This window comes from Ambystoma mexicanum, chromosome 1p (assembly GCF_040938575.1).
Source record: "Ambystoma mexicanum isolate Mex_15411 chromosome 1p, UKY_AmexF1_1, whole genome shotgun sequence".
In the NCBI taxonomy this organism is placed as follows: Eukaryota; Metazoa; Chordata; class Amphibia; order Caudata; family Ambystomatidae; genus Ambystoma; species Ambystoma mexicanum.
In genome coordinates, this window is record NC_090921.1 from 1,303,365,212 (window position 1) to 1,303,437,300 (window position 72,089).

Below are 72,089 nucleotides of genomic sequence, written 5' to 3' on the forward strand. Positions count from 1 at the left end.
TCAGATGGGGTATTTTAAAACCTAGGCAGCCACCCTAATGATGAGCATACATTATTAGTCTGGAGAGGTGATAAGGTACTATAATTCAAGTCTGTGAAACCAAAGCGCAAAACCTTCCTGCTCGTATCCTCGCGTTACCAGCAGATGATACAGTGATATTGGACAAATCATATCACTTACGTTACTGTGCTGTCTTCTGTGAAAAGGTGTGCCTTCTCACAAGCTGGTGGCATTGTTTAGCCCATTACCTGAACTTCCTTTCATGTTGGCCATTTGAGTGGAAGGGGTTCTAGACAGACGAATGCAGGACCAGATATCGCAGGCCCTGGCAAGTGTGTTTTAAGGTCTGCTCATTTGACTAAAAAAACAGTTTGCTTTTTGTACAATTCAGATTTTATTTCCCGCACATTTACAAATAATTTCACAAGCCTGTGTTTTGGACGTATTTAAAGCTTTAAGATATAAAAGAGAAACCCAGATCTAATCTCTTAAATTACTTCAATTAGTATGCTGTTACTTATATACTTCCCTTCAGGACGGAGCCAATGAAGCTCGAATAATTCCCATGTTGCAGAACACACTTATGTAACATTTTGTTTTGAAAAATAATCCTGTTTGGTTATGCTATTTTTGTATTTTTCAAATCAGTTCTATAAAATGGTTTTATTAGTTCATGGTAATAACTGGAAAAGAAAAGTGCAGAGATGGCAGAGTGGGAAAATCCCAGTTTCACCGCTTAGCAAACATATGATCCTTGGCATCTCATTTAGTGTTGTACTGCCTAACCTGTCAAAATTGCCACCCCTAACCCTTTCAAAATTGTGGTTCTCAGGGTATGATCTACAAAAAAACCCTCACTCATGGTTTCACTTGGTTGTTGCTTTTTATATTGCCAGGTCGCCCTGACTCAGAGCAATGCTGCCCTGTTTGCACTTCCATTTTCCCTCTCCCTGGCACTTCCCCCCCCTCTCGCTTCACCCTGTACGTTACACTGCCACACTTGCATGATCTGAACAACACAAGGCCCAGTAAGATCGTTTGCTTGTTCTCCCTCTGCCGTCCCCCTTTTCGTGCCTAGAAACACTTGGCCCTGCTTTGCACAGAGTCCTGGTCAGCGCCCTTCTCCACGTTGGGCTCGATTCGGCCCTCGCAGTTCCTCCTGGGAGGGCATGACACACTGTCAAGTCCTTCCTTGGTATTTATTTTCATTCGGCCAATCATGGAGGCTGTACCACTAGACTGTTGAAAGTGGTTCCAACACAGAGTTGGTGTTGCTCTGCATTCCCCGCTCGTCTCAGTCCTAGGTGAATATTGAGATAACTCACTAGTCCTCTTCGTCTCAGTACTGAGTATTGAGATGGTAACTGACTGTTTCTCCTTGTCCCAATATCCTCTATTGGAAATAGATTGGATGTGACTGTAAGTGTGAAGGCGTGTGAGGGGAGGAAGGAAAGATGGGATAACATTGGAAAGGGCACCAGAGTCATGTGTTGGGTGGGAATACCACGTTCTTCCTAGATGGTCGTCACTGGACCCAAAAGGGGTCTCCCCTCCATGAGATCCACCTGCTGAGTACCACCCCGAGGGGCACTATCGGGTAGTGGCCTCACCACCCTGGCCTCATGGGAAGGGGCTCCCCCTTCGGAAGCAGTGACATCAACATGGGATTCGTCACAGCCCTTAAAAGACATCTTTGCAGCTAGCATTGTATGCTATTCTAAAACGGAACACTTTTCTGCTAGGTGATACATTGGGGAAGCAGGAAAACGGGGCTAAACTCCTGGCTTCCCAATTGACACATAAAGTGATCCTGAGTAAAAACCACTTTACCTCATAGTGCCTTATTTTGCTTAGCTGCCAATATTGGAATCACCAAACAATGATTTAGTTAAGCGTGTGCTAGACAGAATGTATCATTCAGGTGGTTTAATAATCTACAGTGCTGCTCCTTAAATAGTTATGTTATCCATTTATATAGAGTGCACAGGTAGGAAGGGAGTACGCCTGTTGTGGGCCGTGGGTAGGTAAGACTCCATGCTGCAGGTCTTGTGTAGTTTGTGTGGCGGCAGGGTGTACAGGTTTTGTGTTGTTGGGTGGTGAATCCAGAGATTGTCTGTGGGACTAATGCTGAGCTCATGATTGCCTCTTAAAGTAAAGGTCGAGCACCTGGTCCGCTCTAACAATGGAATCTCTTGGTTTACAGTTAAAGATTGAATGCAAGGAGAAGTTGCTTGCTGCCAAATTGCAAACCGTCGAACCTGGAAACTGGGCTCAAATCCCAGCTTCTCCATTACACTAGATGATGTTATCCTGGACAAAGCACTTTACTACAGCATGCCATTCCGTATTTAAAAATGTGTGTCCATACACACTGAAAAAAAATCCTAGCATGGAGGCTGAACCACTACACTGTTGAAAGTGGTTAGAGATAGAATGGTTAGCGATTGGAAGTGGTTAGAGTTAGAAATGTCTATTATAAGAGTTGGATGCAATGGGTTCTCATCTTGGTCCAATAATTCACATGGAATCACGTGAAGGAGCTCATGAAATTAAATGTATTTTCAGTAGGACATAGCTGGCACGTGTTTTGCACTTCCTTCATTTTCTGAAGGCGTGGAAGCTACTTGGAGACTATCTGCGTTAATGTATAAGGCTAGCAACCTGTTAGCAATCTTTTGATTGTGGATACCGGGATGCACTATTGTATAAGACTGGATGCAGCTGGTGTGTAGGGAACACCTGCTTCTCATGGTGCCATACTAGTCTTGGTATTGTTTGGCGGTGGTCCACCTAGCAGTGGTTATGAGGGCAAACACACAGCCTATCATCATCACATGCATTCTTGGGAATTATGTACCATGGTGGGAGCCTATTGCAACCAAGAGAACTCTCTTCTAATTGATATCCTTTAAAAAAATCTTTATTATTTTCAACATCACATACATCGCAGTGACCAACGCATGACCATTACATTAATTATTTCAAAAAAGGTAGCTGGCACTCCTCTCCAGAAGGAACATGGCATGATAACCTGTTCTGAGATGAGAGTTTCCAACACACGCTTTTTGCTCACTGTACCTTTCATAGATGGAAAATATCGATTTGCATATCAGTCTTTGTCCCGCCCACATGGGCAGTCCAGCACCGAAATGCTATGGCAATTCCTCTCTGAACAAGAGTACCAACAGCAACCCCATGCACGTGTTTCAGCCTTGTTGGGCCTCATCAGTGAGGTGAAGCTGTGCCTCTCTGGGCACAGTGAGCATGGAGTCCACGTCTGGTTGCCCCCAGGTAACTCATGGTGACCACCCCCAAGTTCCTTTCAAATATTTCTAAAAAGGTAGCTGGCGCTCCTCTCCAGAAAGAACAAGGCATGATAACCTGTTCTGAGATGAGAGTTTGCAGCACACGCTTTTTGCTCACTGTAACTTTCACAGATGGCAAATAGCCATTTGCATATCAGTCTTCGTCCCGCCCACATGGGTAGTCCAGCACCGAAATGCACCGAAATGCTGTGGCAATTCCTCTCTGAACAATCTGTCAAAGGTACAGTGAGAAAAAAGTGTGTGCTGCAAACTCTCATCTCAGAACAGGATATCATGCCATGTTCTTTCTGGAGAGGAGCGCCTGCTGCCTTTTTTGAAACATTAAATTAATTATACCAACATACCCAACAACCCGCTTAACCCACTTCCAACCCCCAAAGCATAAACCACCTAGCAGCTGCAGGCTGCTTCATGTAAAAATAAATCTCTTACTGTGTGTATTCCTACTCCTCCCTCCCTATGCCATAGCCAGATGCCTGTATCAGGCACAACAGATGTTAGTTCTTTAAGGCGGCCTCTCTCCTGATGGGGAAAGCAAGCCATCCAACAAAAATGCCCATTCCATCCTGTTTGTTGTTGTGACCTCCACATACATAGCCTCAGTCCTAATTACTGTTGCCAGTTCTGTAGTCTCCCATTTAATCACATCTTTCGACCAGTCCAGTATTGTAGCGCCCTTTGGGTTATACCGTGCCCTAGCGTTATGTTATTTTGCCAACCCCAGAGCCAAATAAACCATTTTATAAAGTTGTTTCATCGATTTTCGCCTGTGAATTGCCCCAACAAGCTGATCAGTGGAGAGTCTTAAGGAAGGCCCCACCTCCCGGATTCCATCCAACACCCCCTTCTGAAATTCACCTAGCCCCAGGTATTGCCAAATCATACGCAGGTACTGTGCCTTCTCCACCCCACATCAAGGGCATCTGGTGGCTCGCATTGGATTCATTCTGTGTACACGTTTATATTGTAGAAGCCATAAGCGTGCATTCCCGGGACACCAACTTTGTGTATTCACAAACCCTTTGCCATTGTTCCCCCTCAAATGTGACGCCCAAGTCCCTCTCCCATTCCTCCTTAACCTCTTATCCCCGTCTCTATTCCCCAACAATAGCTGGTAAGCTGTAGAAATCGGCGACCCCCGTCTCCGAGTGCTTACATACCTCCCAACAGGGGACTATGTCGAGGTTCCTCTGGTAGTACTTCCCATAATTTACATGACCTGCTTGTTATGATGGCATAGATCCGAATGTGTCCTCTATCCAGTCCCATGGTTGCACATAAATCAGGGAAGGGCCTCAATCGCCCTTCCTCAAACATATCACCCCCAACAGCCAAACCTAATGTAGCCACCTTTCCCAACTGATGACACCATTGAGGCCAAAACGTGTCTGGGGAGCTTGTGGTCTTGTGCAGAAGGGATGTGACTTAGCAATTCGGGCTGGACCGCCCCTTTTGGGGTGGGATCAAGCCTGATTTGCATATGCGCTTTGCCCTTCTGTAATGGCTTGGCAGCTAAAGAAAGATGGTCTGGAGGATTGCGCAGAGCAATGCCAGAGGTTAAGATGAATTCCAAACCTTCCAGCCATCACCTCTTTTGATTTCCAACTGTTCGATGTCCATACACAATCGAATATGTGGTGAGCACGGGTTCATGCAACATACCTATTGTGGCGCCCCCCACCATGTAACTCTTCCCATCGTATCAAGTAGACCCCGTTATCTTTCCCCTTGGTCAGCCATAACACTTACTTGGCGTTGTACGGTCTCCTTGATCCCACCAGTAATCTCCACTCATGGGTCTCTTCATCAGCTAGCCATTGGATCACAAACTAAAGTTGAGCTGCTAAACAGTATGCCTCAAAATGTAGTACCTTCTGCCTCTCACCCATAGAATTTCGCTAATTATAGTATCTCATTTTCTAAACATACTTTGGGGTATGAAGTATGGCACGTTGACAAAGTAATAAAGAAGCTTGAGGAGCACCGCCATCTTAAACAATGGCACTCTTCCCATTAGGGACAAAGGTAGCTGATTCCAGAACTCTGCATGCTTCTCTATATCCTCCAAGGCCCTCAAGGTGTTTTCACAGTGCACAGCCTGAAAGTCCCTATGCATTCTGATACCTCGGTACGTGGATGTATCCCGTTCCCATGCAAGCGGTAGCACAGGCAGCTCTGAGGCAGGGGGGAACACTGGGCATCCCAGCCGGAAGATGCAAGACCTGATACATTTATCCTAATCCCTGATGGGACACTAAAATTATCAAACACCTCCAATTACAAAGGAATATTCACACCTGGGTTTTGCACATATAGGAAGGAGCATATTGCCGGTGTACAAAACACCACATGTTTCACCATCTATCTTTATCCTTGCTTCTACCATATACTGTCTAAGTACACAAGCTTGTGGTTCCAAGGCCAGTGCAAATAGAATCAGGGAGAGGGGACGTCCCTGTCTCACCCCTTCCCCATTTATCAGCTTTTCACCATTTTCTCGGTCCGCACCCTGGCCATGACTGTGGCGTAAATCAGTCTGATCCACCAGACAACAGCTGGGCCCAGTTGAAATCTTCTCAGGACAGCCCAAATTCAATGCCTCTAAGAGGGCAGCCCACTTGCCTCTTCCTGACACAATACCACTGCATTTCAGTGCAAACAAGTTGTGTTTTTTAAATTAAATGCCAAATGGGAGATTGTAAAATTGAATTGCTCTGCAGACGCTCTCTAACACCTGAAAGAATACAACCTAGTCCCCAAACGTATCCAATGTTGCATTTGACCTCTTTGTCCGTGTAATCACCGGATTGACACACTCAGCCCTGCGCTGTACTACCTATTTGTGCCTGCCTATTTGAATGTAGCCCCCATAACCGTGAGGTGATATTTGATGTAGTCCCCTGCACCAATATGGCGGGGGCATTCCAATATTGCACGTTACCTACTTGTACCTGCATACTTGATATAGCCTCCTGCACCATGAGGTGAGGCATCCAATATTTATTTTATCTACTTGTACCTGCTTACTTGATATAGCCCCCATCACAAGGTGAGGCTTTCCCAAATTGGACACCCACTCCAATTGCTTCTTCATTTCCAGCCTTGTGCTGTGTCTGAACCGGTTCACTTGCACTTAATGTACCATTCTCCTCTCTCCCTCCTTAGCATTGCTTCTTCCTCCCCAACCTGCACTTCCTCTGCTCCCCTCTCCCCTGCTTTTCATGTATAGCACATGTCTCAAGGCCTAGTAGGAACGTTTTGTTTTTCTTCATCCCTGTTCCTCCCCACTTTGTCTTGATGCGCCTTGAAACACCTTTTTCTGTATAGGTGCTTTATAAATATTCAATAAATAAATACAAATCCCATCTCCCTGAATAGAACACTTTTTCATAGCCCCAGGACACGACTGCACACAGGAGACTCCGGCCCTGTGTGTGTGCAATAACATGATGTAACTGCCTCAAAGTATGACATGTGCTCTGTGAGGAGTCAGTCATGGCAGATGGACACACGGATGGAAATTCATCACAATTCGTCATTTATTGAAATAATAAAGGGTGAGATAAACGCTTATCTTTCCGTAACCTAACAAAACCAAGACTAAAGGAAAATGACCTAGTGTCCACAAAATGTCTGTCCCTCACACTATTAGATACAAAAAAATCATGCAGGAACCATTTGACAGTTTCAACTTTGTAACTCAACATATATTCAAATATCAGGAAAACAGAATCCCTTATGATCTGGGTTGGTTCCCCTTCCCCTGGTTCAATTCAGAATAATTTAAGCCAAAGTTAAATTCAGGAAACTTCTTTTCTTTTGACTAGTTCCACTCTGGGTGGAATACACAGTTCTTGATCTCCAGTATATCCTTCACTTCGCAAAGTGACTTTTCAGTTCAAAAAGATTTCTCTTTCTTAGAACAATTGTTAAAGCTTCCACTTGGCAATTCAAAAAGTCTTTCTCTTCATACATCCATTTGAAAAGTTAATAACAAAGACATACTTTTCTTGAGAGATTGTTCACTCACAGCACATTATGTTTCTTCACAAATAACCTTGATCAGAAAAAATCATCCAAATATTCTACTCCCATCAGGATGGTTACACAACAGTTCATCAAACACAGCAGTGAGATTGCCAATTCCCTTGCACCACAATTAGTTACAACCTTCTACCGCATTTAAAGTACTTCCCTTTCTCTTCTTCCTGGTCCACTTGCCTGCCAGGACTAACCGCCATTTGTCCCCTTCCTGGTATACTACCCTGCCAGGATAAAACTCATACTACTACTTTGTAGTAGATTTGTTTACATCTTTTCACACTTGACTCACGGCCTCTGGGATATGTATTTAGATTTGTAATATCATTGGCTTATAACTTCTTTCATATGTATGCTGCACAGAAGGACAATGATTCTTACATTCATTCAATTGCCATTGGCAATGCAAGTTACAATTCTGTCCCCCTTGAACCTTTCCACTACTGCCTCTTATCTCTTTCCATATAACATATTGGCTGTTGGCAATTTGATTCACAACTCCTGTGACTGCGACATTCAATCTGCCTTGATATTTCTTGGCTTTGACAATGCGGTTTGAGAGTATCATGAAGCAAGACACAGACAACAGGTTCAGGGTTCAAACAAGACACCTTTATTTACTTAAATGTCAGGATGGTGTAAGTCCCTGTGCTAAGATGGGATTTCCCTACATAAAGAAACTAAGGATAGTCTGAGTCAGAATGCTCAACTTAAGTCTGTCTGTGCCAAAACATATACTTGCCCTCAAAACTAAATCTAAACAATATGTAGGGATGCCAGCAACAAAAGAAATAGTGTTCCAAATAAGATAAAGTTTTGAGCTTCTTTCAGCTCTTGGCTTACTTTACAACTCCCCTTTCCCAAGTTCAAAGCAGCTCCAAATAACCTCGGGTTTCACTTTGCCAAGAAAACAACACAGTTCCGAAAAGGCCTAAGGGTTTTCTTCCCTAAGGCAACAACACAGCTCACAAAGTCTTGGGGTTCTCTTCCCCAAGTTCAAAGTAGTTTCCAAAAGGATCTTGGGGTTCCCTTCCCAAAGAAGACAACACAATTCCAAAAAGGCCTCAGGGTTTCCTTTCCCAAGGGAACAACACAATTCATAACGTCTCAGGGCTTTCCCTTCACCAAGACATCAGCTCTCCCAGCTTGAAAATTTACAATCAGTTCAAGTCTCTTGATTCTCAACAGCAGTTCCAAATTGACTTTTAAAATCCTTCAGGCTCTTCAATAGTTTATACAGATTGCTATCTTCCACATTCACTTCTGCAATCTAATTCACAAGTGGAGATTCTTTATCTTTTCTTTCCTTGGCTTTTCCAAGCAGGGTATCCTCGGTCTTGGCACAGTTGTCGGAACCACATGGTCCGCCAATTACAGGTCACGCAACTGATAACTCTAGGTTTTATCGCCCACACTGGTTTCTTTCTCACTGCACCTGTGCTTTGGTTCACATTAACTTTGGATTCTTCTTGGCAGTCTCGTGGCTTTGCCACAGTGTGTTCGTCCACACAACTAACTCCATGGTGCTCACTCTCTTCCACCACCTTGCTTTCATAATCTTCATTAGGGCTCATCACTTGCTTTTCACTATATTCATAAAGCTTCACTCTTTGGCCCTCATTAGGACCCTGGCGCTAAGTGTTTAACGGCGCCGTAAAAGGCTGCAGTGCCGTTAAACACTTAGCGCCTAATTACGAGGTCCCTTTGCGGGACCCGACCTTAACGGCTGGTCTACACCAGCCGTTAAAGTACGGACCCGCAAAGGGACCTTGATGGCAAGTACGGTACCGCAATTTGCGGTACCGTAATTGCCGCCTTCCCCATTCCCATTGAGCCCTATGGGGCAAAAATAGGAATGGGGAAGGGCCATGGCGACATGGGGAATTACCGCCCCGCCAACCTCGGAATGGGGTGGTAATTCCTCATTCCGCCATGGCGGACTCCGGCATCGACCATGGTGCTAATAGCACCATGGTTTAGCGCCGGAGTCCTAATGAGGGCCTTTGTCTTTAAGTGCTCATTACATATGTTTCACACATGCTTTCATGTCACTCGTAGGCTAATCAAAGCTTTCCTTTAATTGGTATTCAATAATGCTTGCAAAGCTTTACTTTAGTCCGGTATTCAATAATGCTTGGTTTATACCCATGTTCCTTCACTTATAATTCAATTTTTGCTCAGTGTTAAAAGAAAAACTCATCGGCCACCAGGGGGCGCACGGATGGGATTACTTTCTGTGTAGGCTCCGCACAAGGGTCCCGAAAAAAGTGGATTTGAGCCCCCACCACGAGACCCCCCCAGCTACAATTTCGACAGAAATTAGCGTCGGAAGTGTTCAGAACATACTGGGAAAAAACCCGGACTGAAACTGAGCTTTTTTCGTAGAGAAACCCCCTCTGCAAGATTGGGCGCGCAAAGGCAGAGCAGGCCTGCGAGATCCTGCTGCGCCCTCCAGCGATCGCAGAGCCGTGATACGCGGGGAACCAGGGGGAATTCAGCGACGCACACCGCTGCCAGGGCCCACCGACAAGTACAAGCACACAGGTACGCACTCCCCCACCTGCGTGAGCTGGGGACCCGGAGGGGGCCCGATCGGGCACTGGGTGCGCCTGTGGGAGGACTGCTGTGGAGCAGGCCCAGTTTACGCGGTCTCCGCTGTCGCTTCATACGCGAGCGCGCCCCTGTCACTTTAGAAGGAGACGACCGGCTCCATCCGCTCGAGTTGTCCCGGCGGCTCATCGCGTGTGGACTCTCCACCTGCATCACGAACAGGGAAGGCAGCGGGCCCTCTCCCGAGTCGCAACTTGGCTGGGGGGCTGCACGGAGCACCTGGACCCCGGAGAGAATGAGCAAGTCAATGCGCCTCGGATCCTTTTAAGGGCGCTAGAAGATCTTAACCAGGCCACAAAAGTTTGAGGGTTGTACCCCTGTCTGTCAGGGCGTGTGCCCTCCTCGGAACCCACGCATACCCCTGAACTTACCAGACCCAGGAACAGTACCCCGGCACCCTGCCTGGGGTGGGCTGCGCAGGCCTCAAACTGATATCTCTCTTCCTTGGGAACTGTTCCGGAGCCTCGTGATGTCCCACACCACAGGAAGCTCCCCAGTTGGATAAAGCAGGAACAGGAAGAACCGAAGGGCAATTAATCACATAAGAGAGGCTATCTGTTATCAGAGCTTTTAATAACATCCCCCGTCACGCTTCGCCACCGGAGGACAAAGCCCGTATACACAGACGTATACTTCTCAATAGACCATTCTGGCGGGGCTATCTGTGTATAGCTGAGACCCACACACCTCACCACTGAGGTCCCGCCACCCATGGACCTTAAGGGCAAATCGGCGAAATATAGGTTTACACCAACCCACGAATCCCTGAGGCCACCCGCCAAGTCCAAGATGTCGACTGCAGGATCTTACGCCGTTGCCACCAAGGCGGATGTTGCTGACCTGCTTACCGAGATGAGAAGCATGAGAGCAGATAAAGGCAGCAAAATTGATAAAATCACACAAAGAATTGACAAAATGGACGACAGGCTGGAACAAGTCGAGCACAACCAAACCTCTCTGAACACGTTGGAGGCACAAATGGACCACCGCATTGCAGAAATAGAACACAGGCAAGAGGAAATATGCCTAAAGGTTGATGATCTCGAAAACAGGGAGCGCCGTAACAACATTCGTGTGTTAGGCCTGCCCGAAAAGGAAGGCGAAACCAACCTTGACCTAAAACGGACCCTACACACCATTCTGAAGCTCCTATTTAGGGATGAATTAGTGGATGAACCCAAAATTGACCGCATCCGTAGGGCTGGAGGCAGACCAGGAGGCCCGAGATTAGTACTGGCTCGTTTTCACAATTATGCGGATAGAGCTAAGATCCTAGAAAAGGCCAGACATGCACCACAACTTTCACTGGGCGAAGCGAACATTTCAATCTACCAAGACTTATCATCGCTCACGTTGGCAATGAGAAAGAAATGCTCCCCAATTACAAGGATGCTGAAGGACAAAGGTATCAGGTACCGGTGGGGTTATCCGTTCTCACTCACCTTTGAGTGGGAGGCCTCGACAATGAAACTTGTTTCGGAAAAGGACATTGCGGACTGTATAGCGGACCTGTTGGGTCACCAGGGAGAAGGATCCTCCCTTGCTGAATCAAAAGGAGGGGAGGGTGAGTGGCGCACTAAAGGCCCGCAGCGCAGGAGGATTCAGGGATCCAGAAAATTCCAGAGAATGAACAATTCACAAGACATGGAACATTAACCCGGATTTAAGGCTGTCACGTTAAACCGCACGTGGCAAGGGAACAATGGGGTGAGTGGTATGGATGAGGCTGAGCGCTCGGGCGCCGCCCGCAAGAAAGTGGAGGGTTTTCGGTATGACGGATGGGGGAGCTCACACTCAGCATGCGTCAACGGTGCACTCGACCCCAGGGTCAGACTTTAAACCTAATTGTTTAATTTCTGTTACACAATCGACAATCTGGGGCCTGTATGTTTAGGGTGCCTTGGTGGAAATGTGCGGTAAAAGGGACACTGGAACGATGCCTAAGAAGGGGGTCAGAATTAATACTTGTAAGTTGCTTTTGCGGGGTTAACAATACACGGTTGGGGGCTCACTGTAAAATATGTTTACATTAGGATAGGATCGCTTTTTTCACGGTTTCCATTGGTGGTCCGAGACTGACTGGGTGATGTCAACCTGGACGGGTCGGACGCTTAAGGTTGGGGGGGAGGGGAGGGAGCAAAGGGTGGGCTGGGAAAAAGACATATGATCCATAAGAAGACGGACCTGGGGGGCGGAAGAACACAAAATGGGACCATGAAGGGTCAAAGCGCGAATTCGAAGGGTCATCCCTTGGACTCTTCAGGACTCGCGGAGACCAGACTCACGAGAAATGAACCATACATTGCATTATCGAACACGACACAGACCATGATGCAGATGACATGGTCGCTTAAGCACTCACATGACGCTCAAGATGTCACCTATATTCTCTAACGACACACTACGCATATGCACACTTAATGTGAAGGGATTAAACTCCACCACGAAACTATCCATGGTGGCCAGAGAATTCAAGAGGTCAAACGTAGATATTCTTTTTCTGCAGGAGACACGATATCAAAGGGGGGAGGAGAGGGCGATTCCATCACATGAGGTAGGCCCTTCCTACTGGAGCTCTGGTATCTCAAAAAGGCGGGAGTGGGGATTCTAATTCACAGAGGCCTCCGGATGTCGACTCTTGAGACTTGTTTAGACAAGGAAGGAAGAACTCTCATGGTTGTGGGGAACATTCGAGGCACAATTGGCACCCTTGCCATGCTCTATGCACCTAACCAAGGGCAGAATAGGTTCCTCCACAAAATCACTGAGAAGGTGTTTAGCATGGCCAAGGGACACATAGCTCTAGGTGGAGATTTTAATACATGGATAGACAGCTCTGTGGATAGACAGACTAGATCCGATGCACATGACCCACCCACCTCCCGAGATGAAGCTGAAATCAAATTAACCCTGGACCTATATGGCCTCACTGACAGTTGGTGCCATTTGCACCCAGCGGATAGGGGCTTCACTTTTCACTCCCTCTCTCATGACACGCTCACACGTATTGACTACATTTTCCTCTCCGATGGCCTCCTGCGTATACTTTTGTCTTGATATTGGGCAAAATCTTCCTCGGGGCCAGCCCTTTGAGAGCAAAAATACCCAATTCAGCCCAAAATACAGGTTCTATTGTGCTGAGCAGTGATCTCATGCTAGTGACAAATGACACCCTCAAAGTGTTATTAGCATATTTATTCTAAGCAGTGAATTTCATATACATTTGGGATTCAAGTTAGAGCATATTACAAAGCATAAAACAAAGAGCAATGCAAAATATAGTGAAACATGGAACTTAGATAAACATAGAGAAACATAGAGAAATATAGAGAAACATAGAGAAACATAGAGAAACACAGTCTTACGTCCCTTAATCTCAGCCCTGGGAGACCTGGGTTTCTCATAAGCTAGCTGTAAAACAAGCCCCGCTCATAGAAAAACAAGGCTGGAGGACACCGTGAGAGCCAATTCCGGGCACCTGACTGTACACGAATCAAGTCCACAGGCGATCTCCCCCTGATCCATGTGTGCATGGATATTTTATAACTTCTTGCTGTCAGTCACCATGACGCACAGTTCCAGAACTTTCCCTGTGCAACTGGCTCATGGAAAAAACCCAGCTCTCTCTGAGATGCTCCCTGCTCGCTCCTACCCCCTCCCTTGTTCCCATCTGCGCTGGCTGAGGAATGTCTTATCAGTACCTTCCCAGAGAAAAGGAAGATTAGCTTGGAGCCAGGGCTAACGTTAGTGAGGCTGAATATTCTAAGGGAAGCAGGGATGTATTAACCCCATCTGCAAGCTCTAAAAGGCATGCACTCATAGCTTAGTGTTTATAGCGCTTAAGACTGGCTATCTAAGCGCTATATAGGTGCCATGATGTTCCAAACACTCCAAAAACCTATTAGCTACATGGCTAGGGGCCCTCCCTGCCTGTCTATCAACAATGTTTAATTTGACCTATCTCATACTAGGCCTGCATATTCCTTGTAGCTCACTACTGCATAATGGAAGTGCTACAACAGACTACTGTCAGCATTTTTAGCACATACTTTGAATACACTATTGGCTTTCAGCGGCTAATGCTGTCATCTAAAGCCCTGATTGGCAAGGTTGCAATTTCGTGTATCACTACATTCCACCCCTATTCAACGTGTGTGCGACAAAATGCTGACTAATACCTATCAATATAGTATTTAGTGCAGCGATAAAGACCTTGGGGCTTTGCAAGAGGTTTAAGCAAACTATCTTATAGCGGTTAGTTAGCGTGGCATGCAAGGTAAAACACTACCTAAACAAAAATGTACACAAAGTGAACAGTGACATATACCCTTGCCAGAACCTGGCCTACACAAAAATACCTACGCCAAGTGAACATGGACATTTACTCTAGCCAAAACCTGGCCTACACAAAAATACCTAAATCAATTTTGTATAACTGATTGTCAGTTAAAAAGCAGCATGCAGTTAAAATGTCAAGGCAATCCAGTGTAGTCTAATCTACAATGCACTATTGCATTTATGTATGGTTACCAATTCTAAAACCTGGCAGCCTTTCACCCTAAGGGCCTACCCTCCCCCTGATCCCAGGGCATTCAAGCGTGACTATGGGCTGTGTGACTAGACACTTCCCCCAGGTAGGTGGAACCCAACCAGAAACCATCTAATTTCGTGAACAAGGTGAACCCATGGGCACCAGGTTGTCTAAATAAAAACAATTCTACTAATTTACATCAAAGCATGGCATGTGTTATTCAAGCAATCAAAAGCAAGCAATTCAATCCATATGTATGCTGGTAACTGTAGCTCTGCGTGCCAGTGTGTGGAGGATGGTCGCCCCCACCCAGTAAAAAGCCAACACCTGCTGATTTAACAATGTTTGCCATACAATGCATTGTGTGTATTTAGCAGTCTTGTTGACCTGCCCTATGGCAGACAAAAATGTCTTCATGTCTAAAATTCTGTTATCTTCAATTGGCTGTCAATACTTGTAGCAGTGCTGGGCATATCAATGGGCCCCACTAGGCCAGAAGTTCTATAGCAGAGCTGGCATCAGAACCCATAGTGGCTAGCTTATAGTGCACAGTTTCTATGTCACAAGCATATAAAGCTCCTGCAATTAATGAATCTAGCTCCCTAGCTACACGCACTCTAGTGATGGGCCATAGAAATGGACTCCATTTGTAGCAGCTTGGTAGTACTAAGGAAACATTGCCTCATGATAAATCTATGTCTAAGTGTAGCACTGTAATAATGAAGGTGTGCATTACCAGTCTACAATTTACATGTTGTCTTACCACTGGAAAATCTAACAGGTTCACAGTGTCTACCTTCTGTGACTTGGAGAATACCCTTCTTCAAGTGGGATATCTACCATATACAATATTAACTTTAGCCACAAACACCATACTACTATCCGGCAGTGGCTGTTTCATCACACCATGGAAAAAATTCATTTAGTCAAGTTATAGTTCATAAGATCTTGGCGAGAACACTCGCTGCAGTTCTTGGTCAGAAAAACATCACATTAGACAAATTAAACAAATGGTATCCATTCAGTGACAAAAGATGCCTGACAATGTGCCAGGCCAGTACTCTAGCAATTCCATGTGGATACTCATTTGCAGCGCTTTTCCAAAGAATTATTCCAAATGTTTACAATCAAAAGGTGACTCTTTGCATTAGTGTGCTGGAGACAGCTGTCTCCACAAAAACATGAAACTGGTTGGTTTAACAAAAAACCGTGTCACACTCTGTGTCATAAAATCAAACATCAAGTCAGTCATGGTTTCATTTACCTGCCTTAAGCTGGCTGTAAAAGTATCCAGTGTTTCAAAGATTACCATTTCAAATTATAGCTCATACACTTGGCAGCATTACTTCAATTAAGAATCTTAACCTACGCACAGGTGACTTTGATGTGCGCACTCATCTTATCTCAAAATAAATTACACTCCTGCTTGCATAATTCTGCTGCCCCAACAGTTCATAAATCATTCTCCTGCCTACGTGCAATGTAGAATATTTTTTTTTTCAAAAAACAAAACATCTCTGGTTAAAGCCATTCAGTTGGAAGAGTAAAACCATTTGGTTTTTTCAGATTCATCTCAACAGTGCATTTAAAAACCATTTTTCAATGTGTTAGCATTCAATTGCTGTGTCACACAGCTGTATGTGGTGCCTGATGTTACAGTCCACAATTCATTGTCCATAGTCCTTTAAACAAGAAAGGGCAAAACATGTCATTTAAATGTGTAGCATCAAATACTTGATAATTAGCCAAGTCTGCACCGTGCCAGTTCAGCAAAAGTTATTACTCTGTTGGACACTATTCGCAGGTTACAGCATTGAGTGCGGTGCAGGGCACGTTAAAGTTGAAATAGCATGTCGCAGTGGCTCGCTTTCTCTGAGAATGCGTCTGACCCTTCTTTGATCAGTGTCACCCACAAACTGCACATTATCTTCCTATATTATGAAATGTCTTGTCGTGCTTTGCCTAGGCAAAATACAAACAGAAATGTTAGGATGTCATCAAAACTTCAATATCAGCGTTATCCACCCCTTCCCATAATACCACCCCCATCTTCAAAAAGTCTCATCAGGTAACTACACACTTTGTCATTGCTACTGCAATTATTTATCACCTTTCTGCATGTTTCTGGGGGCTTATTTACACTCAACCATACGGGGTGTAACTGCCTAATCACAAACTCATTTGTGCAATGCAATCATAGCTGGTCAATGGTACCTCAGACTGATCTGTGCTTTTACAAAGCCATATAGTAAGTACCCAGGTCGCACAATGCTTTCCTTTTTCACCAAAGCGATCACCAATGCCAGGCCCCAACTTGCTTCCAGTGTCTTTTCAAGTCTCTGGTTTTTTCACTTGTCATTTTTTCAAAGGGCGTTTGCTGTTTTTGAACCACTCCTTTGAGTGCGATAGTCTGAGTCAGTTTCTTTTGTTGCTTCAACAAATCATTCATTCTTGCACTAAGCCGTGTGGCTTCTGGATCATGGCTAATGTGCAGTGTTCATGTTGTACTTCAAAGCCCCGCTCTGCATGTTGTCTCTTGCAAAACGGCTAAGCACTTTTTGTCAGTTTTGCTTCCATCTGGAAGGCCATAATGTCTTTGTCAGTTACTCCATCCCTGGCAATGTAGCTTGCAGTTTGCCAGATGTGTATTTTCTCTTCTCAAAGCGCCTAGAGGTTTCTTCTCCAGTGCACAGCGCTTTACTTCAGTTCACATCACATGGAGCATTGGAATGCAGCTTGCACAGCAATAGCGCTTCACTTCACATCACATCACACGGGAATGCGGTTTGCACAGTAATGTCTGTTGGAATGGGCAGCTGTCTTTTCTTGGCCCATTCACAGATGCATAGGTAAATGTTCAGATGTGATGTGCCCGTCTGCCATCCTGCATGAAGCCTTTGCTCCGTACCACAGTTTACTGGGCAAATTCTTTACCTTTTGAACAGCTCTCTGTTTTTGCTCCCCCTTCCTCAGGAATGCAGGCATGTTTATCTTTCGTGTGCACCTGGCAGCGCCATTAGCACGCAGCTTATCTCTTTTGCCTATAACTCTTATACTGTGGCGGCTTCACTCGTTTCAGACAATTCATCCAGATTACCTCTTTCTTGTACTGTTTCTGCTTTTGTTTGCCTTCACGCACCTCGCCCAAGACAGCTTCAAGGCACAAGCTCTGCACATACAGCAAGACTCTTGTTTTTCAAAAGTGGCACTTTTCTTGTCATGTGCGATCTTTCAAGAGAACTCGCAACCCATTAAATCTTTGTGCTATCTTATCACACACAGATGTTTCATTCTGTTGTACCATTGCCAAACTATAACCACTCAGTTCAGTGCATTTAAAAAATAAAAATGCCATATTTAGTGCAGCTCCCTGCACGTTTTTTTTCCTGCAAGAACAACCCACACTCTATTGCTTGTGGGCTGTTTAATGTGTCAACAACATTTTTCCCCATGTATCACAGTCAACAGGTCACTATTTCCAAAGCATACATCACTAATGAGGCAACAGCACAAATCCATGGCATAGCATGGGGACAGTCAAAAATACTCCAGGGGCAATTTAGAAAAATATAAATTGTTTTTCCCCCCAACCATTGCAAGCTGGTTCTGCAATTTCAAATCAGTACACAAAAATCGAAAATCCAAATAACATTCACTCACTTTCCTTTTAAGTGAGTCTCTCACCCAATAAAAGCATGGCACAGCCTAAAATGCAATATAACCATTTTAGTGTGTTTCCTTTAAACAGAATTTGCCACCATTAGCACATGGAATTTTACAGTTGCCAAAAGAAAGAAAAAACTCTTTAGGCTCTCAGCACAGATGTTACTCATTCTCCTAAGCATGGCTCATTCCCCTTCCTCATTATTCAGGAATGCCAACCCTTCAAAAGCATATATCAAAAAAAAAAACGAACCTTCGCCTCCGAACATTACAGCCCCCACTCGCTAGCACACTGGGGCTGAGTCAATGGTTAAATCACTATTCACAATTTGCATGTCAAATTCCTGCAATTATTTTTTTTTCCTGCCCTCATGACAGAATAGAGATGAGAACTCCGTCTCATTATGCATTCCAAATTACAACTTTAAACTTGGGAAACCACATGATAAAATTCTTTTTCTAATTGAGCATACATCTTTCTTAACCATTCATCGGAGTGCTTTAAACAAAGCCATTTCCCGCTCGTTTATTGCCTTGTACTCCCTGGCACCAATCCCATGAAGGGAGTCTTAACCACACAAGCTATCGGCCACGGCAAGCCGACACAACATTGCTGCCTTTTGAAGTCTCAGAGCTGCAGTGAGACCATCAAGGAAATGCGACAGCCTGCTCCCCACTCTACACTGTGTTCTCTCACACCATTTGTCATGTCAGCATGGCACTGCTCTTCACAATCCCACAAAGCTGCCACCAAATGTCTTGATATTGGGCAAAATCTTCCTCGGGGCCAGCCCTTTGAGAGCAAAAATACCCAATTCAGCCCAAAATACAGGTTCTATTGTGCTGAGCAGTGATCTCATGCTAGTGACAAATGACACCCTCAAAGTGTTATTAGCATATTTATTCTAAGCAGTGAATTTCATATACATTTGGGATTCAAGTTAGAGCATATTACAAAGCATAAAACAAAGAGCAATGCAAAATATAGTGAAACATGGAACTTAGATAAACATAGAGAAACATAGAGAAATATAGAGAAACATAGAGAAACATAGAGAAACACAGTCTTACGTCCCTTAATCTCAGCCCTGGGAGACCTGGGTTTCTCATAAGCTAGCTGTAAAACAAGCCCCGCTCATAGAAAAACAAGGCTGGAGGACACCGTGAGAGCCAATTCCGGGCACCTGACTGTACACGAATCAAGTCCACAGGCGATCTCCCCCTGATCCATGTGTGCATGGATATTTTATAACTTCTTGCTGTCAGTCACCATGACGCACAGTTCCAGAACTTTCCCTGTGCAACTGGCTCATGGAAAAAACCCAGCTCTCTCTGAGATGCTCCCTGCTCGCTCCTACCCCCTCCCTTGTTCCCATCTGCGCTGGCTGAGGAATGTCTTATCAGTACCTTCCCAGAGAAAAGGAAGATTAGCTTGGAGCCAGGGCTAACGTTAGTGAGGCTGAATATTCTAAGGGAAGCAGGGATGTATTAACCCCATCTGCAAGCTCTAAAAGGCATGCACTCATAGCTTAGTGTTTATAGCGCTTAAGACTGGCTATCTAAGCGCTATATAGGTGCCATGATGTTCCAAACACTCCAAAAACCTATTAGCTACATGGCTAGGGGCCCTCCCTGCCTGTCTATCAACAATGTTTAATTTGACCTATCTCATACTAGGCCTGCATATTCCTTGTAGCTCACTACTGCATAATGGAAGTGCTACAACAGACTACTGTCAGCATTTTTAGCACATACTTTGAATACACTATTGGCTTTCAGCGGCTAATGCTGTCATCTAAAGCCCTGATTGGCAAGGTTGCAATTTCGTGTATCACTACAACTTTGCACCGCGAATGTACACCCCACGGCATGGTCGGATCACGACATGGTTACGGTGGATATATGCTGGAACGACCTGGCCCCCCGGAATGCTAAATGGAGATGTAATGACTCCTTATGGGCTGACTCGGTTTTCAAAGAAACTCTTGAAACTGAGATTGAACAATTCTTTGCCACTAATGACACGGGAGAGATTGGGAAGACGTCTGTATGGGAAGCAGCCAAGGCCACTTGGAGGGGGGTGCTCATTAGGGAGGGGGCCTAAAAAAAAAGAGAGTGTGCCCTGATAGAAAAGAATATTAGGGAGAAGCTCTCTACAGCCCAAAAGTTGGCACAGTCCTCCCCATGTGAGAGCCCCAAGTATCTTACCGAAGCTAAACAGCTCAGAGAGGAGCTGAAAATACTTATCGTGGGCAAAACGGCTCAAACCCCACAATACCGCAAACAAAAATATTATGAAAAAGGTGACAAGGCAGATGCCCTCCTGGCGGCTCGTCTCCGTACACAGAAGCCAGAGAGATGGGTCGATCTCATAGAGAGGACTGACGCCACCCTCACAGACACAATAGTAACATCCCCCTTAGGCATACAAGAAGCATTTGCCTTCTTTTATGAAGACTTATATACATGTGACCCCCCCCCTCCCGAGAGTATTGACACATACCTCAAAGAAGTGCAGATCCCCACGCTCACATCCATGGAGGCCGAATCCTTAGACACACCAGTCACAGAAGAGGAAGTCATGGAAGCCATAAAACACCTGAAGACGGGAAAGGCCCCTGGGGATGATGGTTTCACTCCTGGGTTTTTATAAGACATTCTCCGCATTCATTGCCCCCTTCCTTGCATCCTTGTTCAATCACATCTTTGACACAGGCCAAGCCCCCCCGTCCTTCTCTCAGGCCCTGCTCGCTGTCATTCCAAAGGAAGGTAGAGACCCCAAATATTGTAGCTCCTATCGCCCCGTCTCTCTTCTCAACATTGATGCTAAGGTATATGCTAGAGTCATTGCGGCCCGGCTTGAATTGCACTTACCTCGGCTAATACACTCCGATCAAGTTGGCTTCGTTATTGGGAGACAGGGTGCGGATACCATGAGGAAAACACTTCATTTAATTCATGAAGCACAGGGAATGGGGGGGGATCTGTCTCTTCTGTCATTGGATGCCGAGAAGGCCTTTGATAGGGTGTCATGGGACTTCTTAGAAAGGGTTTTGGTCTGGAACGGGCTCGGGCCGAAGCTCCGCCGCACCATAAAAGCACTGTACACATCCCCCACAACGTCAGTGGCAGTGAACGAAGGCTACTCACGCTGGTTTCCCTTGGAAAAGAGAACAAGGCAAGGCTGCCCACTGTCATCAATACTATTTGTACTGTCCCTTGAGCCGCTGGCTCAGAGGTTAAGGAGTGATGGTAAAGTCAAGGGAATCATAGTGGGTGATCGTGAGTATAAACTAGGCCTCTACGCTGACGACATCTTACTACATCTAACTGATCCCCTAAATTCTATCCCAGCTGCGATCGATATAATCGAAGAATATGGCAAACTCGCCGGCCTGAAAATCAACACTGGAAAGTCTATCCGCTTTGCCCCTCTAGGAGTAAAGGTCAGCCTCTCCACACTCCGATACCTAGGCATCAATGTTACTCGCAACTTGGATTCCCTATACAAGGCTAACTTCCCCCCTCTATCACTTGTCCTTCAAAACGATATCCAAAAGTGGTCCAGACTCACCATCTCCTGGCTAGGCCGTTTAAATGCAATAAAAATGGTGATTCTCCCCAAGATACTCTACTTGTTCCAAATGCTCCCCATCAAAATGCCCCAAGAATACTTTATGGATACTAGAAAGTCCCTTTTAACCTTCCTGTGGCAAAATCAAAAGCCAAGAGTCCCCAGATCTTTGCTCCAGCTTCGAAAAGACAATGCAGGGGTAGGCCTCCCGGACATAGAAACATATTATAGGGCAGCCCAGCTGCGCGTCCTTGTTCCGCAAGTCAGGCAGCAGTCAGAACCACAATGGATAGCTGTGGACAATTACCATCTCCGCCCTTTCATTCTGGGTGAATGGCTATGGGTTCCGGGTCCCCAGCTACGTAATAGTGTCAAAAATCCCCCCATTATTGGAACAATATGGGCAATATGGAAGCCAGGCAAGAGAATGGTGGGAGTTACGACATGGCCCTCCCCGTTGGGACACCTCTGGTCGCCAGTTATCCGGGATGCAATCCCGGACCCAGGGAGCTTTGAGACCTGGTATGATGCGGGATTGGAAAGGGCTGGTCAACTCTGGAGGAATGGCACCTTCATTACTATTCAGGAGCTTCAGGAGGCCCTTGGCATAGGCCCGCTATCGGTCTTCCTCTACCTTAGACTCAAGGGGGTGATGACAAGGGCGATATGGAAAGATCAGCTACAAAGGGACCTCACCCCGTTCGAGAGAATTCTCGACACCTCTACGACCTCTAGAGGTTTAATAAGTGCAATGTACTCAGCGTTGATTGAGGTCGATATTACACCATCCCTCACACTCAAGAACAGATGAGAATCAGACATGGGCAGGCAGATCTCACAAAACGTATGGCTACAAATTTGTAGACGAACGGCGAAATCATCTATATCCTGCCAATACAAATTGCATGCCATCAAGTTGATGTATAGATGGCAGTATGATCCGATCCGGCTGGCTAAAATGTATCAAGGGGTAAGCCCACACTGCTGGAGGGGTTGTGGGAAGCAAGCAGACTATTGGCATATGTGGTGGGGATGTGAAGTGGTCAAAGCTTACTGGTCAGAGGTTCTCAGCTGGATCGAGTAATTAGATGAGGATGTATGGGAGAAACAACCACTGCTGATTCTGTTTGGCCTGGTTGAAACGGACGTCACGACCTTGAAAGCACCCAAAATGATACAAGGCCTTCTTATGGCCGCAAGAGCCTGTCTCACCATGGCTTGGAAGAGACCCAAGCTCCCTACCAAAACTGAGTGGTTGGGTGTTGCACTGAACATATACAGGATGGACAATCTGACTGGGGCCCTACATGGGGATCGCACCACAGTTGAGAATGCATGGTCTGAATTTCGTGCTAAATATGTCACATAAACGGAATGTGTGCAAAGCGTTACTACACTCAGAGACAATCTATGCAACGGTTCACGTTGTCTGCTATGTCGAATTCACAGGTCATTTTGTGCCCATGTGTCCTATGTTATGTATATGAAAATGGTTCTAATGTAACATCTGGTTTCTTCTAGCCCGTCAGACGGCGACATGGGAATAGGGGGGAGGAGGGTGGGGTGTGGGGCAATTGGTTTGGACGTTGCTATTGGAAATTTACGTCTTCTGCAAAGACTTTATATGTTCTATACACGGTTGCTCTTTTTGTAATAATTCTTATCTGTCTTGTTGGTGGAAAATGCTTGTAAATGATTGCCAAACTTCTACCTTTTGAAAACTAATAAACTGAAATTTGAAAAAAAAAAGAAAAACTCACTTTGGATTCACCATCACTTGCACACAAATGTTAGTTCCTCCGACATTACCATATGCCCAGTTGTAGCCCCAGGAGCACCAAGGTACGAGTGTTCCCTTCAATTCACTGACCGGTCCTCGGCGGCTCCTCCGGGTGTCCTTTCTCTTCTTACTCATGATGTTCTTAGGCTCCGCCTTCTGCATACTTTGCTGTAGGTTGCAGTTACCACCACTCTTCACACGAGGACACTACCGGTAGTCTGCAGCATTCTGGAGTCTTCCATGCCCCACAGCTCTGAATGTGGGCACAAGGCAGAGGAGACTGTGGTGGCTTCGACCCTCTCATGGCCCTCTCAGGCCCGGCTTCACATTTCTTCTCTGCAGTAGCCGGCGTCCTGCCCTCCAGCCCCTTTCTGGGCAGGAATTCTCCCATCACAGGCCAATCTCTCCCAGCCGGCGTCTCACCTGCTGGTTTCCTCTTCCTTGGAGACAGCTCCACCTTTGATGCACCTGTGACCTGTTAACCGATTGCAGGTGTGAGCCCTCAAGTCCAATTGTCTGGCCACAATTGCTGGTGTTCTCTGGACATGCCTGACCCTTGCACTAGTTTCAAGATCTCTTCCTTGTCTCAGTACCAGAGAGGTGCAACTGAATGTTAGTGTGTGTAACTCCTAGTCGCCTCTTCCTCATCCCAGTAGTAGAGTGGTATGACTGAGGGGAAATAAGAGGAAATGGCTGGCAATAACCTATCAAGGTGGGGGTAGGGGAGGGTTTATTATCACAAGGGAAAGTGGGATACCATGCCTCACCCAAAGACATCCTCTCCCCACTGCACAAGGACCCTCCACCCAGGTGATCCTCCCTCGCATCTCCACCCCCAGGCTCAGGATCCAAGAGTGATGGCCCTTCCCTGGCCACCTGAGAAGAGGATCCAAGGGGAGTAGGTATGAAGATGCCCTCATGTTTCTCACAGCCGGTAATAATATCCCTTATTTGAATATCCTTTGGGAAAACTGTATTCCCTTTGTTTTACATTTTCCCTTCTTTGTCTTGAGCAATGCAGGTTACAACGTTCTCTTATTGGGTTTCTCTCCCCAGTCAAGTCAAATTCACTTTGTATAACAATTTCCACCTTTTGGTTTGGAAAATGTGGGTTAAAATATCTTTCTGTTCGCCCTCTCCCATTCAATCTTCTTTCTTACAAATGTTTGGTATTCAAAATGTGCTTTCTTTTTAAGTGGTCTATATTGGAGCGCCCCAGGGTTACCTCGTTCAGGATAACTCACAGGTTCTCTTTGCGTCTCCATGACACGCTTTTTATACTTTGCTGCTCTCGTATATTCTCTCGTGGTGAACAGCTACCGTTGGCCTCTTGCTCACATGGTCCACACGCACTCTAGTGCAGTCCTCATACTGGCGTGCATAGTCCGACACGAAGAGCGAGTCTCTCAAGACAGCTGGTCTCGCCACTGATTCCCGCTGTGCATCCTCTGCATCACCAGGGCACTACGACCTTCAACAAACTCTGTACAGCTTCCCGCTATCTGCAAAGCAGCAGCACCAACTTCTACTTTCTCCTGCTGCTTCTGAGGTTCCTGCTGCTCCTGCTGCCACAGCTTTCTACTGACCTGCACATGCCAGGCTCTTAAATATTTAAAGGTCCTGCTCTGGTGTGGGTCACTAGAACAACTAGACCATTCACTGTGGTCTAGTGCCTCTGTGCCCCTCTTCCTCGTCTCAGTACTAGGAGCATTATGGGACTTGAAGTCCACAATGTTCTTAGTTGTATTAATGTCTCTTTTTAATCCACTTTGTTTAGGGTTTGTATGTGACACATATTTAAAGGAAGATTTTAATGGAATTATGGGTCCACTTTTAGGTTTATTAGTTGAACATTTGGAAAGATCAGTACTATTAAAGGTAGAAACAATAACACCCTGACTCTGATATGCATATTTACAAAGAAGGTTCTTACACATGGTACCTTGTGTAAGTCTAGATGGGGAGGTCCTATGGTGACAATATGCCATTAAATATTCAGGCATAAATAAACCTTCATTGTCAGAAGAGGATGGATAATGCGTAAATCCCGACAGAGTCACCACATTCCCTAGACAGCCTTCCCCTCACCTGTAATCCTCCCACCTGATTCTACCCCCAGGGATAGGATCAGGTATCGTATGCCTTCCCCTGGCCACATGGGAGGAGGTTCTAGGATGGGATTCTGGGATGACTCGGCAGGATTCATCACAATTCCTGCCAGCCATAAATCCTGCCTGATCAGGGTGGACCAGACTCATCACCACCCTTTGTAATCTTGCCGCTATCACAGCACTAAGGACCTTTACGTCCATGTTCAACATGTACAAAGGATGATACAATCCCATGTCTCCAGGATCCTAACCCTGCTTAAGGATATGGACTACTAGCGCTTCCCACATTGATTGTGGTATGACGCCAGTTTCGTAGGCATGTAGATAAACTTCCAATAGCCTACTTCCCAGTAGTGTCCCATACAGCTTAAAAAAACATACCCGGGGGGCAATGTCGCAGTATGTCCTCAATTTTCAGCAGCGTAATGGGTTCATCTAACTCTTCAATCTGGGTCAGGTTCAGATGTGGTAGGTCAATCAGGGTGAGAGTCTCCTCTGTTGTACGTTGACCAGCCCCCTCAAAATACCTGTATAAAGCTCCGCAATGAACAGCAAACACCTTGTCGATTTCCTGCTTAGTAAACCCTTCTATCCCCTCTTTGTCACGCACTGACGCAACCAGTGTCCGCTGGCGTTTGATGCGAAGGAGCCACACCAAAAGCCTACCTGATTTATCACCTTCTCTGGGAAGGTTATTCACAATTGTGTTATAGTCATGCCACCCGAAGGCCTCCCCTTCCTCTATACATTTGATCCTTAAAGCAGTGAGTATACTTTCCTTCCCCATTAGATCATCATCCCAATCCTCAATACGGCATATGGACTTCTCAGTTCCCTCAAATGACCTATGCAATGCCGATCTCACACCACAAGTCATTAACAGACACACTCCTCATATTACCACCTTGAGCGCCTCCCATTCTACTTCCACTTTTCCAGCCGTACCTCCATTGATTGCAAAATATGTATCTATCTCCGTAGGGACCATCCCATAACCCTTCCGCTCTAAATCTCCACAAAGGTATGACTGCCTGGCACTCTGCATCTGAACCAACAGCAATATTGGTAAATGGTCTGAAAACATCCTTCCCACATACGTGATATCCCCACACATGTGTACGTTCTCAGCATTCATGAAAAAAGGGTCGATCCTTGTGTACACACCATGCAGGTTCAAACAAAAGGTGTACCGCCTGTCAGTCGGGTGTTTTCCTTTCCATACATCAATTAGGCCACAGGCCCCCAGACTTGCCTCCAAGGCCTGTGACACCTTGGATCAAACCTTCAAAGCCAGTGATCTATCCAAGTCTGTATCCAATGTACAATTGGAGTCACTCCCCCACATCCAAATGTCTCTTCCATACTCACCCCGCTCACTCATTGGCATAGGAAAGAATTCGGCAGTATCCACAGTAGGGGTGTATTCATTCAATAAACATACCTCCCTACCCTCTAATTAGCCTTTCACAATCACATATCTACCTTCCGTGTCCCAGGGTAACCTATTAACAGAGAACAGGACAGAGCTTGCTATCCAGATCAGCACCCCTCCTTGCGTAAGCAGAGTAAGGATCCAAATCCCTGCACGCCCCATTTCCCCAGTAATGTAGAGAGTTTATCAGGAGGATGCGTCTCATCTTGCAATGTCAATCACAGATCTCATCAGGAGGTCCCTGACTCTACATCTTTTAGTAAAGGAATTCAAGCCACTTACATTCAAGGCATACAACACATTTTCCCAGTCCTAGGTAAGTAATAATTTCTGTCTCCCTCTCACTCCAGCTGCACCCTATGATCTAACACCACCAGGTATTCGGCCAAATCCTGGACAACATTCCCCTTCTGTCATATAATAAGGAATAGCCGCAGTCTGCAATCCTCCCTATCCCTCCGCCCAATCTACCTGGCTACTCAAACACTAACCCATAAAACAAACTGTATAACCATATACGCACAACCATTTTCTCGATAGCATACAACCACCCGAGAGGCCGGGGACTTCTACAAGCCTCCAGCAAGGCAGGTGCAGTTAGGAGTGCCCAGAATAACTAGACACCATCCCACCTGCATGCGTGCAGTAAACAGTTGGTGTAGCTCTCGTCTCGATGCCACAACTCCCTAAGGGCCAGAAGGAGTACCGCAAACTTAAAGACATCAATGCCCCAGTGGGCGCTGGTCAATGGATAACTATGCCGCTGGTGACAATACACATTCTAGTTACAAGTCTAATCCTGCCACCATCCCTCTGCTTCCAGCATACCCCCTATCCAGTATGAGCATCAGGGTTTTCCCCAAAATCCACATGTACCAGATTCTGTTCTCTGTCATGTACAACCACCTCGTTATTATCTCCTCTTGGTTGTTCCAGCCTGGTCTCTGACTTCTTCTTCATATCGAGCAGCTTGTTTCTCCTCCCCTTCTTCTTGGCTTCCTCCATGGTGTTCTTCCCAGCACTGTTATGTGCGTTATTGTTCAATCTCTGTTGTTGCATCCAGGACATAGTCTCCTCCGATCCCTCAAAAAATAACAACTTGTCCTTGTACAGCACATTCAGCTATGTGGGAAACAGGAGCATGTAGCGAATTTGTGCACTTCATACAGCTGATTTAACTTCATTGAATGCCTTGCTGAGGAATTGGACTTCCCTTGTATAATCGGGGAAGACTGTTAATGATCTGTTGTCCCCATAGATTTTTCCTTCCTTCACAAGTATGTTGGAGTATCAGTTCTTTGTCCTTGAAGTTCAGGATCTTTGCAATAATAGCATGCGGGCCCCCAGGTGGGAGTCTTCTCATCAATGCCTGATAAGGCCATTCCATCACAAAAGATAGTCTACCCAGGCCCACTGATTGAAACAGGAGATTCTCCACATATTCTGTGACAACCGCACCTCCCTCACTTTCCAGAAGGCCCGCAATACGGACATTGTTGCACCTCATCCGTCCCTCTACATCTTCCACCTGGCGTTCCAGGATCCTGGTGTGTCCCTGTTGCTCCTTCAGCTGTCCTTTCAACTTATCAGTTGCTCCAGAGACTTCTGCACTGCCCTTCTCCTGATCGATTACCTTGTCCGCAAGGTTGCGTAGGTCCTGTCTCAGAATTGAGACATCAGACCGTACCTCTCCCATGTTGGTATCCAGTGATGCCCGCAGGGCCGCAATTGCATCAAGGACCAACCCTTCCTGGCCCTCCTGTCGGGTCACCTCTTCTATCACAATCTGCGTTTTGTTGGGCAGCACCGGTGAAGAATGTTTCTTCAGTGAGTGGCCGTTGTGGGTGAATCTATCCATCTTGGATTGTTATGTTGTAGGCCTGTCCTACTCCCAGGCATGGCTGCCGTCTCTATTACAGCCAGGGCCCCACTGATCACAGCTGTGCTCACTGACAGTGCATCAATCCTCCATGACCGGCTCAGGTCCTCTACCCACGCACCCCAATCCTCCTACAGCACTGCTTTGTATGGACACCGGGCACCACGTTGCAGAATGCTGTGATAGGATCCTCTTCCAAATCGTGGTGGTGCTGCAGCAACGTCGTCATCAGCCAACTTCTCCCCATCTGAACAGATCAGCAGTTCAGTGTAAGGCACTGCGCTGCTTCGTGGCCATCTTGTAGACCGGGGTGCCACCTATTTGGATGTTGTAGTCACACTTGCACAGGGCTCCACACATCTGGATTCCCACGCTGGGACTCACACAACCCCTGGTTCCTTTTTAATCCAAATATGCCTGTCACCAGCATTTGATTATTTCAGGATCAATAGGCCACCAGGAAGCTCAGCAGTGCTATGTCTGCATTGCCTGGCCTCCAAGCCACCCCCTCTCAAATGACATCCTCAACCCAATAGGGTGTTGTTTTCCCAGAATCCCCAGGAAACTACAACTACATACGTTATAAAACGAGAGTCCCACCTTTGGGTTCAAAACTAAAGCTCCAGCACCAGACACCAATCTTAATCATGTTTCTAGAAGTAGTTTGAACGTCACTTTGGCCTAGCTTACCAACACCTCTGAAGTAAAACTGCCCAACTTTACTACAGTCTTTTATATGTGGCGGGGCTTCCTTGGGACCTTGGTCTCCAAGAGACAACAAAAATAATCAAAAAGTATGTTGCATCCTGTACTCACATTTAATGTGGAAAATAATGCCTACTGTAAGGAACTCATGGTGGCAACAGTAAAGACAGACACAAGTGAGCACAGTTCAAGGGTGTTTATTAAACTGTATGCAGGTTGAAAAAATGCCTAAACTAAACCTAAATCTAAGATGGGAGCAAGTGTTGACCGTCAAATGAAAAATAAGGCAGTCCTAGTGGCTTTGTGTCAAAATAAGAGCCAATACTAAGAAAAACATATTGCCAATCCTTAATACTAATACACAAAGGGTGTGGGATAGTTTTCAAGAAAAGAAAGAAGTGTTCACAAATAATATGTCAGGATGCGGTAGCTTGGGTCTCCTTTCCCCACGTTTTGAGCACGGGGTGGGTAGTATTTTGGAGTGCAGTACACTCTCGAGTTTCCCCAGCTCGAGACGACAGTTCCACTTGCAGCTGTCACAGTCGTTGATGGCAAGTCTTGTTTCTCTTGAAAGTCTCTTGCCTTTGAGGGCCTGATGTATTTAAATAACAAAACAAAAGTTCCTTCAACAAACAATTACAAGTTCTGTTTCCAATGTTTGCTGGGTGAAGGGTTCACCGCTGGGCCCCCCTCTTCCGGGCACTAACCCCTCTTTACTTCCAGCCTCCCTCCTCCGGGTTCACTATGGCTTTTCCTTTTCTCATAAATCTTAATGTCTTTTTAAACAGTTCCAGTGGACATCCCTTGGCCAGGTTCACCTTTGTCAACACACTGTTTCTTGGGACTTTAGACTTTGCCCCTTCTTTATCTGCATCCCCCAGTTGGGTTCACTCTTGCCACTTTGTTAGCATCCCTCTTTCGGGTTCACTCTTGCCAACTTCACATTCTCTTTGCTTTCAATGATTGTGGGATTCACTTCCCTTACTTTCTCTACAGTTCTCAACAGATCTTAGGTCAAAGACTTTCGACTGTACAAGGATTTTGCTTGACCTTCTGTATGACCACTTTCACCTAACTTGATTGCTCCCCTACAGCATTTTGGTATCTGTAGCTTCACTCAGACGGGGATCCACCACCGTCTCTCGAGTTAGCACCCGCGTGGTGCCTGTTCTCCCTGAAGCAGGTCTCCACTTTTACAGTTCTTTGAACTTGCTTCAAATTGCCATTTTGCGACTTTCACTCAACACATCCCGGTTCTAATCGGTTCTCCCTTCAACTCACCCGCTGTGATGAACTGCTCGGCTTTTCTCTTCACTGGAGTCAAGGCCGGTACCACGTCGTGGGAGATTCTCTCACTCCTACAAATCAGCGTAGGCTTGCCCCATGTACCGTTGACGTTTGCTGCATGACATTTGAGCTATTGTTTGCGGTTTTATGCTCTCATCCTTGAAGGATCCGCAGGCCTGGGATGAAAAGGGCAAGGTCGCTTCTCTCCTTGCCACCCTCTTGATTCCCGTCGTCTTTTTAATACTCTTGAACTGCTGTGTCTGGTTAGCTGTCTCGTTGTGCTGTCTGCCGTGCTCATACTGTGCTCTCTTGCTCACCTTATATCCCTGTGAGGAAGGGAAAGGGCCATTAGGTGTGTGTGTGAATCTGACCAATTGCCTGATTTTGCCTAACTCTTGTATTGGGACATATCAGGTAAACGGCTCTGGTGTTAGTCCGTTCTCTTGCGTGCTGTGCGAAAGTATTGGTGGCAGTGCTTTTGAATGTCCTATGTGGTAGGATGGGGAAGAGGTGTCGAAGAAAGGGGGATACTGCGTCTCACCTATCGGTGTCCCACTCCCACTCCCGAGGGCCCCCCATCCATGTGATCCTCCCTCACTGGTCCACCCCCCTGGAACTGAATCCAATAGCATTGGCCGTGTCCTGGCCACCTGGATGACAGATCCCTGGGGACCAGCCAGGTAAACACCTTCAGGTATCTCACACTACCCAGTGCACAAAATATATTTGATAATGTGTGGATGTTGTAAGAGGTTGGTATTGAGTTTCCTTACTCCAGCAATTTATTTTTGTGTTGAACCATGGTAGAAAGAGTAGTAGAATGTGTTTTTATGAGTCTTGGGGTAAAATATGAGTGTTGAGGGGGTCTCACACCGCCCTCCCCTCAGCATACCCCCAAGATGACGGATGCCACCGACTGAAGCAGCCCCACAGACCATACTCGGATGACATCACCAAAGTAATAATGAAAAGGCAACATGGCTGAACACACCCGAAGAGACATTAGCCAGGTGCAAAACAAAACACATGAACTGCTTACTGACACCGAAAAAGCAATTACCATGAACAGCCATGAAAGCAAAATGCAAGCCACAGCTGCATTGAAATGAATTGGGAGTAGTGCAACACTGGGCTGAGGCCTGACACACTGATTTTCTTGAAGAATGCAAAAAGATCTGGTAGCATGTCCAGCCCTGCCGAGGACCGTAGGAGAGAGTTCGAGTCAGCAGAAAAGATACAGCACCTACAAGGACAGAAGACCAAAATCCCTCATAAATACAGGCAGAGAAAATCACTTTTACGGTCCCCGAACACGTGATCTGGAGCTGGGGAACAAGGGCCATTCAGACAGATAGGGCCTCATTACAACTCACCCAGTATGGAAACAACGGTGGCGGTAAACCCTGTCGGGTTTAACACCACCCGCCTGCAGGCGGACGAGGAAACACCGGCACCATCACGAGATGGTGCCGGTGTTTCCATGATCCCCATTCCTATTTTAGGAATGGGGATTTACACCATTCCGCCTCCGGGATTCCCGGGTCACCGGGGTTGTAATGCCCCGGTAATTCCAGGAATCGCAGAGGCGGAATGGTAATATGAGTCTGGCGGTAACCAGAGAGTTTTACCGCCTCAGTTACCGCCGGACTCGTAATGAGGCCCTGTTGTTCCATCAAACTGAAGACAGAAGATGGAGAAAAATGTCCTTTCTCTAGGCTTGAGGAGTTGGAAGTGGCAACATTGATGGGGGACAGGCGGTGCTTTGAGATCACCTTCCCCACCCATCATTTTTTTTTATCACATGCTGGTAAATTTCCTAAACTGACAAGGCTTGCACTGACGTCCTGGGAGTGGTGCCTGGCAGAGCTACCAGATCTGACCAGACTAATCAGATTATTCGTCCCCTATAGACTGTTATTATGGCTATACTGTTCACCCAATCCAAATCTCGCTTATAGCCCAGGAATGTAACTTTTGGTTGTGATCTCAGACCTGTTTAAAACCTCACTGCCCACCTGTAATGAGCCGAGAGTGCATTTGGAGCTGTAGAATCCCTGTGCGTATCCCTGCTTGGATTAATAAAGCAGCAATTTGTCACATTTCTGGGCTCCTCCGTTTTTTGGGCATGAGGGGATTTCCCTCATGGCAAACTGTTTTTTAATTACACTTCAAGTGCTAGCAGAGAGATGGCTGATTTTGCCTTCGGCAACAAATGCTGCCCCTCCCCTGCATTCCTGCCTGCTCTGGGGATTAGAAGGTAGGGGTGGCAGGCTGGGGGAGTGACAGAGAGACTGAGAGCTGCAGCAGACTGGTGGGGCTGGTGTAAGTATAAGTCCAGGAATTTGACAAATACAGGGGGAGGGAACTGGGGGAACAGCTATGCTTTTGTCAGTTGTTTTGTCAGCAGATGATGGAGTATAAGTAAGCTATGTGGCAAACAGGGCAGGGTATAGAAAGGGTCCTCTTGATGTTTCTGTTAAGGTTTTGGCTTTATATCGAATGTTGTTACATTTATTTTTTATTTGGGAACATTTGGTCTTATGTGATCCGTTTGGGCGGTGAGTTTAGACGATTGACTTAAGAGTACAGATGACAAAAGGCATGTAAATATTGGATTTTCTATGAGATACGTGTTTTAGCTTGTTTCATGGATGAGGGTTACCTGTGAGTAGGGTTGGCAGAAATAGCTAGCTTGGGTCATGGAAGGTGAGTTCCTTCGTTTTTTCCTCATAGAGGTAGACCTCTGCAGGTGACGTAGTAGGTAAAAGAGGACCACAAGAATTATTGGAGAATTATTGGAGTTCCCTGTTAGATAGACAGGAAGGTGGCCACGGATTGTTATGTATTGTTAAGGTTGTCAGTGTGGTAGGGAGTGTTTAAACGGACTTGCAGTGAAGGGAAAGCTGTTGACAATTTCTTTTTGTCTTGCTGTAGGGTTTGTGGAGTCACAAATAAGGCTATTGAATAGGACTTAAAGCGCTTAGAAGGTGGAAGATTCTATCTTGGTGAAGTGGTACTTGAATCGGCTCAAGGAGCACATGCCAGAATTGGATTATGGCCCTGGGGGGCAGATAACACAAAGAGGGCCGTGGAGACCTCTGGGAGAAGTGGGTTAACATTTATGCTAAGTGACAAATGCATTGTGATCCATAATGGAGCACGGATTTGTTGGACAACACATTGAGGTTTTTAAGCTTTGCAAAATGAAGGAAAAAGAAAAATGAAAATGAATGAAAATAATAAGAAAGAAAATATTTGGGTGAATTTGAGAAGCATGTGAAAGAATGATGGACTGGCCTAGGGTGGAGATTAAAGCGAAAGGGGTTTGTGGGGCGTTTTTAGGGAATTTGAACAAGTGGTGTGTGTGTGTGTGTGTTCATTGTATTTGTCGTGTGTGAGTGCAGTTGAATATGTAGTGGGTGGGGAGGAATGCATACAATTGTGTATGTTATGTGTTCAGATATGTAATTGTGTGCGTTGTTTTTTTTCTCTCTCACTTTTTCTCTTTTGCCGCGGCAGCCTAGGATGTGTCGTTTTCTATGTATAAACAGATGGCTCAGCTGTGAGCTGTGTGCGGAAAGATGGAAAACTCCTACATAGGACAGTTTCTTTTTTAGGAATTTGGAAGTTTATACTCCTGCCAACAGGCATTGGCAAATGACCAGCAATGAAGGGATTGAGGGAACCAAAGTAGGCAAAGCTGGCTTTAGTTAGCCCAGAATGCGATGGGGCATTCAGCAGAATTTTGTTTTAACCTTTGTCTGGGACAAAATGAAATACAATGAAGTAAGGAAATTGTATTAAGCATCATGGTAAGCAATTGAAGTGTGATACATGGTGCAAGCACAAGCATCCAAAGAAGCAATGTTTTTTTTTTAAGAATGACAGAAGGTTGCGAGAAGCAACACACTTAGGAATTGTGAATGTTCATTTCCATTACATGATGAAAAAGGGCAGTCTGTCTTTGTGCAATGGGGAAAAGGTACATGGGAAATTGGGCATTGAAACTGCACAGTAACAGAGAAACAGCTTGCTTGCACGGATTGGGAGGTAACTAGAGAAATGACACAGAGCTGCAGAGAGGGGAAGCTTTGGTAAAAGTGGGACTTTTGGATGACTGGGATAGAGTGTGGGGGGCTTAGGTGATGTGATTGGGGAGCAGAAGAGTGGGCTGTGGAGTGAGTTAATTAAGGAAAGAATTAATACTTCCCTTTTAGTGATTATGATTAGAGGTGCTTAGCATGCAAGATTGAACAATGTATTAGTGCAACCGTTGTTGAATTTGTAAAGCCCTACCTTATAAACTGTATTGACAAGGCATCCGTTTTGTGTTGGAGCTTTCAACATTTACTTTTTGCAGTGCTTTTTGGCCCACTTAATGGTGAGCACCACTTGTATCTGCATGTAGGACTGCATGGGAGAATATATAAATGATATATACATATGAGGGCATGCAGTTATGTGAACAGTGTATGGCGTGGGCAGGCAATGCGTAAGATTTCATTTATATTATGATGAAGGAACATTTCTTCTTATGTAGAAGGAGTAAAAGAAGGTTTTAGTTGGCACTGGCAGTGGAACAAGTATCAGGGCATGTTATGGAAAAGAAATCATTAATGAAGGCTTTTAATTGCCCCAACATCATTTTAGTGCTATCCTAGAGTAAGAGCTTATTGGGCTGGGTATTTTTATTAAAACCTTTACAAAATATATGTGTAAGAACGTAGTTTTGGCAATGGGAGTGATTTCTTGGGAGCAAGCAGCATGAATATTTCATTAGAAGGCATTTAACATTGAGGGCTTTAATGAGGGAGGGGAAATGAAAGGAGAGCGTGTTATGGGGACAGTGTAAATATGTGTGCATGCATACAGAGACCTTTTTGGTTCAGCAATTTATTTGGGTTACCGGAGCAGCTCGGCTGCTTTTACGGTTGACCCTCTGCCAGAGGGTTTTAAATCATTTTTTCAGGCACTGCATAGAAACACAGTAGGGGGATATTTTGTGCATATATTATTTTGTTCTTGTAAGCGCTTTTAATTAGAAATATGTGGAATACTTTACAGTATAAAAGGCAGGCACACAAAGCAAAAGGGAGTAACACTTTGTGATTTATGGGGAGGGATAAGACGAAGTTTCAAATGCATTTCACGACCATGGGCTGGCAAAGGAATGTTTCCAGACACACAAGTAGTGGCTCAGGAATTTTCAAGGGGCAAGATAGGGCTGCAATGACACAGAAAGACATAATTATGGGAATTAGGAAGCCACATATATAAAACAGATATATTTTCTCTGCACACAGGAGCGAAATGTGGAAGGACGATTATGGCACATTTTTCAAGCATGCAAAAAGGAAAAAAATACGAAGGTCAAGAAGAAGTTGGCAAGACTTGGGAGGAAGGGACACACCCTTCACTGTACAGTGCATAACCACATGAACAGTAGGCCCAAGATCAAAGTGTCTGGTGCATGCACTGCAAATTTAATACATATCGCAGACAAATACGGCCACTGCAGGCACCAAGGCAATGCAGATACACACACATAGAACAGGGGGGGAGGTGTCACGTTGAGGGTGGTCATTTTAAGGGAACCATGGTCATTTGTATTTAAATCGTACAGGTTAGCATTTTTAGACACAAGAGCACACCATTACAATGGGAAGTGGTTGAACATGAAGCACACACAGCAAATATGATCAGCAGAAATAAAGGGAACATTGGCATGATACTTACACTAGTTTTGCTCAAGGGAAGGGCACCCACAGAGAGGGAGAAATGGATAAACAGCTACAAGCTAGCTTCAGAGGGGCGGTGGTGAGGGGGCTGAGTGACTCACACGAGATAAGGATGAGGGGGTGAAGTGGAGAAGAGAGACAGCTCTCAATGAAGGTACAGGAGAACCCATTATATAGCGGGGCATGTTTATACCAGGGGAATTGGAATTAAATATAAGTTTTGCATGTTGAGTATTAACAAAACAAGAGAAGGGGAGGATTTGACAGTAAAATGAATTATGCTGCGAGCTGATAGCAGACACAATAGTCACACATTGAAAGCAACCAGTTTGGAGGCATAGTGCTCTGCTAAAAGGGACCAGAGCAGTGTTTCGTGGTTTTTCTTTTCTGTCAGGTTTTCTTTTTGGCTGAGAGGGAAAGGGGGCAACCATATGAGACAATATTATGGCAACAAGGGCATAATAGCAGATCAAGTAAAGTAAATAAGCTGTTTAACTGGACAAGATAAAGGCCAGGAAGGAGGGGATACAGAGGGAAGCACAATGTGCAAAAATAGGAATGCTCAGCCAGTAATGAATATGTGTATTAAGGTAAGTAACACATTGTGTATATTATTAATGGAATTTTGAATGTTTCAAGAAGTTTAAGGATGACATTTTGTATAGCACCATTGGGCAAAATAGCAATGTAAAGAGAAGGAGGTAGGTGCTTGTGAAAGGGAAAAGTAAGTGGATAGAGATGGCAGTTAAGTACTGGGGAGGTCAAAGGAATGTGTGAGGTCCCATATTGATCTCTAGGGGAGGGTATGGAGGGGCAGGTGAGTAACAGGTATAAGGTGAGGGAGATGCAGAAAGGTTTTCAGTGGAACACATCTTTTTGTACAGGACAAGGGGCACAGATGATGCATGGCACTTGAAAGGTGACCCTCAACAAGAAGAAAAGTATCCTTTTTATGATGATACACAATGAGTAAATATGTATAAGGGGATAACGTTTTCTATGATTTGAAATATAATGTTTATATGAGATGAATGAAATGTTCTTTGTGATTTGAAATGCAATGTTCATATGAGATGTGTAGCCTTTATATTGAAAGGAAGCAGGAATGCATGTGCAGGACATGCTAGGCAAACTTGTGTACACATATCTCACACCTGCACGCACTCACCCATCACCTCCGCTGGTCTCAGCATCAAGAAAGGTTAGAGAGGTAGCAGCCATGGTTTGCAGGAACACCACAGCACACGAAAGATGGACAAGGGGTGAAATGCCTTGAAATAGACAGCTCATGCAGGCCTGCCAACAAACATCAATCCCAAAGACAAGTGCAGCGCTAATGGAAACAGGGAAGCATCTTGGACATTGTGAGTAGGAAATCACCATCACAATAGCCCAGAGCGCAGACATTGCCAACTCATCATATGAAGGAATAACACAGTCGCAAGGCCAAGGTACCACGCACAGGAGAAAAGAGAGAGCTCATCAAAAGGCAAGTACCGTTCTGTCCATTACTCAGTGATCGAAGGGAGCGAAAACGGTTCAGAGCAGTGTTCCACTACTTTTATCTTTTTCTGTTTACCATTCCTCTACTTTTTATGACCATATTCACCATTCTATATAGAGGATCTGTCCATTCATGTCCCCGTGCAAGTGTAAAGTTGTAATAGGAGCCTTAGTTACTAGTCACTTAGACTATATCAATGCCCCGCCGCAACACCTTGTCACATGTTGCACTACACGTCTGCCTACCCTCTTCCCTGCCAAGACCACAGTTCCACTACTTTTTTCGGTACACTTCTACCACTGCCATTACTTTATTAGGACTTTGTTGTGTTTCTTGTCTCTCTCTCTCTCTCCCATGTGGTCATGAATGAAAGAAATGGTACAGTTAATGCTCTAGAGAAATTAGGAGAGCACCAACATAATGAATGACATCGGGAATAGAAAAGGAGTTGGTAGTAGACATGGAAGATGTGAAGTAGATGAAAGGAAAAGATAAATAAAAGGAAGTAGTTGCAAGCATTTAGGCAATGATAGGATGTGATAAAGAAAATGTATATACATTTCGAGAAACTCACCCGGTTTTCTCTATGTTTTAGGAGCAATGGGACTTTTAACTGTATACCAGAGTGATGCCCAGCAGATGACCCACTTAACTGAGCCCACAAGCAAAGAAAGAAGGCCTATCGCCAGGAGGGCCAGTGGGACCCGGCCGAATGCCCAGATGTCACAGGCTGGGGCATAAGAAATGCTCTCTGATTGTGTGCCCCCCCAACCACTGTGTTCCCTCCCATCATTAACATTGTCCCCATACAGTGACTGTCTTACTACCTGGTATTTGGAATGAAGGTTCTTGGACATGGAGCAGTTTGTAGCATAGATGGTGCCCAAGCAAACGACAAATGGGATGGGATCAAGAGAAAGAACTCTGGGCGGAGAAAAAAGTGAATTTGGGGGTGGCAACTGTGAATTGGAAAAAAAGGAGAATTTTGTTTTATTACAAATGTAATGATGGGACTCACTAGGAATACTGGAGCGTCACTTAAGTGTCTTGCCCTGCTCGTGGTGGCAAGGGTCACCCATTGTGCATGGAATAAGTACAATTGTAGGTAGCTAGGAGATTACACATTTGTAACCTGTGGAAATGCACAGCTGAAAAAGATTGTGGCTCTGATTGTTTTGTACTCTGCTGTCTCTACATAAACATTAACCTATGTATTTTCTGTATTTGAATGAAAAGTAGTGACGTTATCGCTTACTAGTGACATGAAGAAATGAAGTAGCATTAATAGAACATTATTGTTGATTTAAAAGAGAAAAAAAGAAAATAAATATATATATATATATATGTATGTGCTTGTATGAGCAATTCGGCCCACACCACTAACGATATATAGTACCAGCACGTGACCAATTTGGGGAGGGAGGTATTAGAGAAGGGCTGCCACACGAACTCTCCCACTACCCAGGCCATGAGAAACTACAAGATTTCTATGGCAGTTCCAGAGGAAGCAAGCTACACTACGATGAAATACAGAGGAGAAATTACTCAATGAGGACAGTTGCATGAGAACATGGACAATGATAGAGGATCGCTTGAATGCAGATGACTTTACAATACATACCGAAAGGCCCAAACAGAGGATTTCCAACACAAGTGGAGCTGCAATGCCTCAAGAGCAGGAAGAAGAGAGGTGGGAGGATGGCCTGAATATTGCAATAAACACCAGCCACCTGTATGTGGACAAGGGTTCACAAGAGAAGAATGGGTCGAAGGCTGCAAGTATGCAGAACACAAGTGCTCAGGGCAGTTCAAGTGGAAATGGTGCAGAGAGAAATAAACGAGTATACCACGGAGTGGCGACAGGTTCAAGATGCTTACATGGGTAAAAAACAAGGCAGTCATCTGTCCAGAATGCCATCAAGAATAACACCCTCATGTTGCCAGAATGAAGGTTGAGTAAACAGTGGAGAGAAAAGAGGCTGCAGACACATTCCAAGGGCACATGGCATGAGAGGAGGCAACACTATCCACAGACCAACACTGGGCCTGGAGCTCACATGCAGGTGCCACCCAAATGAAGAAGAAAATGTACCATAATGCCATTGAGCACACCAGCATTGACGGTGCTTCAGAAAGACACAGAACTGAATGGGTGCCCTGAACTGGACACACAGCAGAGGAAGAAGAGGACAATAGAGCTGAGCAAGGTGAAGAAGAGAAGATGACCTGGAACAGAAACCAACCCATAAGGAGCTGAAGCGACCTGAGCGGGGTGACAAAGGTGTGAGAAAACAAGATACCTATCTGTGGTTATGGGCTTTGAGTTTGTGATCCAGGCTGGTTTGCTGGACCAGAGGATGACTGTTGAGGGGGTCCCAACCCTCCTCCTAGCATACCCCCAAGATGATGGATGCCACCCACTGACGCAGCCGACAGACCATACCCTGATGACATCACCAAAGTAATGATGAAAAGGCGACATGGCCGAACACACTCGCAGAGACATCAGCCAGGTGCAAAAGAACACATATGAACTGCTTGCTGACACCAAAAAAGCAATTACCATGAACAGGCATGAAAGCAAAATGGAAGCCACAGCTGCATTGAAATTAATTGGGAAGGCTTACAACACAGGGCTAAGGCCTAACACACTGATTGCGAAAAAGATCTTGCAGCATATCCAGCCCTACCAAGGACCCTTAGAGAGAGTTTGAGTCCGCAGAAAAGATGCAGCACCGACAAAGACAGAAGACCGAAATCCCTCATAAATGCAGGCAGCGAAAATCACTTTTTACGGTGCGTGAACACGTGACCTGGAGCTGGGGAACAAGGCCCATTCAGACAGATAATGTTGTTCCCATCAAACTAAAGAAAGAAGGTAGAGAAAAATGTCCTTGCTCTGGGCATGAGAAGTTGCAAGTGGCAACATTGATGGGGGCAGGCAGTGCTCTGATATCACCTTCCCCAACCATAATTTTTTGCGCACACCCTGGTAAATTTCCGAAACTGACAAGGCTTACACTGACCTCCTGCGGTGGTGCCAGGCAGAGCTACCAGATCTGTCCAGCCCTATCCGATTATTTGTCCCCTAGAGACTGTAATTATGCCCATACTGTTCTCCCAATCCAAACCTTGCTTAGAGCCCAGGAATGTAGCTTTTGGTTGTGATGTCAGACCTGTTTAAATCCTCACTGCCCACCTGTAATGAGCTGAGAGTGCATTTGGAGATGTAGAATCTGTGTGCCTACCCCTGCTTGGATTAATAATGCAGCAATCTGTCACATTCTGGACTCTGTTTTTTTGGGCATGAGGGGATTTCCCTCAAGCCAAACTCTGTTTTTTAAATTACATGTACTGTCCCACCTAGGTGCACTCTCAATGTTCATATCTGATCGCAAGCCTCTTCGCCTATTCCCTTGTGTCCCTCTGGATGTGTTTATCTGCTTCACACAGTTCGTATTATATTGTAGATTCTCTTTCTCACCCCCCCTGTGCTCTTCAAGATGTTCTTAGTGGATTTTTAAAGTTTGTATCTATTTGTCTGCCTCCTTTTTTATCCCCTTGTAATATTCAGGGTGTTGTTATAAAGTTTACAAAGTTTGCATTATATTGCACAGGATCCCTTTCACGCCGTTGGGCTTTTTTGGGAAGTTTTCACAAGCTCCCTCAGCTCTCTCAATGACCCCTTGACCGGTCTAGCCCCTTCCCTACCTTTGGGAACTCTCGTGCATGTCCGGTCTCTTCAGGAGTTTGAGCGAAGCTTCTCCGCTCATGCCGCGCTCCGTGTTTTCCTTCTTGTGGCTCCACAGCTCCAGCATCTTTCTTTCGCCTTCGACTGCCAGTGTCTCTATTCCTGCTTGGTTTTCACTGGTCTGGCTTCCGTGTCTCTGCCATCGTTCAGGTCCTCCTCGCTAAGACCTCTCAAGCACCTGTGGCAGTTCGTGTCACGGCCTCCAGTCATCAGATACTATTGTACCAGTGTCTCCTTCCCTGCTCCAGAGAGAAGGGGGGGAGAGTCAAAAGCTACCCTGACCAAAGGCGTGACATGGGGTCACCATATTTTGCAGTGGAGCTAGGTAAATACTAACTCAAAGAGGACAGAGAACAAAAACCCAAGAGTGTCGAGAGTAACAAAAAGGGGTTTTGTTGTTTATGTTACATTAACAAAGAACAAAAACAGTTTTAACACACTGCGCCTCAGCGCTGGGAGAAGAAAAGTAGCATTATTAGACACGTAGTAATCGACAATACTTGTGGATTAGTAAGCATAGTGATTAACAGTGTACGTTTTTTGTATTGTTTGAAGTTGCAATATATTTAACATGGTTTAACATTATTTTTCCTATGTATTGTTAAGAGTGGCAATACATTTAACATTGTCTGGCATCGTCGACACACACAATGTTTGTGTTTCTGGTCCGGTATTTGATTGCTGGTGGCAGTGGCTGTTTAGGTTGGGACAGCGCTGCTGAGATGTTACCGGACGGTCATCAGGACAGATGGGTAAAGTCAGGTCGATGTTGAGACGTGGGTGTCCAACTAAGGATCATAGGGGACTGTGTTAGTTCTAGGAATGGTGTCAAGAGAAATTTAAAAACTGCAGAATGTCGACCTACCATGAGCGAGCGAATTTTCGCCTGGTCGTAGAAAGATGTATTACAGTCACTGATTTGTCTGGATTGGCAGTCTGCAAACGTCAGAGGCCAAACGCTAAATGAATCAGAATATTTAAAAAATTTGAAACGGCAACTCGGGGCCATGGTGGCATGTCAGCGACATTATTTAATGCTGATGCCGAGGTGAAGTGCTAAATTACCGGTAGGTGTTTCCGTCTAGTGGCCGTGGAAGGGTGAAATGTATCGGCCAAGTGGAGGTGATTTGTGAAACAAACAGGTCTTAAGTGCAACAATTGTGAGTAAATTAAAAAGGAACCAGAGCAAACAAAATGGACCGACGTGACTGGAGATCTCACGCTTGTAAAGCACGGATACATCACTGAAAGTATGGGGTCGAAAAACTTACCAGATAAATGCATACGCGGGTGGACGGGGCCAGCTACTCCGGTCACCGTCAGGAGAGCTGTGTTAGTGTGGTGGTGACTGCGCATGTGCTAGTAAAGTACAAGCGTATTGATCTGAGTGCGCATGTCACGAAAAAGACCAGGAGGCGCGCGTGTGCGACAGGGGAGTAGTGTCCTGGCGCGTGTATACGGCTGAGTGCTCATGTCGGGCAGTGGGAAAGGCGTAAAGTGTCGCATCCCGCGGACAGGAAGAAAGGACATATCAAGGAGGCCTACTATACTGAGGATTTGTGGTGTCACGTGGGGCAAATTGGTCTATTGTTGTAGGCTATATTGGTCCAATGTCTTGGTTTCATCGAGGTTAATTTAAATACAAGGTTGGTGATGTACAAAGAAGCAGCCAAGTCCACATTGCTTTAGAAAAAAGGCACACAGTGGTGCACAGTTAACGGGGAAACACATACTTTTTACAAGAACGGCAACACAAGTCTTGTTAATATAGCGTGATGTGTACCTTTTTGCTTCCCACTCACAAAGTGCTTCGCTCAGCAGGAAGTGTAGGAGAAGGAAAGAGGAGCCCACAGAAAATCAAGATGGAAGAATCCTTTCTCCTTTGTGCTCTGTTCTGCCTGACTGCCTAACCCCACCCCTTCTATAGTCCTGCACTTCAGAGGTCTTTCGGTGGGCAACCCTCTATAGTGAGGCAAGCCATTGTTATGGAATTGCCTATATGAAGTCAGGCTCCCTCAGTCACTGCGCCTGGCAGGGAGGAGTTACCCAACCTCCCAGAGTTTCAACAGAGACAGGCATCTTGCCCTTTGTCCCACTGAATAGAATGCAGACAGGCAGGTGCCTCGGATCCACATTCCCTCTCATAGGTGGTGGCGGATCGTTTAGCATAATTATGTGATTTTGGAACAGAGGTACAGATTTATATGCAGTCTCTGCACTGCAGTGACTTTGCTGTCACCATAGCTTTCAGGCAGGGCACCTGCGATCTCTGAACCTGCCCTGTGCCACGGGACACCCAGAGCTGTGTATCCGGGTGCTGACACAGCAGGGCCAAGGGGTACACTATGCTTTTGACATGGAGCTTCATGAAAGGGGGGTAGGGGGTATCTGTTTAGCGTACCAAACTTTCTGAGATGGAATTACCGTGACATTTTATTATTTAATCAAAATCAAAAAAAGTTAGGCTTTTACACCCTTGCCAGATGGCAATTCCACACATATACCACCACCAGAATCAATGGATACTAGCTATTGTCGCTGCATCAAAGACCGTGAGGGCAATTAGGCTTGGTGGCTGGAGCCGGAGTATCGTACAGTCGAGACACCGGAAGAGACCAAGATCCTGCCACAGGGATGGGCCAAGGAAACATGCTACATCCGTATTATTATCAAGGGTGAAGAGATGCTAGCAGTGCTGCACTCTGGGCGTCGTCCAACTGCCATACACTCTGATCTAGTCTTACCTGAGGAAGTCAACTCGGAGTCGCTCACTGCTATTGCCTGCGTCCATGGGGACTACGAGGTCTGCACCATGGCCCTTCTGAGAGTTACAGTCAAGGAGGAAGAGCAGGAGATGGAGACGGCTGAACAACCAGGATAGTTGATCCTAGGAACAGTTGTAGCACAATTTGACACTTGGTTTCAAGAAGCCCAATGCCGGATCAGGAAAAAAGAGATGAAAAAAGATAGCTGGGTGATGGAGTAACAACTGGCTTCGCCTCCACTCACCCACCCCCGTACTGGAATGGCCCCAGGATTTCCATCAGGACGAATTACAGAGATTTTCAAATCTAAAAATCAGGGAAACTGGCCGAATTAAACCCTGTGGAGGCCCCTAGGCAGTCGAAATGTCAGAACCTCCCCTGACAAATGATGGACAATCCGGCACTGGAAACTGGGCAAGTCATGAGTGCAAAAATTGGAGAACCTGACACCAGGCCCTCCAGACAATGGAAACTTTGAACTCTATCCCCAACTTAGAGGAGATCAGCCTTATTTATTTTATTTTATTTATTTGCATTTTTAAAGCGCTCACCCGGGGGCATCGAGGCACTGTTACAGATTTTTTTGTTGCTGTTGTTGTCTTAGTTGCATATTTATAATGCGCTTAAATACCCAGAGGTTTCTAAGCGCGGACCCAGGAATCGAACCTGTGTTGCTTTGTGTCGTCTTGCTTCCAAGGCGAGCACGTTACCACTGAGCTATCCTCCCGGGACATCTGCATTCCCCAGGGAAAACTCTCAGACGCAGGGGAGACTTACATGGACGAGCTCACCTTTTCTTTTAAGCACCAAAGACTGCAACAATCGGGCATACAAGACATATTAAATCAGCCAACTGGAATTTAAAATGGCTGCCCCCCTACATATAGCCTCTACCTCAGCAGGCAGGCCCCAGGGGGAGATAGTGGGAGTTGTTCAATAACAACAAGTACCCAATCCATAAGCTCCAAGTGCAAAGCTGAAGTTGGAATATCTGGAGGTGCCATTAGACAGGTGTTATTGGATGCCCCTTGCTGATGACTACAAACTGCGCCCTGAGTTTGCAACCTAGCATAGCGCGACCTGCCATAGCGCAGCACTGACTATCATTACATAATAGACTTTATCAAGGCATAACAAGGACTGGAAAGTTATGACGAGGCATGAGTGGCATAACATGGCATACAAACAAATAATGTCGCCTCCCCCCACACATCTCGAACTCACTTCTTAAGATAGATGCCATGTTTACTTTCTCATTCTCTAGTGTCAATCCCTCTCTCTTTCTCTCAGGTAGATAAATTATATGCAATTCATAGCAAAGGGCGAGTAGCTTGCCGGGGACTTCCTTTTTGCTTTTTCCCCCTAACTGAAGGTTTAAGGGCTTATGTGGACATTGCGCCTCATTACGAGGTGGGCGCAAAGGGATAACGGGCACCGTTAAGGACATCGGTGCCGGTAATCCCTTTGCGCCCTATTCCGAGGTCTCTTAGCGGGTCCCTTCTTTAACGCCTGGTTTTATTAGCGCCTTCCCCCTTCCCATTGAGCCCTATGGGGGTGGAAATGGGAATGGGGAATGGCTTTTTAAATGGGGACTTACCGGTCCCGCAAAGGTCGGAATAGACCGGTAAGTCCCCATTGAACGAGGGCGGACTTGTTACCGGTATTAGAGCTACCTCCAAACTCGGAATGAGGCCCATTGACTATTAGTTCGAGAGAAAGTGTCCCAGGAAATGAAAAGCACTGGACCCCCATTTCTCTTTTATGGGCATGCTTAAGGACAGGTTGAGAGCTATATGAGACCCCACACCGTACCTTTCACAGATGTCATGCAATATGCAATCCCATACTGTTTCCTTCAGAGCTCCATCTCACAGGGTACGTCGCCACAAGCCAAAAAAGGACCCCGACTTAACTGGCTTTGAGGCAGATCCCTAATTCCGGTTTCAGAATGTTGCTGAATACAGGTGGCATGATTTTCACAGGGCAGCCGATGAAATGCGGAGCAGAAAAGAGAAAAGGTGGAGGGAGAATTCCTAAAAGGTTTTAAATGAAGCATGATGCAGCAACAATTTGCCTAGAGGGGGCACTGTAGTGGCAGGAAGGAAAAATAAACAGGCTGACAGTGAAATCGGGGATGGAGGCAGAAGGCACAAGTCCATAAGACTCTGGTATTCTAGAATATTACATTTTAAAGAACATGTATATAAGAATTAATGTGAGATTTAAAAAACTCACAGTAAAAATGGTGAAAAGGTGGACCAAACAAATCATCAGTCTAAGCCATGGCCACGTAAGGCCTCAGAGGGGTGATTAAGTATTTCAGCATAGCTCATACTATCAATGGATGGGCGTAATTATAGGGGGGCAAGGGGGTTTTGTCCCCCCAACTTCTGTGGCATGCCTTTTTATGTCCCCCCCAACTTTTGGAGGGAGGGCAGGGGAGCTGCAATCAACAATTATGTAATTGGACAGCGTGAGCCCGCCTGCCAGCCGCGCTGCAACACATTCAGAGCCGGGATGCCCTTCCTGGCTCAGTCCCTCACCCTGGCTGGCCTGACTCAAAGTCAGCAGCCAGGGTGCTGAACTGGGTGTTGCAGGGCCTGGCGCCTGTGCTGCCACACTAGCAACAGCACTTCCAGGGGCCACAGCGCAGAGAATCACTTTCCGGCTTTGTGTTGGTGAGACACACAGACAGGAACTAGGAAGCTCATTCTACTTGCTGGTTTCTGTCTGGAGGTGCATGAGTGCGAAGAGGTTAGGTCGGTGTAACATGAGACGTGGCCCGGGCGGCATTTGCAAGCCAAGCAAATTATAATAATTTTGGATTGTGTTTGTGTATGTTTGTTGAGGGGCTGGGCTGCGGGCGTGAGGGCGTGTGTCACATTTGGAAAATGTGAGCAGAGCGCACAGTACACATTAAGGCCCCAGGTATGTAGACACACTAACCATAACAAATGGTGCGTGCTCTGTGGCAAGGCACAGCTCTGCAACGCCTCTAAAATTAGTCTTGCCACTTTTCAGATGCCACCACCATACGAATTATTATATGGATTGCACCAACAGAACTGACTTCACAGAAAAGGACATTGCAAGGCGCATCATCAGTCCTTGATACTTGGAGGCACCATGGAAGTGACCTTAGAATAAGTTGCCATAAATAAACCAAGTGACAAATAAGTTTGTGGTGCAAAATACCTAAATTGCACTTTTGTTATATGTGGAGCAACTCTATAGTCATTAGGCTTTTCCATTATAATACCATGCTACATTAACATAAGCTTTGAAGTGAATCAGAGTCACTTGCAGAGCTGCAGATAAGGCATAATGAGATTAAATGATTTGCTCAGGATCACACAGTTGGTTAAATGGTGAAACTGGGATGTGGACAATTTAAGCGACCGGCACATCTTTCCAGGTTTAGTGGATATAGATATTTATTAAGGTTTTGCTTTACATTTCATGTGCTTAAATAATTATTTATGGCAATGCCTTGGAAGCAAACCACATTACATAATAAACTAGTCTTTCATAGTAAACTAACCATACACTATATACATTATCATAGAAATATGTTGAGAAATGGGAGTATGGCTTTAATTTTATTCCCCCCATTGTGCATGCAAAGTCACAATAGCATCATGTAGATAAATGTGAGCCTAACAAATCCCCTTTGGGTTTTAAAGCCATAATCATTATTTCATAAAGCATGCAACATTATGCACCCTTCTCATTTCTGATCACTCCCTCCCATTCACATGTCTAAAGGGCCAAAAGTCCCTGCCAATAGTACCCCCGTCCCTCCCATCAGTGCCTAATTGCTCACATTGTAATGCTCTGTTGATACAGAGCAACATGAGGACCCTTTTCTGCCTGGAGCTCCTTGGGACATTGTATTGGCAGCAGGACACCTCTACCATTTGGAAAGGGTAAGGTGTCCTGTTGCCAGGACAATGAGCGTGCTGAGCAGGAATTGCTCAGCACACATTGTTCTGCCAGCGGCCACCTTTGCTGCTGGGCGCCCTCTTTGATGTGCCGAACGGGAGAGGTGTCCCAATGACAAAAGTCCCGGTCTGGCGCTTAAAAGAGCGACAGGGGGCGGCTTGCCCCCCCTGCCTATCCAGATTGGTACACCACTACTTGGAGCCATTTGAACACAGGAAAACATACCTTAATTGTAATCAGTCCGAATCTTGTAGAAAACATCTATCAGCACGTACACATATAAGGTGCTGTGCAGAACTCAAGTTTGGAGATATATGGCATTTAGAAATTGATACCAAGTATACTTGATCACCCACTGCACTGCAAGTCGGTCAAGTGGCACAGCGAGTAGAGCGCTCGCCTTGACATCAGTGCAGAGCCTGCGAATGCAGGTTCGAATCCCGGCAGCGCCAAACTCAGCGTTTCATCCTTCCGAGGTCGATAAATGAGCACCACACACCGTGGGTAATAATAAGCAGCGCTCAGATACCTGAGGGTTCGTAGCGCTATATAAATGCCAAATTATTATTATTATTTACCGATGGCTTCTGCCTTTGAATGAAAGGAAAAATCATGGGAATTGCTGACACTCCAGTGAATCTGTTCCTTTCGGCCATGGCTTTATAATACAACTAGGTCAAGTCAACTTAGCCAAACATTTCAGGGATCAGGGGGTGATAAAGTTTGGTCTGCACATTGGACGTTGTACCACTGTTTCCCTGTGTTATTGTAGATGTACATATACATGTTGTGTGCACACAGTGTATGTTAATGGAGGTGCTGGGTGCATTTGTGTGTGAGTGAGAGTGCATGCAAGCATATGTGTGTTGACTTTTGTGTCTGAATAACTGATAAATAATGCATTGTTTGTATGTTCTGTTGGAATTAAGTTTGTGAATGTTATGTTGTGTCACTGAGTGCATGGCAGGCCGGCTGGAGATGTGTGGTGGCCCAATTGAATTTTAAAGGTAGGCCACCAGTCTTATGAAAGTTATAACAGAGCGTCAGCAATGGACTCTTGTGGTGTAGTAGTCTAGTGTTATCCCTCAGGGATTTAGGAAATTGACCGTAGTCAAAACCAAACCCATGTCCACTCAAACTGTCAGTACACCCATAAACCCCCATCTTACCTTTTCTCCATCCGCCGCCTTTCCTGTACCCTGCAGCATCAGATCCATCCATCTAACGCAGGTCAGATCTGACGCTGCATGGTCCCTTTTTCTTCTTTTTTTTTTTGTTGGGTCCCCTGCCACCAATGCTGAGGAAGCAGGGCACACGCCCTCAACTGCCAAAGTAAAAAATACCGCAACCCCAGCTCTTCATGTTTGATATCTTCAGCTTCGAAATAATGGTGGTGACCGAATTCAGTGAAATCTACCATTCAACCAAATGTTATCGATCAATTTGGCTGAAACGATCCCCAAGAGCCACCACCCGCCCTCTGTCCACCTCACCCCTGTCCCCCCCAACATTTTCAGCAAAGTTACTCCACTGCAATGGAATTTCAGGGTGGGGAGCGAGGCTCATATGGAAATACAAATATGCCTTCGGAATATAAAATGTGTGGTGAGTTTATCAGGAAGGGAGAGAAGTTGATTCCTGGAACTCCAGAACATGTTCTCTTAATAACGAAGCAAGTGGTTACAGGATAACTTTGGGGTGGGCTCATTGAATTAACATGTCATGTTATGTGTGTAGCACAACTCTGCCATTTCGGTGGCCATGTTGCAGGTGTCTCTGAAAGATTGATAGGGGGGATAGGGAAAAGATGAGAATCCTAAAGTGTTGATCTCTGCAAGCTGGAAGCATGCGAATCTCGGGTGCTGGTATGATTTTAAGTGGTTTGTGGCGGTGTTTCATCTGAAGGGGAAAACCCAAGATCAGTTGGATGAAGGTCGGTGCTGTGAGATCTGTTTAGCCAGTGGGATGGGGTTGTGTGCGTGACAGAGGAACTAGACATGTGAGCAGTGGCATTGCTCCATGGAAAGCATACCGTTGCCCTCGGCAGGGATTGCCTAGGTGAGCAGTGTGAGGTGGTCAATGTTGGGGGAGTGAATCGATTAGTGGGGAAAGTAGGTGGGATTGGGATTAGTGAGGACTCTCATCATATGAGCTTTATTGGAATAAGGACATATTTAAGCTCTAGTCAGTTGTTGGTCTGTACTTCAGGATGTAGAGCTCATTCTGCGATGGTTTAATTTAATGTGGAGAGCAGGCTGACCGATGCAACTCCAATCAAGCTCCCGAGTTCCTTGGCTGAGGAGTTGTGTCGCATGTTGGTGAGAGCAAACAGAAAGGGCCCCACCGCTGTTTAGTCCTGGTTTGCAAGTTTGATCTTTTAAGCATGCGCCAAACTGGATGATCTTTAGGGCCATCTATGAAGTGTCTATTCAGGTGTAACAAGGTTCAAAGCATAAAGCCATAGGCACTGTATGTCAATGTGTCTGATTGTTTACAGTCGGTCAAGGTCTCTGAGATTGGGATGCCTGATGGTGGAAATTGGTCAGGGATGTTTAGCTTTGTGTGGCCTTGACTGTTACCATGGTAGTACGTCCTTTGCATATCCAGTTTCTCAAGGCTTGTTGGTCTTCCTCTCTCTGTTGACGCTTGGCTATAGAGTTCTGGAGCTTGGTTGAGGGAAAAGAGAAAGACAATCCTCTGTAGTGTTTCCAGTTGAAACTTGCCAGTGTTGCTAAGGCTATATTATTGGATTGGAGACCTCTAGTTGGCTTGTAGTGAGTCAATAACCTGGTGATCGATTCTGTACCCCCACTATGAAAGATGCAGTGCCCAGTGCAGAGAGTTGTTCATTGTATCCTACATTTGATTGGGACTGAGGGAAGCATTCATGATGCAGGTGTTCCCATCTTTGGAGTCTCAGAAGGAGTCCAGCAGCTGCATTTTGAAGTCTTTGTAGTTAATCAGGGAGCTTCAGGTAGAGGCTATGGGCGTAGTCTAGTCTTGAGAGTACTAACGAAATTACTGGCTTGGTTCTCGGTAGGAATGCTAGGTAAGGAATGATGTGCCAGACAGTTCATACATTAAAGAAGCAGCTTCTTACAATGACATTAACTGAATGTTCGAGTGTGAGGGCGCTGTCCATCATTAACCTGAGGTTATTTGGCTGTTGCCACACAAACGTATTGGAATGGGGTTAGAGGTTGTGGTGCCACAAATTGTCAATTTGGTTTTGGTGGGTGGAGTCTCAGTCTGTTGGCCATCATCTATGAGGCTTTGAGTCAGCATGCATGAGGCAGGTGCTAAGATCTGGTCGATTTGGTCAGAGTTATCTGAAAACATGCAGATTATTTGAGCATCCATCTGTGTAGTTGAATCATGCAAGGCCTCAGTTATTAATGAGTCCCAAGAAAGGGTTGCTGGAAATATTGAAGAGAAGGGCTGCAAAGCCGGATGTGCGGGGTACTCGACTGGCGAGGATGCAAGATGTAACCTGAGTGGGCCATGTGTGTGCCTAATGTCCTGACGGTTAGGAATGATGTGATCCAGCGTAATGCAGTTCCTTTTATTCTGATCTCCTCAAGTCTTTGTAGCAGAATTCTGAAGCCGATAGTGTCAAATGCAGCAGAGATGTCCAGTGGGACAACGTTCCATGGCATTCCATGCATTGCTCAGCATGAATATTTTACCAAGCCCCAGAGAAAACTGTACATTTCTTTCCCCTCATTGGCATGACTCTGTGTTGTGACTTGTGAAGGAGGTTGTTCATGTCCAAGTGTTCCCAGAGTTGTTGATAGATAAGCTTCTTGAGGATTTGTGTAGTGAAGGGTTTGTTTAATATTGGTTAGTAGTTTGTCTAGACAGTTGGGGCCAGCTATTGGTATTTTGAATGGAGACTTAACAAAAGCTGTTTTGTGAAGAGATGCAGGATGGATGCATTTCCCATGCACTTGCACGTTCTCAATGTCACTGGGCCTAGAAAGATCGTTGTTTTTGTTCTCCCTTGTTTCCCCTCATCTGGTTGCGCTCTGAAACACTTGTGTATGAGCGCAATGTAAATAAAATATCAACATCAATGGTGCCTTGCTCTATAGATGAACTAAGGCTAGATTGGGATACAGGGGTGAGTCCAGGCTGATGTGCTATGGATTTGTAGATGTTTGTGGGTGTAGGACTTCTGGGGGGAACCTGAAGGATTAGTGTTGCAGACAGTGGTTAAGAAATCGTGTATCTAGATGGAGGAAAGATCTTAGTTCTGGTACTGGCACCCTCTGCTGGCGGTTGGTGAAGAAGGACTTCAACCAGCCTAGGACAAGGTTGCTAATGTAGGGTGTCCATGAGCAACCGGTGGTCTACTGGTATCAGGTAATATTTTCGCCAGCAAAAATATTGCCGTACATATGTTCGTCGGGAACGGCCATAGGCGATATTTTGGGTGGCGAAAATATTAGGTGCGGGGGTTGCCGGGGTGTCCCCCGCACATAAAAAAATGATGCCGGGGTTGCGGGGGTGTCCCCCGCAGGGTCCATGTGTTATTTCCGGCGCAACAATATGGCGATATTTTTGCATCGCGATATTTTTGTGGCGGAAATATCACATGGAACCGGTCTACTGTATCAAAAATGGCTGAGAGGTCGAGGAGAACCAGGAGGCAGTGGTGGCTGTCATCAAGGATGTTTAGGGCATCGTCGATCACCTGTATAGATGCCATCTCTGTGCTGCATCTGTGTCTGAACCCGAATTGGTAGGTTTGGAGGAGATTGTTGGTGTTGATGGGTTGCTGCAGTTGCGCGGGTACCACTTTTTCAATGATCTTACCTAGGAAGGGAAAATGGGTGATGGAGCGATAGTTACCTAGGTTTTCGTGATCCACAGTGGGTTTCTTTATTAAATGGAGGATTTGTCCTGTCTTTAGGTTCGATGAGAAGGTACCTTATGTTGCGGAGCTGTTGATGATCTCCAGGTAGGGAAGGAGGGCTTCTACTGGGAGGGTCTTGAGGATGGGTGATGGGAGGATGTTGTCTGTATATAATGTGTCTTTGAGAGCGGTAAGGGTTTCTAGCAGGGCTTCTGTAGAGAGTGTCTTGAATGGTGTCAGGGTTTGGAGATTTTGCGAGCAGAGACGTGAGGTGGGTCTGTGGATGTATAACTGATGTCTATGTGATAGTGAATCTTGCTGATTTTGTCGATGAAGAAGCCGTTGATGGCAGGAGATTTTTCAATGGAGTATGTTATGGCAGGGTCGTGTAGCAAGTTGACGCAGTGCTTGACCGCTTTGAAGAGGGCTCTACTTTTGTTGTTGGCTTCTGCTATGGTATTCTGATAATAGGAAGACTTGGCTGGGTTGATTAGTTGTCGCGGGTTGCTCAGAGTTCCTTGAGGAGCACTAGGTTAGATGCTGTCCTGGAGCAGTGCCAGATTTTCTCTTGTATCGTGGTGGCTCTTTTGCTGAGGTTGAGTTCTTGCATGTACCCGGGTGCTGACGGTTTCAGTTTGCAGGTGCGTTGTTTCAGTGGCATGTGTCGGTCAATGGAGGCTGAGAGGGTGGCATTGAGTGCTTTCAGTAGAGAGTCCCAGTTCAGTTGGGGGTGTTGGGTCCATTTGAGTTGGAGGTTGGCAAGGCCTTCCATGAGCACCCCCCACCAGGAAGTTTAAAGGACCTGAACATTTGTCTGATGGTTTTCTGATGGGAGTGCGTGAATGGGGTGGTGGGCAGGATGTTGAAAGACATGGCCAGGTGGTCAGACCATTCAAGCAGGAGAGGAGGGCTGCCGTGGAGGTAAGGCAGTGTGGTGATGATTAGGTAGAGGATGTTGCCTTGCTCATATGTTGGGTCTTTTGTGCACTGTTTGAGGCTGAGGGTGTCGTGAGGGTTGAGGAGAGCTTCCTTCATTAGTTTGGTGGTCTTGTTGCTTGGAAGGTTGATGTCACCTAGGAAGATATTGTTGGCATGCGTGAGGGACATGGTGGTGACCAGGTAAGTGAAGTCTCTGATGAAGGTGATGTTGGGTTTGGGTGGTCTGTAGATGAGAAGGAAGGTGACTGTGTCCGTCTGGGAGAGAGGGAAGTGGCAGGAGAGGACTTCGAAGGAGCCAGTGTTGTCAATATCAAGTCTGATGCAGGGCCACAAGGTCTTGTGGATGACTGCCTTTTTTGGCCAGTCTCTGTGTTGGATGCTGTAGCCATCGGGGACAAGGACGTCTATGATGTGGGTGAAGGTGGGTGTCAGCCAGGTCTTGGTGATGAAGATGGCATGAAGGTCATGTATAGCGATGAGGTCGACAATGTCTGCTGCATATGTGATCGCTGAGTGGACATTGGATGGTGATGGGGTACTGATGGGCTTGAGACTGACGTGGGTGAGGTTGCTGCATTGCAGAGTCCATGCCTTAGAGGATGGTGATGTCGTTGGTATGCCTGGTGATGGTGGGGATGGCCTGTGTGGAGGGAGAAAACCCATGTCAGTGCATGCTTACCTGTTATCTGAGCAGGGGGTTGGGCCCTGGTTCCTCTCAGTGCAAACAGGGCCAAACAGGAATTGCCCTTTTCTTCATATGCCCTTCACTTGGGAAGCCCGGCCGAGAGACACCCTTGATCTAAGAGTTAAGAGCAGAAAAGAAGAGGCAGGACAAAGAAGGTAGGTGGAGGTTAGGTTGCCTGGCCTCGATCCAATTGCACCTGCTCAACAATATGATGTAAGAAAGGCTACTTGACATTCCTGTATATAAATCACGTGCAAAAAAAATGCATGTTTAACATGTATGTTTGCTAGATTCCCTCCATTGGTGTGTCTATTGCATTAATATGTACATTTGACATTTTCAATGGGCAATTTAGGGTGGGAAAATGGGTTTTTCTTGAGTGGTTCAGCGCCAGTAACAGAACTCTGCTTGGTGATGTTACTAGGCATTTACTTCAATTACATTATTTTTCCAGATATGTATACAGTGAGATATCATTTTGGCTCCCCAAAATAATTCTTCTGGGCTTGTGCATTTCACAGAAAAGGAGTCAGAGGATCTCACAATAAACAGATAATTTGAATCTATTTGATCAAATTTATAATTCCACAAGCACATACGCTTCAGAAATATTTACTAATTTTCCAGGATGTACAGTCAATTTACATACTCCCTTGGTACTTTCACAAATAGAATGGGCTAGGATTTAATCTATTCCTCTTTCGAGTATATTTCCACTAAACATTATACTTACATAAAAATGTATTTTGGCTGTATCACAGAGAGGTGGGAACCCTCTTCAGGACTGGTTTCATTCTCCCCCTGAGGTAAAAAGTAGGCATCAGTCATCAAAAAGGGCTTAGCTTCCCTCCACAGCCTGGTTTCTCTGAGAGTGCACCGCTAGTAATTTAAAATGAGTCCAAAAGAAAGCAATCTGTTCTATTCTCCTATCTGATATTGTCAATTCTCCTTTCTCACCTTCTTCCTGTCAGTCGGTCAGTCATTCCATCGCAGAAAGTGAGTGAGCAAGTGACTCCCCAGAATATATCTGTTTGGACTTTTATAGATTAGAAACCCCATCCGTTAGCGATGGGAATCATTTCTCTAACCTAATTGGTCAGTGTATGTGATTAATTCCAAAAGTGACATCACACTTAACCATCCACTACATACTCATTGGACATGTTAATGAAGAGGGCAGTCTAATGGGAATAACTTCTAAACCAAGTTTCCCTCACATGTGTTTTCATCTTGGATATTTCTACATCAAACACTTGTAGTTTTTCTGAAACATCATGCACCTCACAAGTGATCATGTCACTAATTAGTTTGTCAAATATCTCTCAGGTGAATCTGAAGATGCTAGTCTGAATTGGGATGACGTGATATGTGTGTAACAGATGTATGCTTTTCATTCTCTGATACTTTCAAACAGGAATCTTCCCAGCTCAAGATAATGGTCACTAGGATATATGAACCACTAGTTTTCAACATTTCTGTGCAAAAATATCTCCATTTGTATAATTTGTATTATAAATCAAATCTAAAAGGAAATTTCAAGTCAAGATGATAGAGCTTTTTACCCTGAACTGTTAAAAAAAAGTAAGCCTATAGAACATTTCCTTTACAAGGTATAAGGAAAAGTTTGATTCCACGTGTAAAATGTAAAACATTTTCTTTACATATGATGGAATGAATCACAACATAAAACGGCATACCATCCCCTGCCTGGTAACAGCCATGTGATGTTGGTCCCTTTTAAAGCATATACCTGGGGCATTTAAGGCGCCAGAGAATGTGGTTGCCACTGGACTCTTAATCAGAAGGTTCCTTGACATTACAATGTCATTTTAACACAGGCCCTTGCCCCTTGGGTGATAACAGCCACGTTCTGTCACTTGAGCTGGTCTCCAAGTCTCCTAAGGTGTGAATCACATCGTCCTGGAAGGACGTGGTTAACGGGAAGATCTAATTACTCGTAGAGTAGATCACTGCTCTCAATCTTTTCTTTGTATTTATAAGGCATTTGTTTTCCTCTGCAAGGCCTGGTTTCTGAGGACAAAAGCAAAACATGTGCTCCTTTGATCCAGGCAGTGTCAAAGTTTTATAACCCATCCTCTGTGCACAAGTTGAATTTCCTCTGAGCAAACCACCCCCCCCTCATTTATCTGTTCGGGTAAGGAATGTAATGTTGCTGTTCAGACCATTTTGCTTGCTTTATTCGCCAATGTAGCATTTAAAGTCATATGCTTTCTACACTTCAAACACTACAATTGTCGCTTTAAACGTGGCAAAATTACAACATTTTTGCACTCAAACATTTCAAGTCTCTGTAGGTTTTTGTATAAAGCTGATTCTCAATCCAGTAAAAGAAAACAGACACAATGCAGGGCCCAATTCAGTTTTTACACTTTACATAACATGCTGTGTTTTTAGAAAACAAAGTCCCTGTTCTCCAATTAACAAAAGCTTGCTGGATTCTTCAATGTAACTGGAAGGACTTCTTTTCTTGGCATTGCCATTTACTGTGGACATGTACTCTTGCTGCAGATGAGCAGTAAACATTGCACATTTCCCCACACATTTATTTTACAAATGCTTTGTGCACGTTGTATTTAACATGTTGGTTTTTAGATATGGCATATTTCTTTACATGCTTTTCTTTGGTATGGATTTCCCTACACATGCCTTCACAACGTGCTTGCCCTGGAGAAGCTGCACCCTGTTTCCACCCTTACATCCTCAACTTGAGTCCAGAACAGCAATTCACAATGAATGGGCACTCAGTCTGCAGCAACATAACAGCTCTTTAGTCCTTACTACCATCTTGCTGATGATTATTCATCATACTGCAGAAGATGGGGATGAGGACCAGAGCCTTGCGGTTGGGGGAGTGGATGGCTGCGCTGATCGTGATATAGCAAAATGTGCTTGTGATAATGTCCCACAATAGGCGTTCCAGCCTAATAAATACACTGTGATATAGTTCCTTGGCGTGGCTCTGGTTTTTATGGAAAGATTTTGAGAACCTGGATATGGGGACTGCTTGGAAAACACTGCAGGATTTAACTGTGAGCACACAGGCCCGATTTAAAACTCAGTGCCACAAAGCCATTATAAGTCAGATGAAATGTGCTTGTGTTGCGCCGAATACTTGTTCCCCGTATATAACGCTGAAACTAGCTGAGGGATTCAAACTCTATTTCGATTGTGTAGTACCTGCGTAGGCCAGAAGCGTATACATACAATTATGTACCAATACACTCAAAGTGGCTAACTATACGGCTAGGTGGTCAGTCTCATTGTAAAGTCTGTGGCAGCCGTGAAGAGTCTGTTAAACATGTTTTATTGTTTTGCCCAGGCTATTCATGACTGAGAAAGTGATATTTCTTGCCAGTATTTCGACTGAAAGATATAAGTACAATAGACATGGCTGTGAACTTTTGTAAGAACACACTAGATGTGAATTTGGTCTATTTTATTGTAAAATGTGTAGACAGTGCCAGGTTATATAGGGCGAAAATGATTGAATTGCTTATGTGCTGGACTGTATTGTAATTTTAGCTTAAGACCGAAACTATGTGTGTCGGAGCAAGTCCTTTTTTATCATCTTAATAAGTATTGTGAAATGTTGATTTTCTGTACAATGTTTAGAATGTGATATTAAATTGCTTTGATTGTTCATACCGAATAAAGCTATGTACAACAACAATAGCCTTTTGCATTACTGTCTTTTTAAATTAGATAAATAAAGCACCAGGAGCAATGTTTGCATCAGTGAACCCTCGTTCGGGTGATATGATATGATATGATACGGCATTTATAATGCGTCAGGTCAGGTGGTGAGTTCATGAGTATCAGTATAAATGGGGAACTGTGCTGGCGTCTGAGTCCTGGTTATATCTCCTTTTGAGAAGCATTCAGTGCTTGATGGAGCTATCTTTTAGATAGCTTTGCTTCATTTACTAGATTGGAGAGGAGAAAGGACAGCAGTGTTCCTACCAGTAATCCCCAGCTACAGTCCTGCAAAATATGTTTTTTACATTCTGCAACTAAGATGTGAACTCACTTGCCACATTCAGCTCCATGAGTCAAGCATTAATCAATTCCAGGAAAGATAGTGCTTTTACTCTATCGCCATCTTCACTTGTGTACCCTTAGGCTTTGATCTGCTCCTTTTGCTTGATTACTCACTCATCTACTCCGATGTTAGGATTGGGGGCTTTGATTGTGTTGCATTAGTGTGTTGCATTGCCAGTCAGTTCCCTTCCAGTGACAGCCCATCCTGTGTTATCACTCTCAGTGAAATAATTGTGGTCGAAGATGCGACCAACCGCTCGCTTGGGCTCTGCAGAAGAGAGCTAAAAGTGAACACCCTCACTCAATGTTATTTGAAGGGATATCAAGAGAGCAGAAATGAGGAAGGTGTGTGCATGCATTGTTGTTAAATGTGGTATATTTCATATTCTCTTAATTCAGTATGTGCAAAATGTGGTGGGCTGTGTGTTTGTGCTCCAGAGATTCACGTATGGAAGAATGGTTTGTTTTGACCCCAATAATAGGCCTATACAATCAGGGGCGTGTCACAGTTGTGTCCTGCCCTCTACGTGAACCCAAAACAAGGTTATAGCATTTGGGCCCTCATTCAATGACTCTGGACTTGGTGCTTCACCGGTTTACATTGCTGAGAGCCGCCAATACACCAGGGCATAGTATAAGGCATCATTGCCAGTGCACACTTGGGCCAAATACTGATGAACTCTATCTGGATTTTTTAAAAGGATATCGAGGGTCACTTTTTATTTTCAGTCCACCCCTACCCACAGGGGAGACCCCAGATGTCTCCTCCACTTGGCCCAATTTTCAAGTTAGGATCTGGGAGGGAAAACATGTTTACGTCGTTCACCTGTTTGCCTTTATTTATATTGGACTCATTCTGTGAGTTGGTGTCACATTTGTCTTTTGCTGGGAGTACCTATGGAATCTTGAGATATGGGGACATTTGGAGGAACTTTGATTGGGGCCTACCTGAAACATCAGCCACCAGAAGGAACATGAAGGTGGACATCAGTAGCCTTAAAGACAGTTTAAGGAGCTCTACGTAGACGGAGCTGCAGTACCCTAAAGAACCCTCTAAGGTCTTGCCAGAATAAAGTCTCCCTATGTTGCCAGATGGGAGTAGTGTAAAGCCCAACCAGCTTGTAGGCATACACTTATGCTGTTCCTGGGAGGCCAAACAATCCTCTTGGTACCCTTAAGCCTTACATAGTACTACTGCTGCTAACATTGCTCAGTGGGTTAAGAGTTTACCTCAGATATCTGTGTCTTACTTGAGAAACAGGTTTATATCCCAGCACTGCCAACTCAGCCCTTAATCCTTTTGAGGTTTTTCCACAGACCTTTGGTGAGTGGTGTGAAAAATCCTATCTGAGTGGAATAACATGTCCATCAAGTTAGACCAACCCTCTCTCTCATTGGGTAGCTTGGCAGAGCACTCAGGGTCACGCTAAGGCAAGGGTGGGCTAGTATCAAAGTACAATTAGTCCCATACTCATGCACAATTAAATCAACCACACAAAATATGCTGTAAAATATATATATATGCATTTAGTATTTCATTACGGTTACAAACCCTGTCCAATTTACATCAGCACCACGAAAAAAAAGTTGAAATTAAGAATTTTAGAACATTTCAGAGCAATCAATTCTAAAAATGAGAATTGCCCAGTAGCCATTCACTTTGCAGAATCTCATAACCAAGACAGGAGACTTTTGAAATGGATCGGACTCGCTCATGTAAAACCTCATCTCTGTAAGGGTAATAGAGAGCTGACCTTACGCAGATTACGCAGATTAGAAGCCTGATTGATAGGGAGTCATGTGTTTCTGTGACTTTAATATGAATATTTAAGTTTTTTGCTGTTTCTCCTGATTCCTGATAAATTGAACTTTTGGTTCCAGGTATGCACATTCAGTAAATGTGGACTTTTCCTCACTGTTCTGCTTCCTTAATTCCCTTCCCTCTCCCCATTTTTCCCTTGTTTTTATGATGCTTTAATTGGTTTTTGTCTTGGAAGTTTTTTGTGGGATAAAAGGCAATGGCACTTGGCACTTTATTGGCTGGGATATCCTTCCTAACCAGGCCAGTTATTAAATAGCAATCTTAACTTAAGCAGCTATTTGTTTTGGCTTTGTATGGAATTGGCAACCATTGAGTAACACTCAAATGGATTGATTTTTCTCTGTCACTTTGACAGAATTCTCCAGTATCAATATTCAAATCTAATTTACCATCACAGTTTTTGCCTTCCAATGTTCAATATTTATGACCTTATTTTTAGCAAATTGCAATGAATTTATGAAAGTGTGCAGTTTTTATTTTTTGCGCACAACATAATTAAAGCACTGTCACTTTGGCAAAGCTTTTAGTCATGTATTTGTTCTATATGCACTTTACAATCAGCAACTACAATACCTGCCACAGGAATGTTAGTAGGCATTAGAGGTGTGCTATTATGCCATTCTCCACATAATTGCTCAAGCACTGTCACTTTGATAACAATTATGTGATTGTTTATTTGCACTTTTTACTGTCAAGCATTGTCACTTTAACTGGGTTAGTGTTTTAAAATCTGTGTTTGTTGACAAATATGCAACAACTACATTTTCGACCATGGGTTTATGGGAAATGGAGTGCAAATTAGAAGGGATTGAAAATGAATTGTCCCTTGTCGCTTGCTAGTACCATGATTAAGCTGTAGCATACAGCAAAACGTCGGTTGAATGGGATGTGATCCCTTTTGAATTTGTTTTTTTAACTTTAATAAAGTTGCAGATGGTTTAATTATTACATTAGCCCCCACAGAATTCTTTCCTTGCATTGTTCTTGCCTAGCAATGCCCACTGCTGAATGTTAATGGCACACTCTTTTTATGTGGTTTCTACTGTCAAATAAGTAGTTTAGTGTAAAGGAGCAGCAAGGGCTCTCTAGCAGTCAACACGATTATAAGCAGAGAGATCCTCTGGCCCATTAAAAACTCACCGCTGCAAGAGCAGAAGACACAGTCATAGGGAAAAGTTTACTGTCTTTATTATCTACCAAAATGACAGGGATCACGCCAGAAAACTATACATTCTCCAGAGCTCTCGTCTTCTGAACGTGTATCACCCTGTTATTCAGGAGTGACGTCACAGAACCATGTTCCGTCAGGTGTGCAGATTGGTCAGTTTAGGCGGACCCTATACACATTCTCTAGGGGTTAGTTATACTATTGGGTAGCCATATCTGATCACTACTCATGGGACCACCTCTATATGTAACAATACCAAGTTGCAGGGTCACAGGGAGACCATTGGCTCCTGCAAAATATTATGTCTCGATGTGAAAGGTGACTCTGGATAGGGCAGTATGTGTCCACCTAGCCTTTGATCCTGAACGGTTAACAGGCTGAGTGTACATTTTCAAGACAATGGCAATGAGCATGGAGGTGCTGTGTGTTCCCTAATGTTGCCATCACTGATCACCTAAGCCTGAAAGAGTGCATTCAGTTGTTAATTCTTGACCAACACTTGTATCTTTCCACCTCTGGTTCGATGGGAACAGCTCCTTTCCGTCTACCTTGAGTGAATAGGCACTGTCCAACTCTTCTAGGCCACTTATGTCAGGACCATGAAATGGAGCTCTCCTGCTTGCAATTGAGCTAATGGCCCTTGGAAACATGCATCTGTTACTGGATGGGATTACATCAGAATAATTCCAAATAACCGGACAAACTCAAGAAGATGGAAAGTTGCCGTTTTATTAGCAATTATCTAAAACAGGGAGGTTACAATCTATGGACGTACGCTCATTCTCTCAGCGATTTCCACATGAGATGCAATTTTATACTTCTTTGTACGTCAGAATGACATCATCCTACATGGCAATAGTGAAAAACCTATCAACGGTTGGGATTGGTTAAGGGGCACATCTAGACATACAATCATATAGGTACTAGGTTTGTTATTGGCTGTCAGATATTAGATGGACAATTTATGACTACCTCTTTATACGTTTCATTTAAGAAAAATCAGTTACAGTGTTTCATTGGTTTCTCAAGCTATAAGGTCCTTTGTTATATGGACTAATACAATTGGTTTGGCACCCTTGTGCCATGTCTGGAACATTCGATTCAATTAGCAGCACGTAAGCCAAGAACCAGGTGCAAGTAGATAGAACATGAAGCTGCCCTACCACCCAATTAGCCCAACATCTCTCATCACTCATGCCTTCTGCCATGAAATTCTCTTTGTGCTTGGCCTTGCAGAATATTCTTGTCCTAGGAATGCAACGGGAGTGAGGGCACTTGCTATTGTATCTGGAATTCGAAGTACAAGCCCTATTTTCAGCCTCGACTTGTGTGACAAGAAACCACAATTCTGTTAATTCTGCAAGCTTTTAAAGGTTTTAACGAATTGGGACTTGGCATCTCTTGTGCTCTACCTTGCACCTTAACGTGAGAGGATTCATCCTCCGCACACATGTCCCTCTTCAGCGTACATAGCTGACCTCGACTACTCAGTTCTGGACTTCAGGCCAGACAGCCTCCCAATGCAGCTCCAACAACCTGCTATTCTACTGCAACACAGACTTTCATTTTCTCTTCATGATTACTTGGGGCTCCATTATTTCATGATACCAATGTAAAGTTCTTGCACAATGGTGGCTCTGCCTGCATTATATTCACTACTTATAGCTAGCATATACGATGACTTGATCTATCTTGTGCTTCAGCATATGCACATTCATTATACTTCTGATTTCTGCAGCACTTTTTACCGTGTAATCTTCTTCTTTTGCACCTTTAAGGTTCACTGGATTCTTTACTTTGTCATTTCTCCTCTAGGATCCATACATCGCATTAATTCAGTATTTCAGGACTTTGTGCACACTTTCATATGACATCATCAGTCCATTTTCTTAGCTCTTTCTCATATCCCTTCAGGAATCTCCTCCTGTAGGCTGTCATCAACTCGAGGGTACATTCGTTATGGTTATCTTAATGGATACCGTCTTCCAAATACTCGCTGCAGCATTGGTACAATAGCTGGTGTTAGACAGGGCATGGACTCATGTCTCCAATACAGGGGAGTTAGGAGGGTAGGATCTCCTACAGATGTGTACATCTGCTCCTCTAGATTCCCCGCTCTGGTCGAGGCCTCGACCACCTCCTCATGTTTTCCTGCTTTTTTTAATCTTCTCTTGAAGAAGAGTTTCTTTGGTATCCATACCTTCGTCACTCCCCTCAGGGTGCCCGCATTTTTGATATGTTCATCCACACTCCAGGTCATGTAATTACATTCTCCACTTGGGGTACAGAAGACCCAACGTCCACATAATTCTTAAGATCTCTTGGGTACTGGAATTTTGTTCCTTCAGGTGCCACTATACTTGCTTTTATGTGGTCTCTAATGGTACTTTCAGTCTACGCATTGCCTTCGGTTTCATCCTTCACATCGATTATGATCTTCATTCCCACTGCTTTCTTTGCTGTTTTCTGGCATTGTCCAATTATTACCGTTATAACACAGAATCCGAACATTATCATCACCAATATTGCTCCAAGGAACTTGAACACATTTGCTATCCAGTCGGGAATGCATGCAAACAGAAATGAGAACCAATCGTCATCTCCACTAGCCTCTGTGTCCTCCTCCATTTTCATGTGCAGTTCTGTCAACATAGATATAGCATCCATCAGAGTCCCTTTCTCACCATCATGAGATGGTTTGAAAGTACAGCAAGAAGGCCCAACCTTAGCGCAAACACCTCCTTCCATTGCTGTAATCATGTCACAGACATTCCTGTTCTGGAGGGACATCAATCGTATGGCCCTCAACTCTTCCTTTATGATGTTAAATCCTTTTATAGTAGGGTTGATTGTCTGCAACATCTCCCACCTGGTGATCTGCAGCCATTTGACATTCATTGCTGCTTGAAGTACAGGCCTAAATATAGATGTCATTATCATAGCAGTCTTGCTGAACAACTTGTGCTCATCCGGAATCTTATTGCAAGCTTCTATTGATTTAGCTGAGAAATAATTTTCTTTCTTCATCCACTGGAGTGCAAGTGACTTTCTTTTTCTCAAGTGCTCATCCACTTTTGGAAATCCCTCGCTATTCAGGTTGCTCTGGGGAATCACCAAGGCTGGAACATGGATGAGTACAATGGCACACACTCCTCCCCAGTTCCTGGGCAACTTCATACATGCTCTGGATTCACAGGCCCAATATCGATCCATTAAGACAGCAGTCTCTCTCCTCATTCCTGGGATATCAATTATGTTCTTACACCCTTTATTCACTCCAACTCATACTTTACCTTTGCTTCAGAAGCCCATCAGTCCTGATTCGTCATCCACCCATGTGAGCAGTTTAGAGTTCTTGGCCCATGATTCTAGGCACTCATCGTTCACTTTCTGCACCTTGTGGACTGCTTCCTTCCTCAGTAGATGAGCTGCATAGGACATCATCCCATCTTCCCACCCTTTGGTCATAATCACTCGTCCATAGATTAACAGCTGTGAGTGCTCCCAGCATCCAGGCATTCCAGTCTTGTCAGTTATGTCAGAGCAATTCATCCTCCTCATTTCTTCAATTATTTCTTTTTCTTGTCCCATGGAAGGATACACAAGCATCTTGTCTGTCCACCCAGGCTCTTTTTCCATTTGCTTTATCTTGATATAATCATCCTGGTATGGAAATGTCTGTCTTGATCGCCATCGCAAGGTTGCCCAGCTCCCTTGGAACTGTCCTCTGGTAGTACATGCTGCTAGATGGCTGAGGCACTTCGCATCATGTGCCGGCATCTCTTTTGAAATGAATGTTATTACTGTACTCATGGCATAGGGGATGAGAAAGCAGACATAACCGCTCTCTTCAGATGCTCTCTTCCCCATCTTTTTCATATGTTGGTACCTCATATTATTCCCCAAGTGAGTCGAATGATCAAGATAGGTATTTATCCCCTGGTTATCTTCTTCTGCATCCCTCTTATGTCGTTTAATATGCCCAAATAGGTCAAAGAAATTATCATCATTTTTACTTATACTGGGAAAAATCATGTGTCGTGTTTTCAATTGAACCATCAGACAGATAAAAACTTCGGCATGCAAAATTCAAAAAGAAGAAAAGAAAGTACATGCATATGTATATAATGCATAAAAGTCTAGAAAAACATTTTGTGTGCCATGCCATTTCTTGTTGAATTGCTTGCCTTCTTGCAACTGCATTTTCTACTTCCTGAATCATTTTGATACATATACTCAAATCCCATTCGTAGTTGCACAATCTGCTCGATTATTGCAATAAAAAGCCTTCTTATAACTTGGCTGTTCTTTGGATCTTGGAGAAAGGTGAGAATATTAACATCTCTCCTAATGAGGGTAGGGTATGACTGAAGTATAAACACAAAAACTGCACTATCGGCTATATTTTTGCAATATATTTTCTCGGAATTAATCTGAGTATTTATCTCTCTTCTGGTTTTTAATAAGGAACTGGCTTCTTGAGCATAGTGTGGATATGATTTAACTTTTTCAAATATTCTCTAAAAAGTACATTTAAGCTCTGGAATATCTCTGCATGTCCATGCACTTCCTGCTAGTATTGTAAGGAGTGTACAATGAATTCCAGTTCAAAAGAATTTTTTTTTTCTCACACACTTGCTTTATCGTACTTCTTCTTGGTCATCGATCGAATCTGCACACGTGGCAATTCTTCTTCTTGTCTTTCTTCCCAGTGAGCTGGTACCAGAGGGAGGGTCTCGCCTTTGTAGATCTTTACGTCGCCCAAATGTTACCACGCTCTTCTTCCAGCCACCCTAACTGCAGTAGGGGAAACTTCCTCTTTTTGATATGGTCCATTAAATCTTGGCTCATGCCATCTACGTTGCCATCTCATGCCAGCACTTGTTCTCCAGGATACAACTTTGGTGGTGGCAATAATTCACTTGGATCAGTTACTGGGACATCCTTTTCCATATTCCTCAACCCCTCGCCCCGATGCTTTTCTTGATCTGACATGAAAGAAACACTGGTAGTCATACATGTCAAATAATCGTACATCTCATCACCTAGAGTGTGCGCTACACTCTGGGCAGCACTTCTAACTCTAGATGGGGGCATAAAGGGCGTCCTCATGCAGCACCCTGTTACTAATTCATGGGGTGTAAGGTAATGGTCTGAACCTGGCTGATTTCGAAGGGCATACAAGGATAGGGGTAGGCAATATAGCCATTCCTTTTTCAAAGTTAATCTATTCTTTGCTATTCTTTCCTTAAGGAGGCCGTTGAGCCTATCACATATTCTGTTTGCTTGTGATTGATAAGCAGAAGAAAAGTTATCTTTTATGTTCAATAAAAGCCCTATTTGTTCAAGTAGCACATTGACAAAGTGTGGCTGATTATCAAACCTTAATACTTCACGCACACCCCATCTCAGAAATACTTCACACAATAGGAACTTCACTGCGCTGGTGGCATCAGGATGTGTACAAAGACCGGCTTCGATCCATCGAGAAAAGGGACACACCACTACCAATAGATACCTACATCCATTACAAGTCTGCAGCATATCAACATAGTTGATATGTAAATGCTGAAATGGGCCATTTGGATGGGGCATTACTCCTCGGATTGTTCCTAGTGTATGCCCAGCTGTAAACCTCTGACACACAATGCAATTCACAATGAACTGTGCATCGTGTTCCAATAGATTGGGAACAAACCAGTCCTCTGCAATAGTGGCAGCAAGACTTTCTCGGGGTATATGCATGGGGTAATGCAGCTGCTCAAGTGTGACTTTTAGTAATGCTGCTGGCATCACTGCCTTTCCAGTGCTTTCCTCTCCATAGTGCTTCCATGTGGGGGATAAAGAATACCCCCTACATCTCCATTGCTCCTGATCTTCTTGTGGGGCTCTACCCTGTATCTCTATTGGTTGCGTAATTGACAGCATATTAAACCCCTCTCATACTAACATGCTTCTAGTTGATACTTCTTTGACATTTTCAGTTTTGAAACTCGAAATTTTTGAAGACTGCAACACTTTTGGCTTTTAAATCTGTGGTTTCATTTCCACAAGAAATAAAGTCTGTTAGTTTAGTATGCGCTGTGCATTTTACGACCGCTACGGCCACTGGGAATTGCAGTGTCTTAATCAGCCTGTCCAATAAAGACGCATGTTGCACTGGAGTGCAGTCTGCATGGAGATAACTCCTCCTTTTCTAATGTGTCAGCCCTGCGTGTACGGTGACATCACATAGGCGAAGTCACTGTACACCATCACTTCCTGATCTTTGTGTTTCTCAAGCGCAACAATAAGCGCTACCAATTTTGCTTCCTGTGCTGAAAAATAGGATGGTAATCTTGCACTCGCCACTACCTCAAATTCACCACTTAGTCTGTATCTTACCACTGCGAATTCTGAATGCCTCTCCCCACTAGTCTGATTAATTTTCGATGAACCGTCAATAAAAAGAATATCCCCTCCCACTAAAGCATTTTCTTTCACATTGTGTGTATCATCAAAAAAATTCAACATAGTGCAGTCGTATTTGTATTTTTGTATTTGTATTTTGTTTATTTATATTGCGTACCCTGCCCTGGGGCATCTGGGCGCATTTCTTGCATGTTTACAAGTAAAGGTTACAGGTTGACAGACATTTCAACAAAGGTACAACTTCATAGGGTGCAGGTACATATCAAGAGGCAGATGGACGTAGTGGTGAGTACAAGACATGTAATACAGTTAGATACAAAGTATATACACCTATGAGTACACCTGATTTACTTCAAGTAACTAGAGCTATCCACTTATGCAAGTCTTAGTCAGTGCAGGCGTTACCAAAGCGTGACTGGTGTTTACAATCTAGCGCAGGTGGTAGCTAGGTCTTGCTCATTGAGCCAAGATTTGGTTTTAATCTTGAATGAAGAGAGGCGGATTTCAGTTCTAAGAAGGTTTGGGAGTGTGTTCCAAAGTTTGGATAAAAGAACTGGGAAGCTGGACCCTCTTGCATTTTGTAATTTAAATCTAGGTATGGCAAGTGTGTGGGCTTGTGCCGAACTAAGTGGTCGGGTAGCTGTGTGTGCAGTGAGACGGTTGACCAAGTTTTCTTGTGCTTGATTGGTTAAGCACTTGTGTGTGAGTGCAAGGCTTTTGTGTGAAATTCTAACTGACACAGGGAGCCAATGGAGGTTACGTCTGGTGTCGGAGATGTGCAGTTTTCTGGATATATTGAGGGCTGCTCTGCTTGCATTATTCTGTGTTACTTGGAGCCTGTTAATGTTCTTTTGACTAGTCCCCATGTACAGGGCATTGCAATAATCAATTTTAGACATTGCAAGGGCTCTTGCCAGAATTATGCAGTTAGGAGTGGTGATGAAAGGTCTGCATGCTGTCACAAGTCTGCAAGTGTAAGCTGAGGCTGAAACCACGAGTTAATTTGTTTTGTCAAGGAGAGGGTGGAATCAAGGTGGAAGCCAAGAGTTTTAGTATTGTTTGACATCTTAATGGTATTCCGATCGATAACAAAATCTTTGAAGGCCGGGTCCAGTTTATTAAGACGGAGGTGTGAGCTGAGGATGAGTAACTCAGTCTTATCATCGTTTAAGCATAAGCCATGATGTGAAATCCAGGCTTGAATGATTGAGTAGATCTCATTGAGAACCTTTAAATCTGTTGTATAATCGTGTACATGATCACCTTCTTCTATAGGTTCAGCTACAAACGTGGCTGGATTCACTATTTTAGATCTCACAATTTTAATCACTGGATTAGAAATCCTTACTTCATATGCAGATGCTCTTTTTGACGTTAATGTACCTTTGGGCTTCTCTAAATTGGCAAATAAGGCATGCTCTACATGAAGCATCATCGCACAGCCCATAGTAATACTTGTGGATTCTCAATCACAAATGCGGCTGCAACCAAATATTGTTAGCATGGAAAATGTCCTCTCATGAATGGATCTAAAATCCCACTGTAATATGCCAAAGGTTTATAGTGTTGTTCTTTGTGCGCGTAATGCTATGATTACTTATCCATTGGTGTGTGAAAACAAATAAAATTCTTTGCTATAATTGGGCATTCCAAAATCTGGAGCTATACAAATTGCTCTTTTTAATTCCTCAAATCCTTCCTCCAGTTCTTCAGACCATTCTATATTTTGCTTACCAACTTGTGCTTTAAGTGCTTGTAAAAGTAGTTTTGCATATGTGCTGAAGTCGAACACCAAGGCCCTACAATAATTGCATAATCCCAGATCTTGCTGCATTTGCCTCACTATATTTGGCTTTGGTGTTTTCATAGCCTCAGCTCCCTCAGGTGTCACTTTCTTTCCTCCATGTGAAATTAACTGGCCTATGTACAACACCTCTTCCTGGCCATACTGTAATTTTTCCTTGTCTACTTTGCATCCCTTGTCTGCCAATACAGTCATTAACTGAAAAGAGTCCTGCCTACATTCATCCTCTGTTTTCGCTACAGATTAATATGTCATCTAAGTACTGAATTACTGCCCTTTTGAGCTCAATGTTGCCTAAATACATCTGTAGGACCCTATTGAAAATCGACGGGGACTCACAGTACCCCTGAGGCAAACTAGTATGTTTTAGTCTTTTTTGTCTGGACGTAAAGGAAGTAAGGTCTTGTGAGTCTTTGTGTAACGGGATCAAGAAAAACACATTGGTCTAAATACAAATTAATCAGGTATCCTCACAATTTCCCCTACTACAGGTAGCCATGTTAATAAAATGCTCACCCCATACATGAAGACCTCTGGATCTATCGGAACCACTCTTAGAGCCACTTGTCCTGTAAAGGCCAGTATCAACTCTCCTACTTTTAAATAGTGTATTCCTGGAGCAGTGCACGCTATTTCTTTATCAGTGAATGAAATCATCATCTTAAGTTTCGTCATCAAATCTCTACCCAGAATGTTAACTGTTATTTGTCGCAAATGTAACAAGGGGACAGTCTTGTCACATTCCCCTATAGAAACAGGTAATTTATCAGTAAAAGGAACACAATTCCTAGCTCCAGAGAACCCCTGGGCATTCATGGCTATACCTTACATTGGGTATTTTCCCTCCCTTATACAAGAGCCTCAGTGTCTACAAAAAAAAAGAAAAAGATTTGCCTCCTATCATCACATCAACCCTTGGTTCCTCTTGGAGGTCTGGGGTTACTGATAGTACTGAACACATCAAGTCACCCTGTGAGCTGTCCTATTGAAGGTACACATTCATCCCTGTCCCTGTAAAAGGGTTCCCTCCTACCACAGTGACACCCCATATCCTATGTGCTAGAGTTTGCCCTGTGTTCACATTCTGTTGTGTCTGCATAGGTGCTTGTTGCAACTGCTCTTGCGATGGGTGCATTTGTTTGTGTGCTGTATGGCGGTGGATGACCTGTCCCCCCTCTTGAATGTTGTCCATTCTGTTGCATGTTTCCTTGACTACTACATACACGCGCAATATGCCCTACTATCCCAACATTCCAACACAATGGGGGTGGCCCTCTGGCAAACCCACCATTATATCCTCCCTCAATGTTCTGACTTCCACCCTGGGCATTTTGAAATCCACCTTGGGTGTTCTGAAATCTACCTCCTCTTCCTCTAAATTCTCCACCTCTTCCTCATGGCCAAAACCCATACCACTTTGATCCACTGCGTGTACATTATTCAACTGTGATGCACACATTGGGCCTCATTACAATGTAGACGGACACGGTATGAACAGTGCCGGTAAGGGACCAGCACCGTTCATACCGGGACGCCATATTACGGGTCCTGCAGCGGGTCCCGCTCTGGACGCCTGGTCAGACCAGACGCGCGAACCGCTAGCAGTACAGGATGCTACCAACGGCCCCGTTGTTGACGGGGCCGTTGTTAGCATCCTCCCCATTCCCATTGAGCCCTATAGGTGCTCAGATGGGAATGGGGACATAC

The 72,089-nt window shown here is 44.8% G+C and overlaps 1 long non-coding RNA gene across 1 annotated transcript; it reads right to left on the minus strand.

Moving 5' to 3' along the window:
- Positions 1-13,157: 13,157 nt before the first annotated feature.
- On the minus strand, positions 13,158-16,778 carry LOC138453304 (uncharacterized). The gene is made up of 2 exons (XR_011260399.1): positions 14,375-16,778; positions 13,158-14,316 (listed from the first exon to the last, which is right to left on the minus strand). It is a non-coding gene; the product is annotated as an uncharacterized lncRNA (long non-coding RNA).
- Between the last annotated feature and the right edge of the window lie 55,311 nt (positions 16,779-72,089).